The following is a 72,089-nucleotide window of genomic DNA, read 5'->3' as shown; positions in this document are numbered from 1 at the left end:
TTTATTTTTTAAAAATACATGAAGTGATACTGCTAATGCAGGTAACTTTATATATATTTTTTTGCATAATTTCACTTTATGTTTCATGTCCAAAGCACCCACTGAAGTCAAGGGGTGTCTCTCCACTGTGTTTCTGGGTAAAACTCTCATGTGTGCTCAAGACAGAGACAATGTCCAATGGTTTGGTGGTGATCATTTGGAAGGGGGATGGCCACAATTATGTTTTTTTTTTGTAATCTTGCATACCCACCTTCCACCAAATGCAAATAGAAACAGAGACTTGTGCAATACAATGTCTGGTCTGCTTTCACATCAAGCGATGGGAGAGCTCCATTCCAAACCCAGTACTAGATTCATGTCTGGACATTACTGGAATCGGGGAGCAACAGGATTGTGTGCTTATCCCTGTCCTCAAGATCACAAGATATAGCTTTGGTTTCCAAGACCATAGATTCAGAGAAGCAAAGTTCAGAGTTAGGTTTAGTATTTGCTGTGGGAAGGGTTAAGTCAGGGTTTTATCTGCAGTGAGATGGAGAGTCTCCAAACTAATATCTTTGTCACTTCTGACTTATATCAAATCCAGCAAACCATCTTGTTTCCCTGGCAGTCTACATGAGGCACAGGTATCAGATCTGGACAAACGTTTGGACTTTCCACTTAAATATCAAGGGTTTTTTTTTTTTTTTTTTTTTTTTTTTTGCTATCTTTCTTGTTGAAGAGTTCTGTTGGACTTCAGAGTTCAATTTATTTGTATTCTTTTTAATGATTCTAAAAGAAATCCCTAATCCATAACTTTGCTTTCACAGTGGGTTTCATTTTCTGGTGGTTCTCTGCATAATTTGAAACTGTTCTCTCCAGGGTTCTTACAAAGAGCAGCGCTTAAACAAGTTTCTTTCCCACTAGGCAGGATGAGTCTGGGAGAGGATATTCTGAGAGCCCAGCTTTGAACTAAGACTCTCTCAGCCATCATGACCCTTGGCAATGTTCTCTTTGGGCTCCTGAGAACTCTAGTCAAAACAAATAACTTCCCAAGGTCTGATCAGGCATATACTTTGACCAGCCCCCACATGGAGCTTATATGCATTAGGACAGAGATGGGAAACTTTCAGAGGACTCAGGGCTACACACACACATCCACCATGGAACTTCACAGCTTGCATCAAATTCCTTCTTCCTGCTCACTTCCAACATCCATTTTTGTTTAAATAAGACCTTTAAAAAAAATTGAAAAGCCCCCTCACCCTCCTGTGACCAAAATTCTTTTCAAAAACAAAAACACAGAAGCATTCTTGAGGGATGCTCAAGTACCACAAACATGGCAAAATTGCTGCCCATGCCACCTATAGGGCTCAAGGGGATGTTTGAAGCCAAAAGCAAAAACAAAGGAGCTGAAAGGGGGCCAGAGATACTGTAGGAGCTTCGTTTAGGTCCTCAAGGGCCTTCATGCAGCTCATCCCTGCATTGGGGTGCCTACTGGAGGATGTAGCAAACACTCAGAACTTCCATTTTTTAAAAGAAGTGGTCTATTAAAAGAAGTGGTCTATTTTTATTTGATATAAACGAACTGTAAATAATGTGCGGTAACAATTGGTTGTGTGATGTGTTATACACTTCTCTCTCTCTGCCAGTTACTGATTTTTTTTCTTGAAGACAGTTGTCTGTGTTTTTTTTCCACACACCACTTCAGCATCTTGTTGTATACCTCAAATAATTATTTTGAGTCGTTCCCCCAGCTCTTGATTAAGAAATGCTAGTGACACGTACATTCTCCCATCTGATGAAGCAATGGTCCCATCTGCTTCTTTTCCTGTCAGGTGATAGATCTTATGACTGTGATTTAGAGGCTGGATTCTAAAATGCTGCTTGATACAAAGCCTGTGTTTATTACGGGGCCTCAAGGGAATGATATAAAGCAACAACGAATCTGTGAATCTCAGAGTTTTCACAGCTAAGCACTTCTGATGAGTCACTGCTGGCAGGCAAGCGAATGGTGCGTGCAGTGGCGTTGGGGAGGGCATGATTTAATGATGTGAACGAAGGTGGATAATTTCTATTCTGGATAGCACATTCTCTCTTTTTATCTTCCTCTCCCTCTCCCTCTCTCTCGCCTTTGCCAGTGCCTTTTACAAGTGGCTGATTTCAGCAAATCATTCCTTCTGCAGTGTGTAGCTGGCTGTAATCTTGATGTGTTCATATTACGGCAGTGTCGACATGAGCCCAAGGTCACATCAAAGCAGAAGCACAGAGACAAACATTTAATCTGTCAGACGTTATCTGAGCAAGCTCAGGATTTAATGAGTTATGATTCTCTAAATAGCGCCTACAGGTCCCTGCTAGACAGAGGATCTTTCCAGCATATTATTCCACACCATCTCATTATAGAGGGGGAAATTATTTCAAACTTCATATAGCTATGGCAAAAAAAAGATCCACCACTTGCTCAAGGATGGGATTAATGATCTTAGCCTTTCCCAAGTGGATCATGCCAGTCAAGTCAGAGACTGTGGACTCCCTTTGCTCAATGCATGCTGCAGCGTAGAGTGAAAACTTTGTGACTGCTCTCCTACATTCTTAACGCAAAATATCACAGTGAATATGGCGTTAGCTTCTTTTTGTTTTCTTTGTGGGCTATTGGCCATGATCCTCTTGCGATTCATGTGAGTTAGATTTCATAAGCTGTGACACAAATTGACACTAATTAATGAGGTGCTGGGTTTGATTCCTCCTGGAGTGCCCAGGCACAAAACAGGCAAGCAACTATGTAATTGGCCTCTTGCTAATCAGCAGTAAATTAATGCAGCGGTCATTCTTCCATCTATTTTTAGTACAAGCTTTGTATCACAACACATCTGTCAAAAAAGGCAATTTTCTGTGTAAATTCCCCCTCGACTGCAGAGCTGCAGGTCCCAAAGCCTTACTTCTGAAGGTCACAACAAAATCAATATCTACATATTTCTTGGAGATGTGTGGAGCAAAGTTGGTCCATTGTAGCAGAGCCTCATGGCACCTTAATGTCTACCAGACATGTTTTTTTTTTACAATGTTATGTCATCTCTCTGATTTCCAAGCTCCTTCTGTACTTTGAGAAACAATACCTTCCTCCCCGGCCCCACGTAAAACCGCTGCTTGCCAGTTAGCTTGCCAGATAGAAATCCATAATTTTTTTTTTTTTAGAATTTAAAGATGCTACTGCCTTAAACGGTCATTTACTAAATGAGCAAGAATGCTGGCATCAGTTCTGCAGTTTGTCAGAGAAAGCTCTCCTAAGGAAGATGCAATTATAGTGGCACTCCAATAGGCTTGTGTCACAATAGCTAAACAAGCTGGCTTATTTTTTGTAATCTTCTTTGATGGACAACATGGAATTATGAATACAGTATATGTCTGGTTGTGCATGTTCTGCCACTTCAAGTCTGTTCTGAAGGAAGAATAAGGGCCTCACTGGATGAGATCCTGATCCCATCTTTCCCCTCTCTGGAAAGTCCCCTCCACATGGATATACTGTATTTCCCATTTTATTTGTGGCTCTGCCATCAGTCATACAAAGGAGGCCAGTGTTTGCAGTCATGTGAAAAACAAAGTACAACCTCTTTGAATTCTATGGTTTTACATATCAAGACATAATAAAAATCATCTGGTCCTTAGCAGGTCTGAAGAACAGGTAAATATAACCTCTGATGAACAACAAAACACATTATACACATTCCCGTCTCATAGTGCATCATAAATATTCTTATACCATATTTTCCTCACAATACATACTTTATATTTTCCTTCAAAGAAAGAAAGAGGGGGGAAACTACTTTTACATTTCAGTTCTGTTAATATCTAACAGAGCCTCGTGGCGCAGTGGTTAAAACGCTGTACTGCAGCTAAAACTGTGCTCACGACCTGGGGTTCAAATCCCAGGTAGCCGGCTCAAGGTTGACTCAGCCTTCCATCCTTCCGAGGTCGGTAAAATGAGTACCCAGCTTGCTGGGGGGGCAATGTGTAGCCTTTATAATTAAAATTGTAAAACCGCCCGGAGAGTGCTTGTAGCGCTATGGGGCGGTATATAAATCCAATAAATAAATAAAATAAATAAATAAAAGAGAAATAGCTTCCTGATACTATCTGTCTTTTCAATCTGGCAAACATGGACAATCAGAAATTTGGCAGGCCAAGAGCTGATGTTAAAAGAATTCCTAGCCAAGAAGTGTACATAATGGAACAGTAAGATACCCTACTATTTCATGTTCTCTGGACTGGGCCCAGGCATTTTTATGCCTGAAGCAAAAGACAAGATTTTCCATTCCATGGACTGAAGCCAATTCCTTGGACAGTTCACCCTTGCTTGAACACGGATGACAGAACAGTCTTGATCGTTGCACCTGAGGGTCAGACTATATGTTCCAAATACCATGCCATTTGACACTCAAACAATATTAATATTGTAGAGACAGAGTTCTGGCAGTCCTTCATGTCTGAGCAACCACCCATAATGGCAGGATACGCAACAATGGGCTCAAGTTACAGGAAGCCAGATTTCAGTTGAATATCAGGAAAAGCTTCCTAACTGTTAGAGCAGTACGACAATGGAACCAGTTACCTTGAGAGGTGGTGAGTGCTCCAACACTGGAGGCATTCAAGAGAATTTAGACACCTGGCAGATATGCTTTGCTTTGTATTCCTGCACTGAGCAGAGGGTTATATAGGTCCCTTCCAACTTCATGAGTCTATGATTCTACTAACAAATGCTGTGCTTACCTCCAAGTGACCAATACAATAAAGCAAGCTAACTGGCTTAAAGAGCAGCACATCAGTATAGAGGAGCCTTAGCAGGCTGCATGGAACACATGAATTGCCCTTCCAAGGTCTTCCCATTAACCATCTGCTGGATGAAGCGGCAGTCAAGTCTGCCTAGTGGAAGAAACAGCCCTGAGTATTCCATTCTTTAAATGTCCAATTGTTCTACAAGATGGTTTGGGCATCTGGCACCATTTTCATATGCCCTAATTGCTATATGAAATGATTTTTATTTTATTTAAAATATTTACATCTACCCCCCTTCATGGGATTTCAGATCATTTACAATCCCATTAAACACACACACACACACACAAATAAATTGTCATTGGAAGAGAAGAAACTGATAGCAATGACAGGAGATGTGTGTCCAACCATACATGGAACACCACAGGCTCCCAATGCCTGTGTCACAAGGTTATATTAATTTATTCTTGTTTCTTATTTGCCTTTCATTGCTTCCCCCCCCCCCGCCCAGCTTCCTTCAAAGTTATGCCTCTTATGCTAGCTCCTTGCAGCAGCAACTGTTTTAATCCATTCTGTGATGAGCATGGAGGTTATAACATTTTTCTATACAGGCAACCATGATATGAAACTCATTGCTTTGGAGAAGCAGTGTTGTTTTTCAGCTCAGCTGGTCAATAGTCTGCTGAGCTACCCCATGTTCCTTTGTTATTTTGGTGTTCCTTTGTAAAAAAGTGTGTGAATCATCATCAATATATAAATTTTTTGATATATGCCTTACTGGTGAATTTAGAGTTAAAAAACAGAGAGAGATATTTTTGCACGGAACTAAATCCAATTTGCATTGCCAGCTAGAGTGGAACCATAGAATCAGTGTGACTTGGTAAATCAGTGCTACTGTACATTCCATTGATTCAACCGGTCTACCCTAGTTGGGACTAGCAACTGAATTTAGCCCATGAAAATGAAGTATTTAAGTATAGTTGTGCCTCAGCCCTCCTTAAATTGCTTTGAATTGTGGAGAGAAATAGGAAAACAGCTCCGGTCTCATTGCTTGTCACTGTGTTACACTATTACCAGTCACACCACAGTCGCAGCAGAAGAACTCAGCACACAATGGCGTTTTGTACCACAACATTTTGTATGAATTCATCTTTTATCTCTTCATAGACTGAGCAGATCCAGAGACTGTCCACTTTCCTGATTTTCTTTGCAGCTTTTCTACTGGTGAGAGAACAATGTTCTTGTTGGAGCACTATTTAAAAGATGTCAAGGGCAAACCGTTGCACCTTGTGAATTGTTCAGCCTTTGTTCTTCAGCCCGTAGCACAATTGAGCAACAGCAGTGAGAAGCTCAAGAGACCCATTTATGCTCCGCTCAACCCATTCCTTCTTAAAATCTCTTTATTGAACTATACTTCTGAGCTGAGCATATTTCTGGGTTCAGGGCTTTTGCAATAAAAGAAAAGAGGAGAAAACAAACAAGTCAGGATGCCACTCTGAGCAAGCAAAATAAGTAAGGTGAGGTAACTGTATCCTATAGGCTTATTTAAACACAGCTTTGAACGCTGTCTGTATGCATTTGTATGCAACGCTTATTCTTAATAACCAGTGTTGAGGTTGAGAATGTTTCTTGGAAGTGAAAAAAAAAATCACACCTTTCCCTTATCTAGAAAAAATAATGTCTGGCCTCCTAAGAAATGTTATCTATATGGAAGAAGAGTGTCACATATCTCTGTCTATGGTCGGAATCCGGTTTGTGCAGTGGGGTTGGTGGTGACCATTTTCAGACATTAAAGGCTTTCCCACCATCCAGAGGTACCCAAAGAGGATTCCAAGTCAAACAGGATGCCTAGGGAGCCTCAAAACCTGGAGGTGGTGAGAACAGGAAACTTTAAATTAAACGTTAAAGTCTATGGTTGATTACATTATTAGCCTTAGGCATATGGAAGTGAGTGTATGGGATTCTGGCCTATGACTACCTGCAATACCAACATAGACATATATCACACAGTATTCACATTATTTAAGTTACTCACTAGAGATATTCCAAGCCTTATTGGGCTCAGGAAAACTCATTTTATAAGTCCAAGTGACCACTCCTATAGACTCTATATGCAAATTAGTATGAATACCTTTTGTTACTTATTCAAATTAAATACCTTTGCTTATGCTGAACTTTGATCCTGTGAAATGCTGTGACAAAAGAACAGCTCATCATGAACAAATACAGACAATAGGTATACTATACTGGCAGAGTGTTCCAGTCTGCCAGTGCTCAATACAGTCCTGCAAATGTAGAAGGAAGGGACTGAAAGGGATCAGGATAAACCATACTTCCATGACAAAGTGGGCAATGCATCTCTACTCTAGGTAAAGGACAAGGTACTGTTTCATCAAAACTACCTACATGAATTTGACCCAGCTCTGGGAGGCAATGGAAGACAGGAGGGCCTGGTGTGCTCTGGTTCATAGGGCCATGAAAAGTCAGTCATGACTAAATGACTAAACAACAACTGTTTCATTCACTTCTTATCTCTTTTATACGGTGATGTTCCCCTCTGCACTATTGTTCGCTCTTTCAATGCCTTTTGCTTATTTATGGATGAGGGCCCAGGACTACAAACATTATTTGAAACTAAGCACAATCCCATTAAGTTGTCTCTATCCAGAACATATATGGATTGAGTACCACCTGGAGTTATTTAGAATAAATATTTTAGGTTTGGAAAACAATTAAACGTTATTCTTCATCTTCTTGTATAAAAGGGAAAATGCATTGATATGTGTACCAAATAGAAACTGTGTTCGACCTACCAAAGAAACACAAACAATGGTTCAGGGAACATTAAATAATAACATCTTTGTGCCTTTGGTTTGTTCTTGATCTCTGACCTGATATAACAGACCTTGGGGTATGTTTTTGTCAGAACTCACTAGGAGATGACAAATTGTTCAGTTTACATTATCTCCAGCTGCTGCAGCCAATTTACTGACAACATTGCAAAAGTGTCTCCTAACAAAGGAATATTGACCTCCAAGGTGCCTTCTGTTCTCTGTCATAGTTCTGAAAAAAAAATAGAATCACATGTATATGCTGGTGGAAGAATATTATATCCTGCCTCCACTACACACACACACACACACACACACACACACACACACACACACACACACACACACACACACACACACACACACACACACACACACACACACACACACACACACACACACACACACACACACACACACACACACACACTTGTGTGTAGTCAAAGATGAGACACAAAACAGTAGACTAGCCCACAAATAAAGGGACATTGCTCTTCAAATGGCAACTGTGTATTCCTTTGGGATAAAAAAAGGTCCAGAGGCATGCAGTGAATCAATTAATTAATTGCACACTATAGCCGGTTTTCTGTTACCTTGATAGAGTAGAGAATAGTAGGTCAGTGGCTGTGAGGAGATTTTCTGACTGTCCCTGGTGGGGTGTCTGCCTTGGCCCTGAGCCCTCCCAGTGGACCTGTCAATGGGGCAGCCTGAGAGAGCAGAGAGCAAGAGCAAGGCCCAAGGTAAGAAAGAGGAGGTAGAAGCTGATGAGCACAACTTCAGGGGTATGGCAGAACTGGGCGAAGTTGGCAGGGCCCAAACTTAAAAGAGGAGGAAGAAGAAAAGAAAGGCAGCTGGGACTCTTGTCACCCTCTATGGGCTCTAATGGGGAAGAGTGTGAGGAGGTTGTGTAGGAGCTAGGTTCCTTCTTCTGCACCCTTGAGATGGACCAGCTGCTAGTGATCCTCAACCCCTGGACCTCAAATGGGTTCAGTTCCAGCTGGTGGTAAAACATTCCTTAAATGGTTGTTGTGGGTTTTCCAGGCTCTTTGGCCGTGTTCTGAAGGTTTTTCTTCCTAATGTTTCACCAGTCTCTGTAGCCGGCATCTTCAGAGGACAGGAGTCAGAACTCTGCCTGTGCTCTGGTGCAGTTTGTTTGGATAGTTGAGCATTTATAGCTGTGGGATCAGCTTTTGTCCTTTTCAGGAGATGAGTGATTGTGGTGATCAGCATGTTTTTTGTTGTGGGTGTATTGTTGTGATAAGAGGGAGAGATCTTTTTCTTTCCCTTTTCTCTTTTTCTTTACAATCCAGCATTGTCACTCGGGTGGCAAGCTGATGAAACGATATCTTTTTTTTTAATTGCAGATTTTTTCCTGTTCCCTGCAGAGGAGGAGATAGGAAAAATATGGGGGAATGGAGGAAACAAGTGAGGAATGGGCTAAATAGGGTTGTTTTGAAGTGTGGTGTGGTTTCTTGTCCTCAAACTACCTGGTATGTACAGGTGGATGCAAGCAAACTCCATTTTGCCTGATCCAGCCTGGGATAATTTGGCTGTCTAGTCCAGTGATCTCCAACCTTGGGTTTCCAGATGTTCTTGGACTAAGACTCCCAGAACCCTTCACCACCAGCTGTGCTGGGCAGGATTTCTGGGGGTTGTAGTTCAAGGATATCTAGAGACCTGAGGTTGGAATGCACTGGTCTACTTGTGGTCTCAGTTAGAAAAGAGGATTTACAGAAAGGAACAGCAAACTTATAGCATAGATGCCACTGTTTAACAAGCTACATTCAGTATCACTATAATCAGGAAGGTTTAGAAAATAGAAATAAAACATCTAATTGTTGAAGTGTTCAGAAATGTCTTTCCTCTTATTCAATATGCAGCTTACTTAGTATTACCATCTCTATGTGTGCATGAAATGTCATTTCCTCACATTTCCCTCTTTCTAGAAACATATCAATTTTCTCTGTTCAATTAAAAATAACATGCCATCTTGTGAGTAGGCACTTGCCAATATAACAGATGGCCATGTGTATTGGTGTGCCATTAAAATCTAGATATTAGAAAAAAATGGATTTTCATTGAAAAATCTGGCAATATTGGTCACTCAGGAATTCAAGAGACAGGATAGCTGACCACCAGCAGTATCTCTTATAACTAAATTAAATTAAATGCTAATTAAATTAAAATGGATGCTTTCTCTCTCGGTGTATATTTGTGGTAGACCATGCTTTTGCTGTACTGAAAGGAAGAGAAAAGAGTTCATGGCTGGCTCTAAATAGTAAGAATGAAGACAAGGAAGGCCTCAGACATCCAATTGCACTTCAGCAAAGCTTTCTGCTGAACAGCAGTTTGACAAAACCAAATCTAAATTCATGATTCTTTCTTACCAACCTAATATTAATTAGTTGTTAACAAATCTATCTGATGTAGCTCAGAAATAATGACAAGGGCTATCAATGGGCAGAGAAGGTTCACCTTTGCATGCCTCCTGGAGGAAAATCTGGAAAACTCCACCACCCTTCTGCTCTGTCAGCAGTGCTCCAACAGCATCATAAGCATCCTTCATTCTTGAGAGACTATGGTATCATGCTCTGCATGGAGGACTTGGAACAGCATCTAGTGTGGCTGAGAAGGCCAATTCGAGAGTGACAATCCCTTCCACACTGAGGACAAATACAATCTGTACCCCATCTAGCTCCCTGATTTTGCTGCTTTCGTGACAGCCTCTTTGCCTCGGCCTGCTGGGCAAGGGTCTCTTCAAAATGGGAGAGGCCATGATGCAATGCCTGCCTCCAGGCTGAACGCTCAGATATCAGGTTTCCCATCTGTTGAGGTCCATTCCTAAGGCCTTCAGATCCCGCTTGCAGATATCCTTGTATCACAGCTGTGGTCTCCCTCTGGGGCAATTTTCCTGCACTAATTCTCCATACAGGAGATCCTTTGGAATCTGACCATAAGCCGTTCTTGCAACATGCCCGAGCCAACGTAGACGGCGCTGTTTCAGTAATGTATACATGCTAAAAATTCCAGCTCGATCTAGGACTACTCTATTTGGAACTTTGTCCTGCCAGTCGATACCAAAAATGCGTCGGAGGCAACGCATATAGAACATGTTCAGCTTTCTATCCTGCCATGCTTGAAGGGTCCAGGACTCACTGCAGTACAGGAGTGTGCTCAGGACACAGCCTCAACAGCAGAAACAACAAAAAGGAGGGTATTGCCTAGAGGTGGATCAGAGGCTTTGCATTTAGTTACAGAGGTCTGTTCTGAAGGGCTGAGCAAAAGCACACAGAACTTCTTTCGCTTCCCTTCCTCATCCTGCAGCCCCCATGCCCTCAACAACCCTGTCTGGAGAGATGGGAAGCATCCTGAAGGCACAACAAGATTCCTGTGCTCATTTGGGAGCTGTTTCTTCTCTGTCATGCATTGATGTATGACACACCCTAGACTTCAGAAGAGTCCCCTGCCTGACTGGAAATGTGTGGGTGCAGAAGGGACTACAGGATTAGAGAGACAAAGACCTGCCTTCCACTTGTGCATCAACTAGATACAACCCTTTAAAAAAAACAACATTGTATGTTTCCTTTATGATTTCAGCAAGAATTTGGAGGAAATATGGGAGAGAAAATACCAGCCCACCAGTGTGAAAAACATCATTGAGATTCTACAGTGACAGGCAATACCTATAATTACATTGGCTGAAATATATGAGCACTGAATTATGTGATGCTATTTATAACTACAATTGTCCATTAACATTAGCTTGCCAGTGTACTTCTAACTTTAAAAGAAAGTGGGGAAAAGAAGCTATATTTTTCATTGCAATTTGGTTTTCATAAGGGACAGGAATATTAAGAGCAGCAAGCAACCCTTCCTTCACAATCAGACGAATAACATTTTCATAGAATCAAAGAATAATTGAACTGGAAGGGGTTTATAAGGCTTTCAAATCCAACCCACCCTCAGAGCAAGAATCCAAGTCAAAGCAGATCTGACAGATGGTTGTCCAATTTTCTCTTGAATGCCTTCAGTGGTGGAGCGCTCACCATCTCCCAATGTAATTGGTTCCATTGTCTTACTGCTTTAACAGTTAAGACTTTTTCCTGATATTCAGCCTAAAGCCGCCTAGAGTGGTCGAAATGACTAGATAGGCGGGGTATAAATACAATAAATAAATAAATAAAATAAAAAATAAAATAAATCTGGCTTCTGTAGCTTGAGCCCATTATTATGAGTTTTCAACAATGACACAAGAGTAACCAGAAAGTCTTCTACTCATTCAGCCCTGAAAAGAAAAAAAAGAAAAAAGGAAAGGAGCAGAACATGGTGCCCTGTAGAAGAAAGAGAAATGTTTTCATCTACATGTTGGCACTCTCTAAATGTTGGTGCTTGGAGCAAAGCCCCAGTTATGCTGCTCCAGTTGCACCTGTGAATAATGAAAACAAAACCATAACATATTACAGTGGTGCCCCGCATAGCGAGGTTAATCCGTTCCGGAATAACCATCGCTATGGGGAAACATCGCTATACGGAACGGAAAATGCCATAGAAACGCATTAAACTTAGTTTAATGCATTCCTATGGCTCTTAAACTCACCGTTCTGTGAAGTTTCTCCATAACGCCGCCATTTTTGCGCCCTCGATAAGCGAGGGCAGGGCGCGAAAATGGTGCGGGCAGGCATTTTCTGCACCCGGCGGCCATTTTGGAACTACCGATCAGCTGTTCCCAAAATGGCCGCCGGGTGCAGAAATGATCGCAATGCGATGCTTAGCCTATCTAAACAATGCAATGTGATCACATTAGCAACCCCCAAAAATGGGTTGCTATGTGGATTCTTCGTTAAACGGTGCGCTCGTTAAGCAAGGCACCACTGTACATGTTTCTAAATGTATGTAGCTCATCCAGTGAGATTTATAACCAAAAGCCAAGACTGAAACAAACAAACAAACAAACAAAAAATAGAACAGTCAAAGTGTGCAGCTTTTTGTTTATTTACTAATTAATGTTTACAAAATTATGTGGACTGCAGTTCATGAGAGATATGCTATGATCAAATGTTTCTGGGTTTGCTTTTCATGGGAACATTTGTCTGTAATGGCATCCCTGTTTTGAACTATAGTGTAGAGGACTGGATTGCTCTTCACATCCTAGTCTCTTCCAGTGGTCGATTCATGAAGTCTTGAATGGCCTTGTTTAATGGCAACCACTTGCTAATAGAGGCTCTCAGTGCAGTAATCCATCTGGAAAAGAAGAAAAAGTAGGGCCCAAAATAAGTAACATGTGTAGAACTGCAGGAAAAAACAGTGCTTGAAGTGGTGTGTTATCGGTATAATACATGAGCAATCCTACCTGAATGGGTGTGATACCAGAGATAGTGGAGATAAATAAACCTGCAAAGTTTGAAAGCCATCCTTAACTGGAATGTTCATGAGTGTGGGCTTTCAAAATGATTGATAGGCTGAAATCCTGTTACTTAGCATAACACAGTTCTTAACATTCAGTTCCCTCCTAGGGAACAGACTCCTCACTGTAGTTCTCGAGCACACAAGTGTGCCCTCTACACAGCAGGGACTCATCATCTTAGAACTGCAGAGCTGGAAGGGATCTTATGGATCATTGAGTCCAGCCCTTGTCAAGGAGCACATTGGGGAATTGAACTCCCAACCCCTGACTCCAAAGCCAGATACCTAAACCATTGAATTATCAGGCAATTGGTTATAACTGTAACAAGATTTCAGCCATAGCATTTCTTTTTGATTTGTTGTATTCAATGCAGTGCCATAACTGGCACTGAATTAAATTAATGCCATTTCAGGGGAATCCATAGCCCTTTGACTACAGGACTTAAGTAGGACTGGTAATGATTGGACCTTTGGGACAGTACTAATTCATCATAATTCGGAAGAAACCTGACAGTATACAACAAAAATAACTGTACTCTGCTGATTCCCAGTGTGGTGTGGTGGACGGAGTGCTGGACTAGGACCCTGGACTTGAATCCCTACTTGGTCATGGAAATGCACTGAGGGTCTGGAACTGGCAAAATCACTCTTTAAATATTTCTCTCACCTTGAAAGCCCTATTAGGGTCACTATAAGTCAGTTCCGACTTGACAGCACAGAGCACACATACTCACTGATTCTTAATCTATGCTCCAGTTCTAGCCCAGTTTTCTCTTAAAAACACCAGCAACTGAAAGTGCTATGCGGGATGAGGTAAGGAATGTATGACCCTCCAAATGTTCTTGGCTTGAAATTCCCTTCAGTCCTAGCCCAGACTCCTGATCGCAAAGAAACTACAGTACAACCACATGTGGAAGATGACATGTTCCCCATCCCTCATGTAGGAGGCTGAAGTGAGAAGACAAATTGGAACCCATCATAAGCCCTATTTAGGTATTCAGATGCCACCTTCTAACAATAGGCAAGGAAGAAGAACATGCATGAGTGTACTAGTTTTGCCCTTCTCTATATCCATTCATGTCGAGGGCAAGTGCCTGAAGCAAAAAGCTTCTTCTGCTTGTAATGAAAGCTTCTTCTCTGTGTAATGTAGAATCCTGATGGTCATAAGTTCTGTACAGTGTAGAAAGTCTTCATCACCAAAAGGGCTTTCCATCTCAGATATGTGCCCTCAACACAATGAGGGTCAAGAGAATGAAGGTAGAGCCTGTATGTTCATATCTGTTGTCCTCTCTCCTTGTGTGTAGTTAGAAAGTTGGATTTGAATGCCTGCATCTAATGACACTTCTGAAGCCAACCCAAGATATTTGATGATTTAAACATCTTGACAGATCACTAGCCTTGCCCAGAAGTCATAGCATTCTTGGGAAATACATAAAATCTTAATTAAAACAGAGTGAAGTTCTACCTTCTCATGAGCATATGATGTGCCAAAATATTCAAGTGGCCATTCACCTCACCAAAAATCAGTGTTTTTATGTTTACAGTTCGAACTAGATTCAGTACTCCCTGCTGTTGCCCTAGCACTACTATTTTGTATGTTCACTTGATTAGCCTCAATATAACCTCATCTGAAATTCATATAGAGTTAACACAGATTATACTTCTCCCACTTCATGGATGTTTAAAAAATGTTTGGTGTCTTATGTTTAAATTTTTGTCCTCTCTATTTGTGTGAAAATATATTTTAAAGTTTCACATATCACCCTTCTGGCAACTGTGGATAATAGTTCACACACCTGATGAAATAAGTTGAAGTGCATGGAATTTTAGTGATAATAAATTTGTCTTGACAGTGCAACAGTACTTTTGTGTTTGTGTGTCTTTGAAATGGTATTTGAGCTTTTCCCTTTGAAATTACATTTTTCTATTTAAGTTCCCTTCCTTGTGTCTGTGGGAAAGATACAACAGCATCTCTATCTGAAACACAATTGTTCTCAGCATATTTTACTCTCTATGAGAAGGCAGTCCATCACTCAGGCAATAGCTCTCAGGCCACAACACATTGTCCTTCTCTGTGATTTTATTTACAGCTAAGGAAAGGTGTGAAAACAAGCGCATAGAAACAGAAAACAATTTCAGTTGTGACAGACTGTAAACACGATGACGTCATCTTACCGTTTGTTTTCATTTACACTTTCTGCACATAGGTAAAAGGTTTTGAATTCCTCAGAAGGTGGTTTTGCTTCAATCACGGACCTCCTGGAACCAAGAGCCTGTTCACTTACAGTGTATCCCTGCAAGTAAATCCCACCTAGAAAAAGAAGGAGTCACACTTCAGCGGTACAGGACAAACTAAGTATGAAGATGGTCTCATATTTTATTTTATTTATTTATTTATTTATTGGACTTATATACCGCCCCATAGCACTACAAGCACTCTCCGGGCGGTTTACAATTTTAATTATAAAGGCTACACATTGCCCCCCCAGCAAGCTGGGTACTCATTTTACCGACCTCGGAAGGATGGAAGGCTGAGTCAACCTTGAGCCGGCTACCTGGGATTTGAACCCCAGGTCGTGAGCACAGTTTTAGCTGCAGTACAGCGTTTTAACCACTGCGCCACGAGGCTCTTATTTAACTCCTGCTGTCTTGAGCACAAAAGTACTCAGGAAGCATTCTTGGGAAAGACTTCAACTTGATACCTTGAAAAGCTGCCACCTCAACTAAGTGCAACATAAGACAAGTTTGTAAGTACAGTGGTGCCTCGCTAGACGATGATAATCCGTTTCACTGAAATTGCTGTTTAGCGAAATCATTGTCTAGCGAAAAGCATTTCCCCATTGGAATGCATTGAAACCTGTTTACTGCATTCCAATTGGGAAGAATCGTTGTTGTCTAGCAAAGATCAGCCATAGGAAAGCCACTTTGCAAACTGCCGATCAGCTGTTTAAATCACTGTCTTGCGAAGCTTAGGTCCCGAAAACACCTGTTTTGCAAGCATGGAGGAAGCTGTCAAAATCGTCTAGTGAAAATTGGTTTGCGAAGCAGGGACCAAACATTGTCCAGCGAAATTCCCCCATAGGAATCACTGTTTTGCGAATTGCTATAGTGATCGCAAAAAGTCAATGCCTAGCGAAAAAACTGTCATGCGGGGTAAATGTCTAGCAAGGCACCACTGTATGCTAAATTGTGTCCTTTTCCTGAGCCAGTAATATCTGGGTCACATCTTGCCCACCCACAGAAGCCTCCTCTACTGACTTGCAAGCCCTTGAGTTCTTCCCATTGTCCCTAAACCCTTTGTTGGCACTTTTAGGAACATTTTTTCGTAACGCGCACTACACATTATCATAAGGAATGGCCTCCTTTGCACAGAAATAAGAGGCAAGACCCAGGCAGTGGGGATAACTATGACCATAACATTTGTTTATCATACATTTAAATCACCATACTGCACAGTGGGGCTGTCCATATTGCAGTTCCTAGGGCTGGAGTAGGGCTCTTTCACCACCACCTCTCCTGTCTTTAATGGGTGAGTCCCCAGTCACAGCGCTTTGCTGCATACTTACAGCACAGCCCCGACCAGCCCACTTCTGGGAGATCTTTTCAGGCTCATATTCCCTCAAGTACTCAGGACTTTAAGTAAGTTGTGACCTATGTTGGCCTCAAAGGATGCCCTCAGGACAGTCTTGAAACCAATGATCCAAGAAGCTTGTTTGCTGGGTTCACTTTCACCCTAAGGCATTCAAAAGAGCTTAGCACTATTATTGTGTACTTTCTTCATTACTCATCTTTTGTGGCTACCTGTTTATAACAGCTCCCTCTCTACTTTGCCCATATGTGCCCTGTGGAGGCACATATATGCAGGCTGGGCAAGAAAGTCCTGGCCACCTTTGTTCAATACACTGTTTGAATTAGCCTACATCAAGAATTCTTATCTAGTCCCAAAGCAACCAGCAGATATACAGGGCATGCCAGTGGGCCAAGAGCAGCAAAGCAAGGCCAACCTTGGGACAGGGAAGGCTAATAAGCTCCCAAGATGTTGTCACAGGGAAAGGGGTGGAGTTATTGTTGATCTGAAGAGTCAAGGTAAGTCAGATTATTTCTGCTCATGTCACTTCCACACTTCATTGCCAAGAAACAACATCATTTTCCATCTGAAATACTGGCTTTATTTCCAACTAGCCTGAATCCATTGTTGGGCGTTGTCCTGTACCCATCAGTAGGTTCCCAACCAAACCAGCATGCCCATTGGCTCATTTGACGAATTCTTGGTTTGGGGCCCTTTGTCTGTTTTTGAAGTGATACACAGCTGGAAGGGAACTACAGTAGAGCTGGGGGCATGCAGCAGGGGCCAGGCAGATCATCAAGGGCAACATCAGGAAGATAAGTGGGACTGAATGGTACAGTGAAGGCAGATGTCTGATGTGCCCTACAGCTGGTTCTGAAAAGAGCTAAACCAAGTGACTGCACCACCACCTTATTTTCCCCAGAGTCTCTCTGAGGCCCAATATTGTGTGGTAGAAGGATGCTACATTCTGGGTGGGACCCAGAGGCATTGGGGGTATTTCAGATGTATACAATTCTCTTGGCATTTCTCTTGTCTATCATAATTCTTTTTTTTTAATGGGAGGGATACCAACCTCAGCCCCAGGAACTTGGTCAATGATGTTCTTTGCCATACCATATGGTGTGCTAAAATCAGACACACGGGCAAGATTATCTTTTACGACATTTGTCTGAGCTAGTTTTAGAAAAGGTGCAGAGAAAGTATGGTCCACCTAAAGCTCGTGAAGAATACAAAGAGCTTGTGGCTTCATAAAGTGACTCTTATTTTTTTCACTCTGTAATTCCAGCCCTCACCAAAGTTTCCCATTTTACATGACTGGCCCTTTTATGTTAATGACAAGAAAGACCATGTGCTTTTAAAAAAGGAAAAGAAAGGCCACCACCTACCAAGAGCATGTGTAGAGCGTATGCTGGCATAAAAATATAAACAGCCATCTTTCAAAATGCAATAGTGTTGGTTCCACGTGTCCTTATTTTTGTCCAGTTCGTGAAGAAGTCCCAGGCACTCTGGATTTTTTATTGCAAGTGGTGGAAGGCTTGTGTTGTGTAGAGTCACATCTACCCATACATGGTTCTATAGGTTTGAATTAGAACAGAGATCATTTCTTCCCACTGGTAAAGAGGCTAAAAGCTGTGCAGGTTTTTCTAAACATCCAGATAACAGCTGATAGTCTTTCTGTGTTACCACAGACAGCACATACAGTACCTCTCAGAAAGTCTTAAGGAAAATATTCTGTCATTTACATTACAATTCCCTGCATTAGAAGGAGATTGAAAAAACTCTGTCTGTTTAATTATGATTTGGTATTCTCATTTCATGACAAAAGATTGTATTATAGGTTATGCTAATCAGCACATTTTATACGATACATGCCTTGAAAACCACTGCTGGTTAAGAAGTGATATATAAATTGACGTTTCATTGCCAAGAAACACAGCTAGCCAAATACACCTGGTGGCACTGGAGATTAAGAATGCATATTTAAGCAATGAAACAAATCCATTCTTTAATTAAATTGACACCCATTTGACATTTGTCTTAATTTATCATTCTCATAGACAGCCAGATGAACTTCACAAATATTCTATCATGCTTACACTGAGGGCAACTCCTAGAGGAATGGTTATGTTGGTCTGTTCCAGCAAACAACAACAAAGGCTAAAAATCATGGTGTAAGCATCTGTGGACTGCATCTAATGAAGTAGACTTGGGAGGTGGGCATGTTTTCATATCTCAGTCACTCAGAGTTATACACCCCCCCCCCAAAAAAACTGTGCACACACGCCCATTTTCCTTTCTCATCTAGCAGATATGTTGGAGAGAGAGGACCTCTTGCAGAACCGTTCACTTACAGAGAGATTTTGAAACTGGGTTGAGGGCCACAAGAGATCAGAGTGAGGGCCACATACAGCCTTAATGTCATAGGTTGCTCACTCTTGCTCTTGATTTTGAAAGCTTTCTCTATAGTATATCTCTTAATCTTCAACATGCCACAAGGTTGTCAATTGTTTCTTAAAGAAGTGACAATTCAGAATGTGGCTGTAAACAACTTTGCTGAGCACTGTTATGTCATGGTTACTAATCCTGGTGTAATAATCAAATAACTGTTCTGAGGCAAGCAATCAAAAATTAATGGATGGAAGATAAACAGATGGCTATATGGCTACATGCCTAAACATTGCCTGAATCAATGCAGAGATGCAAATCAATAGTCACAATGAATTCTAAGGGAGGGGGGAAGAGGGCCCAATAACATCCAGATGTAATGACAAGGGCACAATATAGAGAAAGGTGTGCCAGAAAAACTGCTGTGCTTGCTATATTGTGGTTGTTTCTCATCACAGCCCAAATATTTCCCTATGGAATGGAAGTTGGAGAACATCTCTGTGGCTAATTATGTAGGACAGGTCTAAAAACTGAAGCAGAACTCGGGAGAATTAAAACAGGTTGCAGTCTCATGAAGAAATAAAAGTATCATCCTTAAAGGATAAATTGCTCTGATGACTAAAAGGTATACCGACTAATTTTTGCTCATTTTTCCAACTTCTGAAATCTTGGGGTCTATAGTGGAAAGCTGATGTGCTTTTTTATCTGCAAAATCCAAAAATTGTTTAGTTGCTCATTTAAAGTCCTTGAGGAGAATCTGTACGCCGTTGAGTAACAGATAATCTGGATGATCTACTTTTCTTTAAATTACATTGTTTCTCTTGGACTCTTGATAAGCCTATGAGGAAATTATGGATAAATTTCAGAAAGCATATTTAGCTGAATTCCTTCCTTGTGATTAAGGAGTACTGCAGCAAAGTGCAAAAGAGGACTGCAGTGATGCATAGCAAATTTAACAGAATAGATGGACCCCCAAATCTCACGTTTTAGGGGGCATATTGATAGCATCTGTACACCACGATAAAACAAGCAAGGCTTTTTTAGCCTCAAGGCCAAATTCACAACATTCACGAAAATCTTCAAAACTACATTGCAAGAGGAGGCAAAGCCAAAGGTGGGACCCAAAGAGGTGGGACTAAGAAGACCAGCATGAAATGTTTACTGCCAGGAGCTAAGCCTTAGGAGAGACCTTTCTAGGCATAGGACGTGCAGATTTCCCCCCCACTACAACTACCACAATTCATCACAAATTCCCCTAGCCAGAATGTTGGCAGGAAGCCAAGGCCTTAGAGAAGTTTCAGCACCCACACCTGAGGCTCAGCGTGTTCTTCTCTGCAGTCACTGCAATAGGAGAAAGGAGGTGGGACTTGCTAAACTCAGTGAGAACTACAAGGGGTTGTGGGACTGGTAGCTTCTCTGGTAGCTCATTAGACGCTGTACATGGTGGCTGTAAAAAAACAAACAAACAAACCCAGTCCCATAATTCCTTGCAGTTATGCACATTTCAACAAGCCAAAATGGAAAAAGCCATATTCCTGTAATGTATGAATCTGGTCCTTGTCTATGTTTCAGTATGTGGCACCACAGAGTTTTTGATGAAAATAACTGCTGTCCTTTACAAAATGAAGATTTTCTATAAAACTCTGGATAGCTTGTCAGACATCACTGAATAGCTCAGTAGTTTAGGTGGCAGACCCAGAGGCTGGGAGTTCAATTCCCCAGTGTGACTCCTTGAGAGGGTCTGGACTCGATGATCCATTGGGTCCCTTTCTGCTGTGCAGTGCAAAGATTACTATAAATGAGAACTGTAATGTTACATTAATTTTTCCATTCTTCTTTTAAAAGGGGAAAACTGGAAGCAATAGTTACTGATTAAACCAGTTCTATGATTATGTTTTTATTTATCTTTACAAAAAAAAAATACAGCAGTATCTTGGACCTAATGTGGCATAAAAAGATAATAATCCATGAAAATAATCTGGTTTTGAATTAGGAGAAATTGCTAAAAGACTGAAATAATATGTACTCGTAGTACCTGAAGAAATAACTGAACAAAAAATCTTTCCCCTTCTATTCTTAATGATAGTTGACATTTGAAAACCTGCAATAGTTTTGACCTTGAATATTTTCATTTTCTGCAGTGTTTTGACTATAACTCTCTGAAACAAAGCATTACCTGATGAACAGGGTGCACAGCTTTCTCCATGGCCTCCAACCACCTGCAAGGAAAGAGAGAGCATACCATAGGAACACTTGGCAGGAAAGAAAAACATAGTGCTTTTATGCACTTCAAGAGGGAAAGGGGGTAATATGCTATAAATTGCAAATGAAATATTTGGCATGGAAGCTGGCCCTAACATTAGGCATAGTGAGATATTTGCCTAATGCTGCAAATTCTGAGACTGAGAGATGAGGAGATAGCAGAGGACAGAACTGTATGTGTCACATGGCCTGTCCGGCTTCCCTTAAGCTATTCTACTGCCCTTGGATGAGGTGACCTACTGCCTGTGTTGGAGTAAAATTCAACAGTCAATTTAGTCAGTTTCTGTACATGGAATTGGAAGAAGAGCCAGCTTATCCTTCACCTCAGGCATACAAGCACAGACAGGTTCAAGGACATGTGGGAGTTAGTTAAATCTCAGAGTAAGTGATAACATTCCCAATATATTTGTAATAGTAACATTAATGGTTTGCAGGTTTTTTGAACTTCAGCTGTTATGATACATATTTTCTGTTATCTGAGGACACATGTGCAGAACCACATATATCCAAGGATATCACTGGTGCTTGCAGGGCGGGACAGTTGTCTTTCAGCACATCAATGCTGTGTGTACGCGTGTGACACAGAAAGTTTTAATGAAGCCTAACTCAGAAGGGTCACTGATGAAAGTATGAATAGGAGAGATTACAGATGATCAAGACATATAGAAAACACAGTTTGCAATACAATAGCATGCCTCTGAAGGCATTCCTGGTGAACAGCAGGAGATGAAGGTAATTGTGTGCATATCCTGCTTATGGGCTTTTTATGAGCTGGGCTGTGTTAGGAAAAAAAAGATGCTGGAATCAAGATGCTTTTGGTCTGATCTGACAGAATTCTCCTTGTATTAATAAACAAAGAGAAACAACTCCAAAGAAAATAAAAAATGAACTAAAAAGGTGCTGATAAAGACATATCCTTATAAAATAATAACAATAAAAATAATAAAAGTATGAGACAACTCCAAAGAAATCCCAATACGATATATTTTCCTCTCCAGGGTTAATTGGTGATTATGTAGGGGCATGATCACATGAGGCAAATTTTCCCTAGTTATGCCTGTTAGATCTTGTAGAAATTTCTGATCACATGATGCACAGCCATTATTGAAGCATTCACCCAGCCAGCAGTGTAACTGCAGTTTATTTTCCACTCACTGGGAGGCTTCTCCTATTTTATTCCAAAGGCATATCAATATATTCCTTAGCGATGCATGACTCTATCAATTCTTTTCTGAATCCAAGTCACCAGGGAAGGTGACTGCCCTTACTGCTGCATGGCTACCCTGCTATGATCTTTTTTTTAAAAAAATTCACAGCCAGTATGTCAATAGGTAGGTAAACTTATATCAACCGCCAGGTATAGCAAAGAATTTGTAGGCGTTGCATCACTCCACCTACTGTCCGACAAGCCACACAGCCCTGGATGAGGATGCTGGATCCACTGTGTGCAATGCAGTTCTTCCAGAGGTGCCAGTGCAATAGAGGAAATTTTTACCAAACAGAAGTGCCTTCCCAATATATCAATGTATCAGTTAAAAATAAAAAAGGAAGTGGCTGCATTGCCTCAAAAAAGAAGAAAGAAAATAAATCAGTACCACAGTGTTGCTGGCCATAATGATTCAAATAGGAGAAAATACTCATTAACATTAGAACACATTGGAACGATTGCCGCTATATTTACCACATGGCCCTGATTCAGTACAACAGGGGTATGGAAGGTATCGTTGGAAGTGGGGAATATTTGCCTCATCTGATCAGGCCCTAACTGATCTGAATATACAAATACAAAATGCAATAGACAAAAGTGGTGGTGAGGCAATGAAAAGGTGCAATGAGTGGATTGGGTACCTTTTCATCTCTTGGTTTGACGTGGCACAGAAATAGAAAGTCCTGTTTCCAGTCTGAGGAATGCACTTGAACACAAAAGTTTTGCCCAGGCTACTGTCCACACCAATTTCGGCACCTTCTAATTTTGTTACTTCAAGTGGTCTGCACTTTCCTTCATCCTGTAATAAGAGGTGGGGAGAGGAAAGCATTGAGGAAAAACTGGAGTAAATGTCCCGGCGAGATGCATAGCTCTTGGCAAAGGAAATAGATGCTTCCTTTCAATTGCCCAAATGAGTTGCGTTTGTTTTCAAAAACAAAGAGAAAGGCTGCAAGTCTATATCTATTGACTGAGAGGGAGCTATGTTGGGTATAATGAAACTTCTGAATCACAATCCATGGGAACACACTGAAAGACAGTGGTTTGTCTGCATATGTTCTACTTACATTGAAAGAGGGCTCTTCCCCCCCTCCATTGCACTGTTGTTTATTCAGAGCAAAGCTTTTTCAATGTATGCTTATAGGTAGAGTCTTAAACAGCAATGGTAATCAAAAGATACTAATGGAGGTTGTCCCAGACTAATTGTTCTAGAACAAAAGGAGCAGGCCTTGTGCATTTCCTTAGACATTAGCACTGAACCCATATGCTTTTTTTCTGATGGTTCACAACATTCCTCAGTATTTTACAGATCTTGAGGATGGACTTCCTTTCCATTTGTGATGCTGGGAGGGAGGAGACCTAGAAAGTACAGAGCTGCATTTCTACCAATTCTCTGGCCAAATTTTTCCCCACCTCTCCCACTGGCATCACCATAGTCTCTGCAGAGCTTACAACAGATGATAGATGAGAGCAAACAATATAATGTTATAATGACTCAGAGATGAGGCATCATCATGCCTTGGATCCAAAGTCTAGTGAGGCAAATTTGGTTTAATATGGTTGTTATGCTTGACAGTCTGCTGCAGGTAAATAGATCAGGCTGCTGTATTTTCATACAAAATCATAAAAATGAATAGTGAGGATTCATGAAAAAAAGGTGAGAACAATAGAGTCTTAGGACTGCCAAGTCAGCAGCCGGCCACTCCCTGAGGATTCAAGACCAATACCTGACAGCACAGGGTAGGTCCTCGTGATGAGACACTGGAAGCCTCTCTGATGTCACAGTGATAGGACAGGCAAGAATTTGAAGGGGAGCAAGCACAATACACCAACAAACACTGTTGTGCTGAGCCACTGAGCCCAGATACTCAGCTAGGAATAGGTAGAGATTAGTGGCACACATCGTTCCGGAGTAAGGTGCTAGGATCAAAGGATTTTATTCATATAGAATTCCTTTCAATATTCTGGTAAAGCTGCTTTTCCCCCTCAAGAAAACTGTGAAGTGGGACACACATTTCATTCTAACTGCAAAAACAGAAATGCAAATCAAGAACAAGAATGGCACTGAAAAGAGATTAATAATAAGCTGGGGAAAATTGATAGCTCAGTACTGCAACATGTGATTTGCATGCAAAACATCCTTGGTTCAACTCCAAATATCTCTATGAAAGGCTAGAAAAGGTCCCAATCCACACTAATCAGTGTGTACTCAGTGCTGAACAAGGCATAGCAACACTCCCGCTATTTGTCATTCTTTTTGAAGGTATCAACACCAGTTTTCCCCAACTGCTCCTGATTTCCTGATTAGAGTTGCCAGCTTTCATGTTTTTGCCCTAAAAGTCCATTTTTCAGGATCTATGTTCTCAGTCTCAGGCTTAAAATGCCAGCCCGGCATCCCTAGATTTTAGGGTTCATTCTGATAGGTTCAACACATGCCATTGTGACATACTTAGAAGTGCCCTTTTCTTTTTAATGATGTCCTGGAGCATGGGAATGTCAGGTGATCATTTCTGTAAACATTAAAAAGTAATGGTGCCAGGATGTTACCCTGTGGGAGACAGTTCCTTTGATTCCCCCAGTGTCTCTGCCTCCATTGAAATTCAACAGCAGTCATAGATAAGAATGAAATTGTATGCTCTCACAAAATTTAGTGACCTAAATTCAGCTGCTAGTTCTGACTAGAATAATCATTGAATCAACAGAATTTATGCAAGTGTTTAAAGATCATTCAGCAACTAAACCAGTTGATCTGCTCTAGACAGGATTAGCCTCTGGGAAGAGCGTGGAGAATTTTGCCTTAATATTCTTCACCCCTAATGTGCTATCAAGTCATATCCAACGTACAGCAACTCTAATAGGGTTTTCAAGGCAACTGACATATTTAAAGAGTGGCTTTACCAACCGTGTTACCCTGGCCTAATACACACCAAGCGACCAGTGATTCATACCCATGTCACCTCAGTGCTTACCAGCCACTCTATCCATTACACCACGATGGATCCCCTTTATGATACGCAAACTAGAGATGGGGATGACTCACTATTTTGGCGAGTCGTCCTGCTTAAGTTGCCCCCACAAAGCATGAAGTTTCCCCCATGAACTGACAAAGCATGAATTCATTTGTCGATTCATGGGGGTTGCTTTAAAAAAACTTCCCCCCTGCTGTGCTGCCACCCCCTGTGCCCCCCACCCCTGCTACCCCCCGATGCCCCACCACCACCACTGATGTCCCCCCAGCATAATCGCCACTATCGAGGTCTCCATCTGGCCTCCGCAGCCAGTGTAAAAAGGGAGACTGACTGCCCTTTGCAAAGATGGTGGCTGCAGTTTCATTTAGGGCAGGGAAGCTGCAGCTGCCATCTTTGCAAAGTGCAGTCTGGATTCCCTTAATGTAGGCTAAGGTAGAATGGATGCCTTTTTTTGGGGGGGGGGTGTGGGACGAATAAAAATGGGGAAATATTCATCCCTTCATATTCATTGTTAGTACCCTACCAATCCACTGAGACCTGCCTCGGGTTGACCCACTTCTTCCAGCGTGACTCAAAAAGAAAGGAGTAGAGCTGCAATCTATGTGTTCCTGTATCTAATTGGTTTTTGGGCCAGGCCATGACGTGCTTTGGCACAGAAAAATGTATCTTGTCATTTCTGTCAGCAAAGAAATTTAATCATTTAAGAGAAACACAAAGGATGCTCAAAAATGAGTCATGGCACCTTGAAGACTAATAGATTTATGGCAGCATTAGCTTTGTGGATGTGAGCCCAGATAGAATGTTAGTGTTTAATTAGCAAACACATCCAGTAACAATGTGCACCATAGATGCACCATAAATGAAATCTGATTGTAGGCTGCTTATAAAGAATGGTACGACGCTCTGCTTGTGATGGATAAAGCTCTCTGTCAGAATAAAAAGCACATGCACATTGAACCTCTCAGAGGAATGGCTCAGACCTAAATCTATTTATAGTTAAGCCTTTTATATAAAGCACTTAGACTTAGCAGTGAATACATAGAGTTGAAAGAAGAAGGGCTTGAATGTTCTTTCACTGAATAGAAAGGTCTAAACACAGTGAGCAGACTATGTCTTTTATACAAATTGGGCTCTGAAGGCTCAGCAAGAAATTCAGATAATTCTTTCTCTTTTCACTTTGCACTGGTAGTCAGGTGGAGAAAAACAGCACTCTCTCTCTCACTCTCTCTTTATATATTTATATGGGCAAAAATATTAATTTTCAGAATTCTATTCAATATTTACACTGGTGTTATGCACAATAGCTTTAATCTTGACAGTTACCACAAGTCATTGTAAGATGATACGTATTCTGTCCCCTTTCCAAATCTAAGCTCGTTGCTGCCTTCCCCCCCACAGGGTGCATAAAACATATATGTGGTTGTAGAAGTTGGAAGCCATGACAGGCATTCCAGGTTCTTCATGGAACATCCTGTCCCACAAAGAAAAGATTGAGGCCCTTTGGTCCCATCGTTTCTGGGATAATGCCTTCAACATCAGTGAAGGAGCCTTCTGTTCTGCAGAAACAGATGCTACTGCGTCATTTCCCCACAAGGAATAGCTAAACTCTTGTTGTTCTGCAGGTCATCACCCACAATTGCCTTCTCTGGCGAAGTTGTAAACAAAATCTTGGTGGTGATTGCTGAGAGCACACAAGATGTGTTTGAAATACGTACTTATGAAAGTCCTTGAGTAAGGGCAATCATGGATCCCCAGCATGGTCTGCTTTAGGGAGGTTCCAGGTATCCTGATTTCATTCTGAATATGAATTCAGGTTCAATTTGATTTCCAGCAGTTCAGACCTGGTTCATCCCAATTCAGATCTAAAATACATTTTGGATGCATGTTTTCATTTGAATTGCCTTGGAGGTGGGTTGGAGGGGCCATAACCTTTTATTTCTTCACACATTGATAAAATTTATATGCTCATGGAACTGGGATACATGTTAGCCTTTTCAAACAGGCTTAATGCTGCTAAATGTCAGACAGATAGGTCCAGGAGACATGCTAGCTACTTCAAAAGTTCATTTTAATATAAAGTTTTCTAATACGTTTTACTATTCAGTGCAAGTATTCAATCTTTTCCTAGACTGAAATCAAAAGACCACATAAGCTAAAAATCTAGGTTCAAAATGGTGGGGCAGGGGTGGAGAGAAGGGGACAAACAAATGTGCCACTGTCAAAACTGAAACAAGACTGAGATCAACAATCAGCAAAAAGTAAGGACACTACTTTTGGAAAAGCAAAAGCAAAAAAGAGCAAAGCGTGCTGCTTATATACCGCCCCATAGCACTTCAAGCACTCTCTGGGCGGTTTACAAGTTAATTATGCAGGCTACACATTGCCCCCCAGCGAGCTGGGTACTCATTTTATCGACCTCAGAAGGATAGAAGGCTGAGTCAACTTTGAGCCGCTACCTGGGATTGAACCCCAGGTCGTGAGCAGTTTTGGCTGCATTACAGCGGTTTAACCACTGTGCCACGAGGCTTAGTTATATCAGCATACACACTCAAATAAACAAGAGATGTAAAGAATTCACTTATTTAAAAAAAATTCCTTTGGTTTATGAATGTGGATATTGTTCTTCTGTGTCCACGATTAAAAAAGTGAGGAAATGACCCGATATCACTGCACAACATTGTGTCCACATTGCCAGCAGGAATAAGGATGCCAAGCTTTACATAAATCCTGTTGAGTAACTACATTTGTATAATGTACTATGGTGGAAATGATGATCACAACTACTTCTGCAGGTGCACTGCACAATTGGTTAAAACAGAAACTGTCTCATGATTGTGCAATTGCACAGTCAGGAGGGAATGCCAACCACATTTGCACAGAAATGCTTCTCTAAGCACATTCACATTATGCCTAGACAAACAGGATTCTGGCCACTGACAAGATTGCCAAGGAATACAGACCAAATTGAGCTGATCCAATCCAGTAAGGAACCAATATGAACCAGGATCCAGTCAAACCAGTTGCATAGTAATAGTCTGTAAACTGCAACTGGAGGATCATATTTGGTGCTTTTTGGCTGTTTGACTAGAGTAGTCAAGAAGAAACAGTTCATAGAATTATTAATTGTTTATATAGTACTGGTTAATGGGTGTGGTTCTCCAGTCTAAACTGAAAACTTGGTGTGAGGGGTAGGGCACTTTAATCATTTGTCCCCTGTTGCCTTTCCAAACTGACACAGGGTCTCTAGGCCTGCTATGTGTGTCGGGGAATACACTCCCTGAGAATGAATGGGACATTTTATCTGAAGACAATATTCAGTGTAGGAGGCCCAAAAATTGGATTGAGGTCCAAAATGGGAAGAGGCAAAAGAGCTACAGCCTATGCTAGGGTTCTGACTCAGGGCAAATGTTTTGTAAACTATTTTGAAAAGTGACACACCACTGCTCTAATAATGATCTACAGCTACAGCAAAATAGTGTAAAAGTATTTTATGGCACAGAAACAAAACAATTAAGAAAAAGGCATGTGCTGCGTAAATCTTACAAGGCAATAGATTATTCCCTGTTTCCCTCTTCCATATTTTAGAAAAGCCACTGGCTAAATGAGTGAAAATCTCTTTAAATAAAATGTCATTTTGAGACACATATAGCATTGCCAGCACTTTGACATATATTTGTGATCAAACTGCTCCATCTGCTGGATACAGATCAAAATTACCATGGGCTTTTCAAACTACAAAGAAAATTGATTCATTTTAACATTTTATAAACTGTTTTGCACATCTTATAGTGAATATTCAGGTAGGTAGGTAGGTGGGTAGACAGAGAGACAGAGAGACAGAGAGACAGAGAGACAGATAGACAGATAGATAGATAGATAAGTATAAAATATACTATATGGGTATATATGAATAATGAAATATCTCACTTAAAATTTCAGTCAGCTCTAATGAAAGTCATAGAAATGTTTCTCCATTTTTAACTGTACTTAATCCAAGAAAGCTGTAATAAAATATTTATCAAGGAAATCCTTTTGTAATGCAACTGTTCAAAGCCAGGTTTTATGGAAAAAAGTTTTTAAGATTGAACAAAATCGTCTACAATGCATGAAGTAAAATGAAAAAAGAGCTTCAAAATATATTCAACTTATTCAGAGAGCTATTGTGAACAAATATTTTTCATATTTTATCAAATACAAAAAATATAACTTTTTTGCTCATAAATAGAAGTAAAAATTGAATTGAACCCAAAACAATATTTGGAATAGGCCTTCTCTTGGGAGTTTTAATCAGCTATACATAAGGTTAACTAGCAAAGATTTCCTAAATACGGGAAATATACAAAAATCAAATTTGTCACATGGACACTTAGATTTCCTCCTAATTAATCCTAGAGGTAAATTAATATCTGAAATAAAACTGTGCTTACATTGTAGCACACAGCTGAAGACATGAACTGGCATTTGTACGTTTTGAAAGAATTCTTATGCCCTTTCTACAATTATTTCTACTTTCAAGTTCTCCAAGCACTGAAGCATATATTTGCAAGAAGCAAACTATTGGCTCTGCAGAACTCTATGAGTTGTTCTCCTGCTTCATTTCTATCCTCTAGGCCAAATTTTCCAGCATTTGGTTTGTGCTTTTGTGTTCCAGTCACCTATGATTGTAAGTACGTCTTGTTTTGGTGTGTCATTTATTTCCTCTTGTATGCTTGCTTAAAAGCTTTCAATTTCATCTCCTTCAGCATCTGTAGTTGGAGCATAGACTTGAATGATGGTTATGTTTCTAGGTTTTCTGCAGGGTCTGATTGATATTATTTGGTCAGATTTTGCATTGTAGCCCTTAGCTGCCTGTGCTAAATCTTAGAGCCACTCTGTTTCCTATGGGTTTGCCATTTCCCAAGTAAACACTCTGTAATTGTTTGACTGAAAATATCCTGTTCCATTCCACTTTAGTTCACTGACCACCAAGTACTGCAATGTTTTTATGTTCAATGCCTTGCCTTACAGTTTTCAGTTTACCTTGATTCATCCTTCGCACTTCTGTGTTCTGATTGTATGTGTTATGAAGTGTCGGATTTTCCTTTCAATTCTGTCCACATCAACCATTATAAATGTTAACATCTGAAACCCAGCCTTCAGTGCGCACACACTTGCCGCCTCCTCTTGCTCTTCCCCTCCTCTCACTCTCTTTAATCGGTTCCCTCCTGTCTGTGGTTTCAATCATCTATGGTTGATCCTGGAATGGATCACCCACAGGTACAGTATAGGGGCACTACTGTGATTAGGGGGAATGAGGGTACCATCTTCTGAGATGTGGTTTGTGCATTCCAAGATGTCTCAGAAGTGGTCCATCTCTGCTTTGAAGGAAATATCTGCTCCCTGTACCAAGTCTCTCCTACTTTTGGGTATAGATCTCCAGATTCTCATGTGTTATATATAAGACCATGACTCACCTTTTTGTGTTTGTAGTAGTAGAGGCAGCCATCATGTTTTAACACAAACCATCGCTTCCTCCACCCTCTCAGGATACCTGACTGGGTCCGTTTGTGCAGATATCCTCGACATGTGGGACGAGGCGTGTTGGGGCAACGACTGATATCAGAGCCGACCAACAAGGTCAAGATATCTGGTCCTGAAATATATTACATTACGTTAGTTTATATACTAAATTAAAAGCAATGCTGTGAAGTGAAAAATACCAATCTTCTGTACAACGCAGTATAAAGAACAAAAAAGTGACAATGAATGAGATCAACACCTACCTGTCAAAAAAGACTTGAAGAACAATCCTGAAAAAAAAAATCATTTTCTTTCTTTCTGGCAGAGCCTTATGTTTCTTTGTTGTTATGGCCAAATGCCACAAATGGACCAGAACCTGGAAAGTTACTCTTAACAAATAACACTTAGGGCGCGGTTACACTCATGTAATAAATCAGGAGGTAGTTGGGGGTATTATAAACTGAATTAGACTCAGGGTTTTTTTGTTCCAGTGTGCATAGCCTTATGGTCAGTGATGGCAGCATCAGCATCAAGGGCTGTATTTGAGCTCAAGCACCAAAAGAAGCTGGTCAACAATGCCTCCCCTTGCTGCCTTCTGTAGCTGAGGGGGCAGGTTGTTTGCATTAGGAAATTAGGGCAGGTGACTGGGATTGGAGAAGCCTGAAAGTCACTGGGTCTTTCTCCTCCTCCTCACTGCTGTGTACATGCACACAAGAGTGGGTTATGCACTCCTGCCTTCCTTCCTGCCTTCCTGCCTGCATGACATGTCCTGAATTTCCACCTTCCCCTTTCCTTCTGCTTCACCTGCCTTCTGGAGCTGCTTTCTTTGTGGCTGTCTACTATATCTCCCCTTCCTGCACCCTGCCAGTCTCCAATTTTCATTCTTGCCTGGAGGGAAAAGGGAGGGGGGTAAAGGAAAGATAAAGCAATTTGTTTTTCCCCTCCATTGCTCTTGGCACTCATTTTGGTAGACTCCCGAGATACAACGAATACTGATACAGGCATTCACACATGTAAACAATTCAAATCGAATCAGATTTAATAATGAGTTAAAATAAACAACACTCTCCTGGCTGTTTAAAATAACTTGCTTCCAGGGCAAAAAATAAAAATATGCATCCGTCATGTACTATAAATGGTTATTCTAAAAATGATTTAAAACCTGCTTCACCTGCTTCAAAAGCAGATTTTCTTTCTTTCTTTCTTTCTTTCTTTCAAATGTAACTGGACTCTTATCATGCAGATCATTGAAACTGCTAGTTTCTCATGTTGCTCAAAATAATATTCTTTTTCAAACATTATTCACGGGTCCTGAAACAATTTTCCCCCAGTTGTTGGACAGATGTGTTAAGCTGAATTGTGTTGATTAGGAATGGGTTGCTATAATCTCAGTAGCTGCCTCGGACAGCAGAACAAAAGTCTGAATTTGCTTCTAACCAGGCCTATATTTTCAGTCAAAGCTTCTTCATTATAATGATATGCTATAAAAGAGTGACTGGGCTTATTCAGCAGTTTGTTTATACAGTATGAGTTTCCACTGTAGGACTGCTGATAATTATAATTAACTAAAATCTTAAAAGAAGTATGACAGACTCCTGGTTGTGTGAACTAAGCCATATTTTGGCTTAAATAAAACACAACCAGGAATCTTAGGTGGCTGTTGTAGTACAAATGTCTCTACAGGGCCAAGAGTGGGTTACCTAATACTGTATAAATATAAACCAGTATGCTGATGACACCCAACTCTGTTTCTCTTTTCCACCAAAATCTAAGGAAGCCATTTGAGTTTTAAACCAGAGACTGGAGTCAGTAATGGTCTCAGTGAGAGTTAGCAAGCTGAGGCTTAATCCATACAAAGCAGAGTGCTCCATATCAGTCTTTTAGAGCAGAACATGGAATGGGGATGCAACCTGTGCTGGAAGGGCTAACCCAGGTTTACAGCTTGTCTATACTCCTGGATTCCTTCGTGCACCTGCTATATTTCTGGTGATAGGCAAATAACATTTTATTCAGGCAGCAGTTGAAAATTAAGCACTTCAATTAATTTTTTCCTAATATTCTTGGCTCTCTTTTTAATGGTAAATGACTGTTAGCATTTGCAATCAAATATCTAAAAGCATTTTAATTTTAATTTATTTTAATGAGTTTAATCTGATGTTAAGATTTGTAATTCTATTGTATTTTATTTTTTATTGTCTGTTCACAGTTTTCTAAGCTGCCCCAACTGAGCCTCAATTTTGGGGGAAAATACAATCAATCAATCAGTCAGTCAGTCAGTCAGTCAATCAATCAGTAAAATCTAGTTTTGAAAAGGAGGTATTGGCCCCTTTCCCTTTAGTGACAGGAAATATAGAGTAGCATCTGTCCTCCACAAAAAACATTTAAACTAGTATTTAATTAATGCAGTGATAGCATTAATGTAACACATTAAACATTTTCAAACATTTTCAAATTATACCAGTGAGTTAGCTTCCCAATTTCTAATATTCAACTTGGACTAATTAATTTTCAAATCTAGCATTCCCAACAAACAACAAATACATTTCCAACCAGATCAGATAAACCAACAATCATAGTACCGACAGTTGGAAAATAACAAGAATGAACTGACAGCCAAAGAACCAAGAAGCATCATTAAATTTCCAGAAAAACAAGACAGTCTTTACTAGGGACCTAAAATTCAGCACATTTGGAGGCAAATCAAAAGGTCAGTGAAAGCCTTTTTTCCCCATTTGCATATGTATGAAATTATGACAATTTAAAAAATCCAGTTTATGACTGAAACACATTTGGTGTTTATGTATTAGCTATGTTGTATTTACATGTTCAAACATGCAGAAAGCTACTTCCTTTTAATGCTTTGTTTTTAATATCTAACACATATTGCAATGTTTGTGGAAATCATTTATTTGTTCCTTTGCTGTTGGCAAAATTATTTTTTCCTGACCAGTGAGGAAATGAGGTGGAAAAGATAGGTAACAATACAAAGAAAGCTCTGCCTCTGATAGCCACTCATTTTACCTCAGAGTCCTGCCACCCCAAACTAAGTTAATAAAAAGGCCAGTTCACATGACAGTAAATGTTCTTTAAGATACCAAAGGTTAGAATGGGAACTTTGAACTGTATTTGAAAAGAACCCAGTAGCCAACAGAGATAAATATTTTAGGCCTGGCCATTAAATTTCTCATCTTACTCAATCATTGCCCATGCTACTTGGGGCTTCTGAAAGCTAAAGTCCCAAGTACCTGGGAAGCTGAAGATTAAGAACCACCACTGAAGCCCAACAGTCAGAACATGTGCAGTTTCAAGCATTTTGTACTGCTGTAGAAACACTAGACATTAGAAAACTAATAGTTAACACTAGACACAGGCACTGTCTTTGGACAGATGTGGAAAACTAGGTGGAAGCAATGGTATTTGTTTGAATCCAGAATAACTACAGGGTGGAGCAACCTCTTGGTGCAGTGGCAACACTGCAGAACATTTTGTATCTCATGTTGAATTTATTATATTAAAAAAAGAGTGAGGGATTTGAATTGAGGAAAGGAGAAATCAAAAGTGATGTCTTTACATTAGCCTCTGTAACTTAAAAATAAGTTCAGAGTTTTATTGACACTCAGAAAATACCCACATAAGTAGCATCTTAAAGTTCTTTTTGAAAGGATATCTGAAAGACAACAGTATTTGAAAATATGCTCTAAGCTATGCCTGTTAGGGTTGAGAGGAATATAGGACCTCAAGAATTTCTCTCAGATATGGGAAAAGAGCAGAAATCTCACAGAATAATTTTTAAAACTTCCTTTGAAAACAGAGACTGACAACAGATGACTTTTTTTTCTGACGTAAGAGTGTGAATTCCACCTGTATAACGAAATAACTTGGTGCATGCTAAAATATATTTGTCAGTGTCTTGTGAAAGTATTTTTTTTCTGTTTATAAGCCCTACCTTGACCACTGCCAAAACTATGTCACACAGAAGTTCAGAGCTCAGTAGGTTCATTAATGTGAATTTGAGGCTAACATTGATTCAAAATATATCCCAACAGATAATATTTCTAAATTAATATAAATGCTCCTTTGTTTCTTCTGTGGGAAATGGACTTCTTCATAAATGAACAAGTCAAATCCACCTACTAGATATTGGTTTCTTATATAGAGACAGGGCTAATGTCTTCATTGAGCCAGCTATCAGTTTTTCTCCTGAAAAAAAAGACCAGATGTTAAAAGTGAATTGATGTCTTGAAGGCCACTTTTGGGACTCATTTGTCTTTAAGGCATGGGCCCCCAAAGCAATATTGCTAAATGTGCTCTTTCCACCTGGCATTTTGGCCCAGATTTAAGTGATACTGTGAGAAGATAACAACATTAGTTGCTGCCACACAGATAAAATGAGAGTCTTTTTTTAAATCCAGACTTTCATCTTTGATTGCTGTCATCTTGCTGCCCTATCAGTCTTTGTGTGTCCAAAATAATGTCTCCTTATTGTCAAAATCAGCTTTTCCAACACATCAGGCTGAGAACATTTGTAGATAACGTCCACTGTCTAATGATAAAAAGCTCAGACATGCAGCATCCTTAACCTGTCTAACCACATAAATTCCAATCAGATTTCTTTGAGTTCTTTTGAGTTTGCTCTTTGTTTCCTGAAATTAATGAAAGATCTCATTAAGAAAAACTGAGGAATTCCTATTTTTGTTTTGTACATGCTGTTGAAACAATGGCATGTCAAGAACTTCTTCATATGCCGCCCAGAGTGGTCGACCAGACCAGATGGGCAGGATATAAATAAATAAATAAATAAATAAATAAATAAATAAATAAATAAATAAATAAATAAATAAATAAATAAATAAATAAATAAATAAATAAATAAATAAATAAATAAATATGCATCCAGAGTCACATCTTTTCACTGAACGAAAAGGATCTGGGGAAATTATCTTCCCACAGTATAAAAATTAAGATGGAATAGCCATGTCCCTCTGCTTGGATTATGGCCAGCTCTGCTGCACCAGAATTGAAGAATTTGTGGTCATCCAAATATTGATAAACCTGCCATCTGTGAGAGCAGAAACAGTCTTCAAAGAAGCAGTCTTCATGCTGGGCCAGTAGCAATGGCCGTGATGGTAATGGGAAGCCCAACAATATCTAGAGGGCTAGAGGTTCCCCAGCCCCTGCTGTATACTGCCTTCTAGAAGGCCTTTAAATAGCATAGGAGGAGAAATGTCAGTCATCCTATCTGTTACAAATACCAGAAGGGTAGCTATGCTAGTGTGTTGCAACAAAGATGACCAAAGTCTTTCTGTTATCTTAAAGTATATGTACCATAAACCTCCATGGACTGGAATTCACATCTTCAGAGTCTTTAAAGTGCCATAGGTTTCTGGCTGCTCTTTTTGCTATGCAGTTTCTTGAAGAAAAGAGAAAGATGCTAAGCTGTGGGAAAGAGTTCCTAAAATCTACCTGGGTGGGACGAGGTAAAATATATATTGAACCAGGATTGAATGGGCTCACAATGAAGGAATTACAAGCTTGCAGCACTGGGGAGGACAGAAACTTTTTGAAGAGCAGTGAACAGACACAGATAGAAGAGATTTAACCAGAGCTGGAAGCCAAGGGCTCCTGAAAGATAGATGTACTCCACAAAAGATATATATAATACTTAGGGGTTTTTATACTATAGCCAGAGGGGATAAAAAACATTTGCATTAAACTTAAAGAGGCTGACTGCATTAGGCATGTGGGTTGTATCACAGCCACCATGGCTTCTTTTGATGCAGCTCACATTTGGTTGGATTTTTACCTCAGTCCCAACATCTACCTTTGATTCCTATTTATGATTGGCAGGAAAGCCGGAGTATCTAAAAGTTGCATTTCTTGTGCCCTCTCTTGAGTCTTCAGTGCATTTGCAATCTTTGCTTGTTCGGGATCCAATCACTTCATATGTTAGAAACCTTGCCATATCAGCAGCACAGGCCAAAGAAAACAATAAACAATCTATGTATTTTAAGCCTTGTTAATTTCAGCTGCTAGTTTAGCTATCATTATCAAACCCATCCATCAGGTAATATCTGGTTCATCGTTAGTCCATAACTTGTTTTATTGGTGTGCATGACACTAAATCAATCATTTGTGCTTCGGATCTTGTGTCCTTTGAATTATATAACAAAGTTTTGTTTTATTTTTGTTGCTGTCCTTGTTTATATTATTAAGTTGATCTTTCTCAATAGTTAAATATGAAAAATTCCCTTCCCTTCCCCTTCCCCTTCCTCTCTTCCCCCCCCTTCTTTCCTTCCCCAATTGAACACAATTTAGAAGACATAAACTCTTGAGGATATGGGTTGGACTACCTTTTCTTGCCAGATTTGCAGCCTCTGAATGTGGCATGCTGGTGACATCTGTGCCATTGACAGCCATCACAATGTCTCCAATCTGAAGGCCTGCTTCTTCAGCTGCGCTGTCTACAAGAGAACACAAAGAAGGCTCTTATTCAGTGACATTTTGATAATATCACTGCAAAGGAGAGAACATCATTCACACATGCACAAATATAACCCAGTGTTCAGAGAAGCAAGTTTCCTGTCCAGACAATTTGGGCAAGATTTTCCTTTGCTTTGTAATATTTCACAAAGCTCATTCAGAGTTGAGGAAATAGTTATTTTCTTTTTTCGGGCATTTCCTTGAGAGTTACTGGCTGTCAGATTTTCTCCTTATCTGATTTAGGTTGCACATATTTGCTTCTGATTTGCAACATACATGTTGCATTAATTGATGTATTCATTATTTTACATGAGGCACTTTGGACAGCGAAAAGTGGGAAAGGCAGTTATAAACATGGAACACAAACAAAACAAGGAGTAAAGAGATAAAGTGGAACAAAGAGGTGATTAAAAGCAAAGCCAAAGAGACTGCTATGCTCCGTAACAAAGAGGAGGAAAACCAGGATTCCCCTCTTTGCTGCCCTGGTTTTTCATGTGGCCAACACAATGAATGAAAAATCTCCCACATAATAGGATCAGCTCACAAGTCTACATCAAAGGCCTGAATCTTGCTTGCCTCTCCTCACATTGCTGTGCTATCATCATTATGTGAAAAAGAATAGAGGCTATGGATTTTTTTTTAAAGAAAAGAAAGAAAAGCTGTTGCTGCTGAGATATAAAAATACATCTGATCCTTCTTTAGATTATTGATTGACAGCTGAAACTGGTGTGTACTTTTATAGGAAACCTTTTGTAATGTCAGGCCAGAAATAGAAAAGAATTTATATAAGCATGTTCAGTTTTGGAGCATTAATGCACGGTCATTTGAATCCTACTGGTATGTACCCCAGAATCATGCTGCGTCTTCTTTTTACTCAAAAGTATCTTTTTAGGCAGTGGGGATGGGTAGAATGGAAGGATATCTGAGTAACATGGCAGTGTAGGTTTCTGCAATTTTCAATGAAAATTTTATATTATGACAAGTCTAGTATTCAGGAAATGGAGTAATACATAAAAAAGAGAGGTGACATGAGATTTTGGAAAGTCTTCATATGGGCAACAATACAATTCTTATGTGCTTGAAAACTGCATCTGTGAGACTTATGGAAAATTCTGAAAGGAATTTTTGTGATAATCTCCTGCAGTTTGGTGAGAAGAAGCCATCTTAGTGGAGCAGGTTCTAAGGATTATTCACTTGAAAATGAAAGTAAATGGCCAAAGAAATTGCATGGTAATTATTGTGTCGATATTGGCATTTAGCTATGGTATGTGGCAGTCTTTGGCATGAAAAAAGTGACCTCATCCACTTGTATTTATACTTAGAACGACCCATCCTTCCCCTTTATGAGCTGCCCCTTATCTTTCTGGCACAGGGCTAGGGCATGTAACCTATTTGGTTCAATTCGCTGAGATGCATAATGCCTCTTTGTTTCGCCTTTGTGACTGGAGGAGACAACCCTGTGATGTATTAGGTGGCTTGTGGCACTGAAAGGGAGGGTAGAGAAATCCTCTCCTTTGTTTTCACCTTCTTTTATTTTTAAGATTTCCCCGACTGATGCAGTGAAATTCTAAAATCATGCCAGGTTGATGCATTGCCAGTTTGATATGCCACTTACATTTTGAAGAAACAAAAAAGGGAAAGCCATCCCAGGCACTTGAATGAGGTCTGAGAGAAAAGGCAGGGAAGAGGGTTATGTTGGCTTCTTTGGCTGTGCTCCACAAGGCCGTGCAGCCCCAACAGAGTCCCAGCTGAGAAGAAAGACTGGGAAAGGGGAGTTACTTCCCTTCTGTCTCCTCAGTCTTCACCCCAGTGTTCTCCCCTTGTGGTGCAGCTGCCTTCAGCTGCTGTTGCGGCCGTCCCTGGCTAATCTTACTTGTGACCTTGCTTTGTATGTATGTATCTCTAGCACATGAGAAAAGGACCTGCCGCACAATCTCCAGTGTGAACAGAAGGATTGCTCAACTGAGAGTTAAAATAGATCACATTTAAGATAAGAACCTTTTAAACACAGAAGGGACTGTGCCTAATCTCCCGGTGTGGACAGACCCTGTGTTATGGTTCTGAGCTTCTCTGCATTTTAGCTTTTTAAGATTGGTCTCAATTCCTGCTACTGCTATAGCAAAACACCCCACAACTCTGAAAGCAGACTCCAATGGATGTGCTTGGCTTTAGAAGACTCGGTGTGGTGTAGTGGACAGATTGTCAGGCTAGCACTCAGGAAAGCTGGGTTCAAATCCCCATTCAGGCATAGAAAGTCACTTGGGAGGTGATGGCAATAGTAAACTACTCCTTGAACAAATCACATATCTTAAAACCCCTAGTAGGGCTGCCATAATTCATAATGATAATATATAAGAGTAACAAATGGTTGAAAACTGAGAAACGTCAGCTCTGATCAGCCTCAGCCATCATAGCTATGGATTGGAGATAATGGAAATTATAGTTCAGCAACATCTAACACTTCACCTTTGAGATCCACAATGATTTGTACACATTATTCCTTCTTTGCATACTCAGATTGCTAAGGAAGCTCAAGCAGTGGCTTGCAATCTTGATTGTGAGCAAGGAGCTCATTTTATCAATATGTTAATCAATGGGGAGCAATCGACAGAGGGAGACAGGTGGACCCAAACATTTTGTCCCCTTTGTCTTTTCTAGGTAGCCGGTTATTGACATGCAGATCACTACTCTTAGGCTTTAATTTTTACATCTTCTCCAAAGTCAGAGTATCTGTTGTTCTAGAGAACCATTACAGTGTCTCCTTCATAATAATTAGAAGCATACTGCTATTGATTAATTTATTAGGAGAATTTATACCTAAGCGTAGGATCTTTTCCACTTGAACTCTTCTTTCCTCCTGTCTTATGCTGCAACCATGAATGTCCAATTATAAGCTTCTAAAGTAGCCACACCCGTTCAAGAGCAACAAGCTCAGCACTATCCCACTGCACTCTGCTAGCATAACTGTCAAACTTTCTTATTTTATGTTCATAATGTTAGCCCTGTCTTTCTGGGAGCAGGTGAAATGTGGGCACTGATCTTTTTTTTCACAGGAGACAGAGGAATGGGAGCAGGGGCACTGACAACATTCTAATTTCCAAGTAGCTTTGTTTTTAATATATTGCTAACCTTTTTTGCCATACTCATCACCTCGCTCTCCCTAGGAAACCTTTGTGAAAAGCTAAAAGGTGGGATGGGAGTGGAATTGCCTTTGGCAGTGTCTGACCCTTTTTGTTTGATTACATGTGAGTCATTCAAAGAAGCTTTTTGGCCAGTTAAGCAAGCGGCAGAGGAATGCGAATCTAGTTCTGTTATCATCTTTGGCACAATGGGGTATATGTCAGTGGCAGGAATAACACCAGAACCTTCAATAAGACAGAGAAAATATACTTCATGTTCTACTAATGCCAATGAAAAGAACACAGGAGATTTGTTGAGCTGCCCATTCTTGCTTTGCCCCAAGGCAGTTTGTCATCATTAATTCAGTGATGCCACAGGCTTCTTTTGAACACTTTGCCATGAAAGTCACTTTGGATTTGTTTCATTTTAAACAAATCTTTGGGATTATCACTTACTGGTGTCCACTTCCGTCACAAGGATTGGCTTTGAGAACTGGATTCGGAATCCCCAGGGGTAGTCTCCGGTTCCTTTCGCAATCCGTACAGTTCGTTCACGGACTGGAAAAAGAAAAGGAAAATGCCTGAAAAAAATCATCTAGAGATGCTGTTTCCAGAAGTCAATTGTGGGTCTTTCTTATTAAACAGAAATAATTCTGTTAATATTAAAGAGACATCTAAAAGCTACTTGCAGAGTTCTCTAATTCTGATGCTTTTAGAAGAGAGGTATAGAATACATTCCAGAAATTTTAGGAAGGGAATTAGGCACTGTGAAACACTATTATATACTTGTTTTTACTTACAAATGTAAACAACAATTACACACAATGAATTTTTGAAAATGTGTTCAAACTTTTCATCATCATGGTACACATACCACTTCTCTTAACATAATTTCTTTACATAATTATCTGAGAATAACATCTTCTGAATACAGTAGGGCTAATTTCTGAGTAAATATATATACAAGGGTAGAGTTAATTACTTATAAAGAATGACTTGAAAAAGCATTTCTAATAATGGCCACACCAAGATAACCATTGCCCCAGTGAATATTTTTCACTGGAGTCTTTGTAAGCCTGCTCTTCAATTCAAATTGTGTTATTGGTTCCTCTGGTTTGGATCCATATCACACTCAGAGCAGTCCCTACAGAAACCGGTGAAATGAGGTAGTCATGAATAGCCAATGTGCCATTACATTCCATTGTAGCAGAACTGAGACAACTGTGTTAATCTATTTCAGTTGAAAGAAAAGCAAAAATATTTTGTAAATTTTTAAGATCAACACATTTATTTCAGTGTGAGCTTTCTGGCACAGTTTTTTTTTTCCGTTGTTTTTTTTTTTTGTCAAAGTTCCATGGGCAGAATCCTGTTGGAATTATGGAGTGTAAAGAGGTAAATAACACACACAATCTTGCCAGCCTTCTGTGACACACGTGGACATTCCCAGCTCACGCACATGGTCCTGAACTTGGTTGCACACTCAGCTACATGACGCATGCCTGGGAAAATGTGATAATGGTTCCTGTGATTGCACTTGTGTGTATTGCATTTTGCAATAGAATTATGGCTGGCAGGTCTACCTAAAAAAATACTAATCAGTCAAGGTACAGTGGTGCCTCGCTTAGCGATTGCTTCATTTAACAACGTAATCGCTTAGCGATGGCTTTTTCGGAGCGATCTTGCACTCCATTTAACAATGTTTCCTATGGGTGATTTTCGTATAGCGATGTTTGGGACCCTGCTTCACATAAGAATGACAGTTTGGGTCCCCCTGTTTCGCTTAACGATGGTTTTGACAGCCTCGTGTTAGCTGTTTTTTAAATGTTTAAGAATTTTTAAAAATGTTTAGAATGCTTGAAATCATAAGTGCACTTAATAAACCCTTTGACTTTGTTCTGACTCTTTTTAAATTTGTTGCAATTCCCCCCCATTGAAATGCATTGAATAGGTTTCAATGCATTTCAATTGGGGAACCGCGTTTTGCTTAGCGATTTTTCTGATGGCGATTTTCACTTAAGGACGGCAGTCCGTTCCCATTGGAATGGATTATCCGGTTTTCAATGCATTTCTATGGGAAAATGCATTTCGCTTAGTGATGTTTTCCCATAGCGATGTGTGTTTTTTGGCACCAATTAAAATCGTTAAGCGAGGTACCACTGTATAGCTGACTATGTACGTCACACTGGATGTTTCCCTATTGAAGATTGAGTGTGGTGTGAAATGATTATTCCAGCTGAAGTTGATAGCCTCCCTGTAATTTGATGCTATTTCTATTGCCCACAGTTGTTAACCATGTAACTACTTTATGCCCACACCCACTTCTTTTTCTTAAAGACTATAGCTCCCCAAATTTCTCAGCCAGTGTAGCCATTTTCCATGTTTTGAATACACTTATATAAAAGTACTTACCAGCTACTGGCCTAGGCCTTTTGCTAAGACATCTGGGGCTATTGTTTGGGCTGGCATCATCCCCTCTAAAGACCCAAGAAGTCGAGTGGAAGATCTCTGTGTAGAAATTTCTCTCTTCATTGTCACCGTGTAGGCCTAGATCAAAAGAGCGGCCATCTTCTGAATTGACTGCACAGAGCAAAGAAAAACAATAATACAAATTTGTGTCTATCAGATATTAGAAAGAAACAATGGCAAATGTGTAAGAGTGAAGAGGAACAGGAAAAGACTGAGGATAGAAATGGAAACAAAGTTTAAGGGGGGGAAAGGGAAAAAATGACTATTTAAATATGCTAATGATATTTGTGACTTTGTGTACTTTTGTGAAACAAAAAACAAATAGAGAACCAATATTAGAAAATGATGCATTTCCTTTTCTCTTAAACAGGAACTTATGTTCAGGGATGTGTATGCCAATCGCCATGATAATAAGAATGGGAGCTCTGATGCCTGCTGCTTAGATACCAAAGATTTTCATTTATATCCGTGGAGGAATGCACTTCTAAGTGTATTGTATTTTATTTTATATTTGGCTTTATTCTTAAGCTCTCTTTTCTTGTCACACAGTCATGAATTTTCACTTATTACTTTGAATTTTACTGGATACTACTGCCCACCAACAGCAAGATAAAAATGTTTTTGAATTAATAAGGAAATGGATACCTTGTGCAGTTTTAACCCCACACTGATTAAAATAATTTGCTAACAGTCAAATTGGTAATCTCCCTAATGGTAGGGCCAGTCCTATCATTAGGCAGAGTGAGTCAGCTCCCTTGGGCAGCACATCTGGGTTCCCCTGAAAAGGCAATGAATTGTATACTATTCCATTTGCTGTTACTTTATTTATTTACAACTGGGTTGAGATACTTGTGAGATTCTCTGCCTCATGTGCCAAAATAGGGTAGGTGGGGCTCGTCAGCCATGGAAGGCAGCCCATCTAGGAGAAGGAAAACTCCAATTTCAAACCTCGACTGCCTTGTGGCTATATCCACTCATGGAAAAGGCTTCAGGAGTTAACCTAGAGGCAAAATCCGGAGCTGGAGTCCTGAAGGCAGCATGTGTTGTTCTGCCAACTCCTGCGACATTGCTGGAACCAGTTGTATTGGCTCTTGCCTTTCCATTGGACCATTTCAGCAATGTGGAGAGGGGGGATCTGCTGCTTGGGTAACAGCCTATCCTCCATATTACCTTACCCGGGCTTCATGCTCTGGAGAGGACACTCCTCGATTCAGAGCATGTTACCATAGTCTCTCGAGACTGAAGGATGCCTATGAATATGATGTGCCAAAATAATTTGACTGGCTCTTAATGCTATACAACCTTGATTTGGGTGAGTCAAGGCACTAAGGTCAGCGTGGCTTAGGTGAGCAGCATTTACACGTGAAGCCTGTGAATGGTATCAGTTACAGGATCACATTATGACACTGAGTTCCATGTTTATACCTCCACCTCATCAGTCATGAGATTCAGTAGGTAACTCTCGCTGCTATCAGCCTAACCGGTGCCACATAACTGTTTCATAAAATGGGGATTGAGGCAAGAATGCTGTTTGCCCTCCTGAGCTCCCTGGGAGAAGAACTTGACAAAAACATCATAAATAATGCAAGTATGTTTTGCAGATGCAAAAGTCCAAGAGTGTGAAAAGCTCATGTGTGAGGCACTCACCATAATTTTTCTACACCATCTGGAGGCTGACAGCTGAAAACGTGTTCATCTCTTCTCAGTTAAATCTATGGTTCAGTAGGTCACTTAATCCCAAATCTATCCTAGTGGCATTTTCATACATTACACTAAAAGCCCATTTTCTCCTCATCTACAAATATGAAAATCCAATGCAAGGTCCAAACTTGAGGAGTAATTGGGAAAGATTGCTCTCTTTCATTCCTATTCCTAAGGGGGAACCTTTTCTTCTTTCCTAGTATCATAACGCTCTCCATCTCTTTGGGGCCCCATCTTCATACCTGCCGGGAGGAAGAGTTTAAGACAAGGAGAAAGTGCTGCTCTGACTCCTTATTCCTTGCTCGCATGACTACGTGAACATGACTGACTGGAAGTAGGAAGCCAAGAAGAAACACTTTTATAATCCCAAACTATTCTAACTCACCAGTAGGATGTGTATGACCCTGGGACCACTTATGTCTCCCAAGGATGACTTTGTGTCCCCAAGGCTTGCTGGACCCACATCCCTTCAATTCCCCACCCCCCCAGCATCAAAAGATGAATTGCCATCCCTGGAAGCCTACAAGAATATGATGCACCCTTTAAATACACCACAGGTTGTGTGCATTACTCATACTCATACCCCAAAATACATATTTTTTTCAAAACTGAAAATTGACTTCTGTTTAGTTCTGATTTTTTTTCTTTTTCGTTGGGGTTTTTTGTTTGTTTGTTTGTTTGTTTTGTGGTTGATGTAGCCCCCAGAAGATTCTGTGGGCAGAAAAATTTCCCATGGACCCACTGAAATTGTCTACTCTTTTTGTAAACTCAAGCCTTTGTGATGTGTGGCCCAGCAACTAAAACACAGATTGCCAGTCATGCTTGGCACTTCCCCACTCTCCCTGTGATGACCCAGACAACTGGTAAAATCAGATGAAGCATCAAGCCCTTGATGTGTCACTGTGCGTGAATGGTGGAATGCATTCAACCCGGCAGATTAGAAGTTGTACAACCAATATTCTATATCTGCATAAAATCATAAACATTAATTGGCAGATACAGTTTCACATTCGTTCCACCGCAGTGACTGTCCAGTGATTTTGTAAGCAATATGTCTGTTCAGTATTTGATCTGAAGCAAACATTCAGGTGCATTTCATATTGCTAAGGAAAGTGGATGAGTTTTTGGAGATTTAGTATGATGAGCCAACAGTGGGTGATGGTTGTTAATGTCAGGAATAGAAACTGGCAAGCAGCAGAGGTGTGTGGGAAGGGGTGGGGAGAAAGAATCTAAAATAAGAATCACTCAAATGATGCTTCAGAGGTTTGAACATTTATATTAATCATGACTGTTCCGCACAGGTAAAAAACCCAATGTATCAGAATGTCAAATATTCATAATCCCTCCATATTTACCAGTGTCCCATTGTAACCTACTACCGTTCATACCAGGAGACCATTTTTGGGTCACACATCACCTTAAAAATGCATTCCTCCCCCCTCCTCCAATTTTGAACACAGGACTATCTTCTGTCATATTGTTCGATACATTTCTACAACATCTGATGGCGTCTCCTTATTTAGGACAGCATTACAGATAGACAGACTGTGTGTGTGTGCGTGTGTGCGCGCGCGCGTGCGTGCTTGCACGCTCGCACATATATGTGTGTGTGCTATAAAAGGTAAACATTTCTCTGTGACTCTTAAAATCCCCATTTCCCCCTTGTTAACTCCATTCTAACAGGTATCCTCACTTTAGCTTACTTGGATCATGAAACAGAAAATGACAAATACAGACTTTCACACAAAAGCTCACACAAACTTACCTCGGTGTTCTCCTTTTGACCTCTGAAGGTCCATGTGTAAGACATCTATCTTTGTCAAGAGTCCAAAGCCTTTAAAGCTTAGTGATTTATTGTTTATGGTTCCACTGTGTAAAGACAGAGAGGGAGTTTCCCACGAGCAGATTTGATCATATGGATGAGTGATTCACAGTTAATTCAGTCACTCAGACAGTGCTCATCAACATAATGTTACATAAGGCACCACAACATTCATGATATGCCGCTTCAAAGTTAGCAGCAAGTCATTACGCATGTCACAGCTCTGTGTGCAAGAAGGCACTTCATGTGTTAACTAATAAATGCAAAGAGTCATGCAATGTGTCAAGGCTAGTCCTTAACAGAGGGAGGGAGGGAGCGAAAAACACTACAAAGTGTTGCCAAGTCCAGGTTGCAAATGGATCTGCTCAAGCAGAGCAAGACTTGGAACCTATTGATCGAACTGTGGAGTCATTCTACAGGTCAACTACCTGGAAGCTCTTATTTTGAAATGCAGAATCCTCATTCCCATCTGTTTTGTGCCAGTCCTCATCTAATGGTTTATAGTTATGGCCCAAATATCATTGTCTTGCCCTTGTTTGCAGACAATTTCCAGGTCTCACGTTTCATTTTGTAAGAAGAAGAAAGCATCCTAGTTTGGCCACAGCCCAAAGGCCATCTGGTTCAATTAATCCAATCATTTATGGTCAACCACATTCAAGCCTTGGCCAGCCTGAGGATGTACACTACATAGTTATACAATTTGAGTCCACTTTAAATGCTATGACTCCATCGTTTGGAGTTACATCATTGCAGTTAAAGTGGAATCAAACTGCTATAACTGTGCAATTAAGATGCACATTTAAGAAGAGAACAGAGTGGGGAAACTCATGAAGAGTGCTATCCAGCAATAGCTGAAGATCGTGCAAATTAGTGCACTGAACTATACACTCCATTATTTGAGAGAGGCAATCAAACATAGCGTAAGCCAGTGATGTAATCAGTTAGAGTAGGGAAAGGTAATGTTTGACCTCAGGCTACATATGGCCCTCAGGCTATTTTAGCATCTCCCCACATAATTGGAGGAAAAGAATTCAAAGTGAACACTAACATTTGCTATAAATAGCTGGCAGTGGCTTGCTGTCAGATTTTGATGGTGGTGGTGATTCCAGAGCTGCTAAAGTAATCCATCCCTACATTACAGCATTACAGTATCAGAATGGTACTAGGGAGAATCAGATTCTAGTCCTACCTCAGGCATGAAACTTACCAAGCTATCTTGATTCCCACTCAGTTATTTTGATGAAAATCCCTGAAGCACCTTTTATTGCTTTGTGAATAAAAGCAAGTTAACTCAACCTTTAGCAAAACTCAAAATTGGCTCCTTCAGACTGCCAATCCTCCCTGCCTAATGGCAGGGCCATCCCTTCTTGTCCGATTTTGGATCTAATTGTCCTAGAAGCAAAGCTACTCCAGGTGCTAGAGGTCTGCAGAGATATTCTAGGCTGAGCCAAAACTGTACCTTGCCCGCCCAGGCTGGAATAATGAGGTGGGACACAGTAACATAGGGTAAACTGGGCCACAACTTTAATAACTTATTTTAACTTGAATTTCTCCTTTCACAAAGGGCCTCCTGTAGTGCAAAATGGTCTGTAACCAGAGGCTACTTTGACCTTCTGGTCCAGATCTCGCCCTAGTGGATTCCTATTCTGAAAGCGAGCTATCCTACTACATAGCGCACCCTCGGGCCTCCGATAATCAGAGTACCCTGCTTCCTCTCCCCTCAGCTAATCTCTGCTAATGCCATCTTGAGAGAAGGAGTGTGTTGTACCTCCTGGGTGGCCCCTTTTGGAACTCACTTGAACTTGTTCCTTTTGCACTAGCTGCCACTGTGACCTAATTAATATGCTAACCTCTTATTAACTGCTCGTTAACTGCCCACACTAGTAAGAGTGGGATAGGCAAGAAACCACTTGCACCCATGGCCAATTTGGGTGCAAGTCAAAAATTGCCACCTGGCCCTGAAGTGACCAGCTATTCTCATCCTTACTGTATAGGGTGAGTCAACGCAGCCAACAAAGGAGTGCGATGCAGGGCTGGGCAGCCTTTTGAAGGCTTCCCTCTTCCCAGCCTGCAAAGGAGAGCCTGTCTCAAAGTCTTGCCAAAACCTTTAGCCTCCAGTATTGAAAGGAAAGGCAACAGCCGCACTCTTGCATAACTCCTGTTCTTTTTAATGGGTCTTGTATAGGACTCCCTGGTTGTTTTTGCCCATTCTGTGCATCAAAGATGTAGCTTTCAGTTTTGCCCTCACAAGACTTTTGTGACATGCACAGATTTCTGAGACCACAACAGAGCAGAGAACTTTCATTCTCTTCCCACAGCTCCTTATACGAAGCCAAAGTTTTCTGCCAAATTTCTCCTGTGTGATGTCCTTTGTCTTCAGCTGGCAGGTGTAGCTAAGTGATGAAGATAGTCATTTGTAACACACTCCTATCAAAAGTAAGGCAAACAACTTTGGAGGGGCTGAGAGATGTTTTGCTCCCAGGACACAATAAATGCTGCACCATGCCTGGAGATGACAGGACATTGAACGTTGGGTTTTTTGGGGGGGTGGGGTGGGGGGGGTCTTGTGGGTGTCCTGTGACAACCTTCTTTGCTGTTTTTGAATGCCTTCAGGAGCACAAATCACACCTTCTTTTGTAAGAAAAAGAAAATTCTGGAAAAAATTCCTGACACGGTGTTTAGTGGGTGGCATGTGGAGAACTGGGGAGCTTGAAAAGGACATGTTGCCTGTGGCCACACTTTCCCTATTCCTTCTTTATGAGGTGCAGCCAGAATGTTATGCTCTGTTCTTTACTATATGTCACACAAGATCTTTATACTTATACTGGGCATGATGTCCTGGAAAATGTTGACATGCTCATTGGGACAATTTCCATAATCCCATAAGGACATCCTCCAAATTCAGTCTAGAACTTGTTCGGGACAATAGTGCTGATCTGTTATCAACAAGCTAGTTCTAGAATTCTTCATCTCTACCAGGAACAGGTTATTATTATTATTATTTTTGGAAAGTCATTAGGTCTCCTGTATCTGTTCAAGACGAAGTAACACCAAAATGTTTTTGTAGTCCAGCAATAACAGCTTATAGCAATATATACTGGGGCTAAAGAAGTTCATTTCCCCTCCAGCTGTTGAAAAGATTTGCAGCTAAGCTCAGAGGGAACAGAAGGGTCCACGGGGGTAGAAGGTGATGTATTTGTCCCTACTAATTAAAGAATACCAGCAGTTTAACGCAGTGAGCCATTTCACTTACGTAAACTACAGAGAAAATCCAGTCTATTTTCGGCTGGAACAACACCGACTATCTGTATTCACGTGTGGACCACAGTTCAAGTAATGGCATTGCAGGGGAGCTTAACTTGAAATTCTGAGCTAAAGTGCTCCCTTGCTTGGACCACAAGCCATCCCTGTCTGTATCTGTGCCCTGGCTCCAGAAAGTGGGCACAGGCAAATGCTAAATCAAGAGTCAACAACAATGACCCAGAAATCAACAAAATCAGGAAGCAGGAATATGTCTATCACATAGTAAAAAAGTACAGCCTGTTGTGATCACTGGAAGCAAAATCAAATGGAGAATTACAGAAATAAGAAGAACTTGTTGCTTGAGGAACCTTAGGAACATCACTTGGTTTGGAGATGCCTTTTGCAAAGTTAGCGTTACCATGATGCTCTCCAGTGTCTAGCAGTAGTTGACTTTCAGCCTCAGTACTGTCTTCCAGTACTTTTGTTGTTGTTGATGATGATACATTGTTTATGACTGCCAGTTAAGTGCATTACCTTTACTTGTCATGTACAGTGGTGCCTCGCTAGACAGTTACCCCGCATGACAGTTTTTTCGCTAGGCATTGACTTTTTGCGATCACTATAGCGATCCTATGGGGGAATTTCACTGGAGAATGTTTGGTCCCTGCTTCGCAAACCAATTTTCACTAGACAACAATTTTGACAGCTCCCTCTGTGCTCAAAAAATGGATGTTTTCGAGACCTAAGCTTCGCAAGACAGCTATTTAAACAGCTGATCGGCTGTTCGCAAAGAGGCTTTCCTATGGCCGATCTTCACTAGACAACTACGATTCTTCCCCATTGGAACACATTAAACAGGTTTCAATGCATTCCAATGGGGAAATGCTTTTTGCTAGACAATGATTCCACTAAACAGCGATTTCAGTGGAATGGATTATCATCGTCTAGTGAGGCCCCACTGTACTCCTTAAGGGAATCTGTTAGGAGGCACAGACATCAAAAACAAATTAAATGGAAAGTGCTGTGATATGTTGAATACCATGAGCAATGATACAAGTGGTAGATACGGAAAACTGATTTATTTAATTATTTTTTAAGATGCTGCAAATAATTGGAATATTTTTGTTGCATGAATGCAACTATGAAAGTTGCATTTTTGAGGAAAAGGATTTAAAAAAATATAAATAACCTATCTCAGCCTTTTAATCTTATATTTGCATCAGTTTTAACATACAGTACTTGGGATCAATTTGCAACTATCAGTTTGCATGATGTACAGCTATGTATGTATTTTGTGGGGGGGGGTCTGGTTTTTCTTTGGTCAGAAAGCATATTATTTTAAACAGGGGGTATAGGGGTTGTTCATTTTGCATCTCGCTTTTTAAAAATCATTTTGACATTGGTGAATGCTTGTGCCAGTGTAAATTGTGACTGTGTCTGTGGGGGTTGTAAGGGTTGTCTAAAATTGGCTGCTTGGATGACAGGTTTCTATACAGGTTAGAAAAGAACTTTTCTTTTTTTTAAATCTTCTTCTGTTTTTCTTTTTAGTGCTGTATCGTTTTACCAATATGCAACTTCAAAACTAACTAACTGACTAACTAAAATCAATAAACCCGGCTCATGCAGCTTGTCTAGTATTGGCTGCTGGGATTGCTGCTTCCAGCAAGTGTAGGGTGGAGAATGAACTGGGGAAGCAAGCGAGCACGCCTCTGGAGCTGAGGGCTGCACCTTCCCACCCTCCCTGCTGAGGGAGAGGAATACCCACACTATAAATATGACCATTTTAAAGTCTGTTTGAGGAACTCCTTTTGCTGAGAGGATCTCTCTGTACTGAGAAACATGTAGCTGGTGTGTGTATGTGAGAGAAAGAATGAGTGAGTGCACACTCTCACTCACTCAACGAAAGAAAAATAAGGGGAAAGAGGGGGGGACTTGAGGAACTTGTCAACTCCTCAACTGACTTTTTGTGAACCAGCTTGTTTAAGGGGGGAGGGAGGAAAAGGAAGAGAAATATGAAAATGGGGTGAGCAAATACACCTTGCCTGGAGACTGAAAGGGTAAGCAAAGAAAGGGAATGCTTTTGGGGTACACTTTTGGAGGAGTCAGTCCCCTGCCCCCAAAAGATTTAAAATCCTCTCAAAAGGACGCATACACAGACCCAGAAACAGCACAACTACTGTGTGCAAATACCTCCTTCCAAAAATGCTCCTTTTTCATACTGTAGCCACATCCTCAGTGGTGAATATATAACCCATAATTAATAGTGTATTCTAGCCATTAAAGATAGACACAAATCTGAAAAATTGCAATTCATTTTGATCTGTGATTTGTTAAGGTCAACGAATCACAAATAATGAACTGGCAATTTTTTCCTGATGAATTTATGAAGCAAATTGTCAATTCATGTTAGCCTTTGAAACCCTATAATACAGCGCCCCCCCCCCCCCGAACTAGGAGATGTAAAAGCTTCTCCTGACTCTCCTCTACAAGTTCTGCAAGTTTGGTGAGGTTTGGTCTTTGGATAGCTGAATTATACACCGAAAAAGAGGGCCCCCTCAGAAAGGTTCCACTCAGGCACATAGAAACACCAAATTAAGAGAGAAATTTCTACTGACTGTCCTACAGGAGAGTCCTTCCAAGGTTGGTAAAGACTGGGCTTCAGACATCCAAGTTATACACCCACAAAGTGAGTTCCCCCCAGGAAAGTGCTCTTTAGCAGCTGGCTTGAGGAAACTCAATCTTCATCACACTGGGAGGGATTGTAGACAAAAGTCAGGGGAAGATCCTCTGTGGGGTTTTTTTTGGGGGGGGAGGGGAATTTTCCTGGGGGGGGCTCTTTGTAAGTGTGTAACTTGGACATCAGAAACCCAATATTCAACAAAATTGGAGGAATTGTAGAGGAAAGTCCAAGAATGCTTATCTGCCATTTTAGTGTCTCCATGTGCCTGGAGCATTTTATAGCCCAATGAATAGATGCATCAAACATCAGTAAAATTCATTGGTTCATATTTGTGAGGGGTATTGATTCGGATTAATATGAATAGATAATCAGTGATTTTTTGATGAATTTTGCAATTTAATTTTATTCATGCCCATCTCTACTAGGAACATAATTTATTTATTCATTTAAACTGTATACATACGTTCACATAGTAATCCAATAGATCAGGAGACAAAGACATTGATTTGAGTGAGCAGAAGCAATTGCTGTGCCCTAGACATTAAATTTCCCATCTTAGGACCCTACTAGCATTCAGTGTAAATTCATTAAGCATCACAAGTTGAAAGGTAACTCTTGAGACTCCACACCAGGTTATCTGGCACATTTTTAAACAAGTGAAAGTAAGCAGAAATAATATTGAGAAATGAAAAATTTTAGTCAAGGGGTGATGAAGGTTAATCCAATCAGTGGAGGGCATGGAGAAAAGCATAGAGAATTGCAAAGTTATATATAGGTGTAGAGAGATAGAGGGATACTGAAGAAATAGCAATGTTTGATAAAGACTTAGAAAATTACAACAATAGGACAGCGATTTATGACATGATTCTAAAGTATTTCAGGGCCAATCTTTATGTTATAGATAGGTCAGTGCTAAGTACTTACTGATTGCTGCTGTTTTGACTTATATACTGCTCCATAGTGCTAGAGCGCTCTGGGTGGTTTGTAACATTATTCAAGAAATACTTTGTCCCCCAGCAAGCTGGGTACTCATTTTACTGCCTTTGGAAAGATGGAAGGCTGAGTCAATCTTAAGCCAGCTATCTGAATCCATTGGTATCAAACTCAGGTTGTGAGCACAGGCTTGACTGCAGTACTGCAGTTTAACTATTGTGCCATGGGACTAGCTTGTGTTCAACTTGTCACAACAGGAACTTTTTTCACTTTCCAGATGTTGCAAATTAGACTGCTTTGTTTTGTGATTTGTCTTCAGGACATAACCATATTCTTGATCTACCATTCTGATTGCTTAGACATGAAAGTCTGCTTGAATCATATTTCCAAAAAATTATATAATTTCAGCTATTAATTACACTAATAGTTTAACCCAATTTGTGCACTGATTAGAATCTTACTCTATGGAAACTCTATTTGGCTCTAATTGATTTGTTTAAAACTAAATGAAACCTCAACACAGACAGAGAAAGAGAGAGAGACTCAGACTTGATCTGGTTAAGTCATGTATGAGCATCATGTCCATGCATTGTTCTTCATTTCCATTCTTCTCTCAGTTTCACACAATGTTGGCATTTTTGTTATGCTTTGGCTTAAACCACAATTTCCATTATGTGCAAAGTGGTTAGAACATAGAAATGCAATGCAAAGATGAAAGCCCTCCCCAGAGGGCCAAGTTTGCTCAAAAATTGCTGGTAAAGCATTGGAACTGAATGTAGCACTTACTGGATCCTTCAGTGAGAGTGCTGTTTATGGAACTCCCACCAGCTGAACTACACCTCTTGCTGTTTTTGAACTGTTTCCTCCGGATGGCCCAACGATCTATGGCTTCTTCCTGTGGGTGGTCACCAAGTTTCACATCTTTCGATTCTTGCTCATTGGACAGTATTACACGTACATCTTCTAATGTGGTTGCTGTATTATCTAGAAGGAAAAATATATATGTATAGATGGATATAGATAAGAAGACTGACCATAAAAAACAGTTTGCAAACCACCGCACTTTTTACAATATTCTACATTAGGCAAGTTAAGTTCTGTTGAAATAAGAGGATTAACTCTCCATTCAGCTTGTGCAGCTTTTTCATACATCATAGAAAAAAAATCAGCTGCATTATTTTCTGATAAGAAATTTGAAAGATTTTTAATCAAAATGCCATGGCATTAGTGCGGAGTGGCATAGTAACATTTTATTTGTTCAAAACATTTTAATCAATTAAAATGGTGGTCCAAAACATCAGCTCCAAGATTCTTAAAACTGCAATCCTATATCCATTTGCCAAGGAATAAGCCTTGCTGAAAACAGCAAAACATATTTTTGAGTAGACATGTATATGATTGCAATGCATTTTTTAAATAAATACAAGCACTTAACAAAAACCGTTGTCACTAAAGGCTATCTTAGAAAATACATGTCCTAAGATTATGTCCACTGTGACCATATTTGCATTGACTAAAATGGGTGGAGAACTTGAGGCCCTAAAGTATGTTTTTGGAATAGAACTCCCCTCTGCCTAGCTACACAGTCTAAAGTGAAACATTACAATGGGTGCAGCTAAACGACATACTTAAGGCCAGATGTTCCCCAACCCTGATTTATGACAAAGTGATCCCTCCCATGAAACTTGTTTCTTTACCACATGCAATCTTATGCAAATATTTTATTCATATATTTTTACCCTGCCTCTCTCTTTTACAGGAGGCTTACAACACAAAGTCTAAGAGAGATAAAACTTTAAAAAATGCAATAAATCATAGTATTAAAGCCCTCCAGAACAGGTTACCACATTAAAACAAGTACTGGAGCCACTTAAAGAACAGGACAGAAAAGAAAACCACTCCTCAGTAGACAATCAATGGTCAAGAACCTGTCTCAACAAAATGCTTTTCCTTGTGGGACAATGGTAGCAGGGATAAGAAAAGCCTAGCTTTATTTCAAAGAGAGTTCCATAACTTGGGAACAGCCAGCAAAAAGTCTCTTGTGTTCTCAGGAAATGTGCTGGTGAGGACAAAATGCAATGGGACAGAAAATAAAACATCTCCCAGGATCTCAAGATCCAGGCAGGTTCAGGTATCGTATTTTTCGCTCCAGAAGACGCACCTTTCCATAAGACGCACCAATTTTTAGGAGAAGAAAACAGGAAAATATAATCTGTTTTCTTCGCTCCATAAGACGCACAGACTTTCCACCCCCCTGTTTTGTGGGGGAAAAGTGTGTCTTATGGTGCGAAAAATACGGTAATTCAGATAGCCTAGACTCATATAGATTGTAATCAGAACTGGTGAACGATGAAGATAAATGAATAAATAGCCAGTTAATAATTGAAAAGCCATACAACTGAGCAATGGAGATTTCTTTTGTAAACTGGGTAATAACCAACTAGATACAGATTATTGGTAATTTAGGTTGCAGACAATCCTATGTACACAACATAGGAACAGTCCCTTTTGAGACTGGGAGTTGTTCCTTTGAAGTAACCATAGATAATATTCTATCACTGCCTATAAAATAGGTAGAGCTTGGTAAAGTTGCTTTTCTGGACTACAGCTCCCAAACTCCCCGAGATGGTAGTACCAAAATAATAACTTCTCCAAGTTCTTAAAAAATTCCACAAAATTACACCACACTTAACATTGACAGTCACTTGCAAGCACGTTACTCTAGCCATTTATTCAAATGCAATTGTAAACTTTGCCTTTTTTTATTTTCTTAGAGTGGTGATACTGAACGTTGACTGAATATCATGGAGCATTCAAAGCACTATTTCTATAACACATTTCTCTTGCAGAAGCCCCACTGTAATATATAGAGTTTCTGTAAGCATCTGTGCTTTATAAAAGGAAACAGTTTCAGGATGGAATTTTAAGCCATGACCGAGATGTTCCAGAGTCAGGGTGAAGATCCTGCTTCTTTCTATGGAAAAGGGATGACTCAATGGCTAAAACCTTGTTGCTTAGCATAACACAGTTCATAATGGTTGTTGTGGGTTTTTTGGGCTTCTTCAGAGGACAGCACTCTGTGCTCTGGCTGGCCACTGATTTTGCTGGCCACTGATTTCGGTGGTCTAGTGCTGTCCTCTGAAGATGCCAGCCACAGAGACTGGTGAAACATTAGGAAGAACAACCTTCAGAACATGGCCAAAAAGCCCAAAAAACCCACAGCAACCATTAGATCCCGGCCATGAAAGCCTTCGCGAATACACAGTTCATAATATTCAGTTTGTTCCTAGCCAGAAAATAAAGAGTTCCCATCACAATTCTTGAGCATTCCCCAAGCCAGTATGCATATGTACCTCCGAGAACCACTGGAGGCTGTTTCTGGCCAGCTTGGAGAAGACTGAGTGTTACATTAAGAAACAGGATTTCAGCTAATGGGTGTAATACAGAATCCCCCATGTACTGCACTCATAAAATATTTTCAGAAAACATCAGGAACTCTGGGTTGAATAGAGCATTACTCCAGTAGTTAACACCCCATCACCACCACCTTTGCTGACGCATCACATTATGCAACAATTCCATTTTTGCAACTAATAGGTTGAATCCAACATAATCAGGGAAGGCTTGAAATGAATAGGACAAGTTAATGTGTGCCTCAAGCCTCATTGTCCAGTTCCAACAGAGTCAATTTGCTGATGGAAGAACTTCCATCAGCTTGGGAGGAGTGAATACTTCTCCTGCTCAGCCCTCCAGACCGCCTGAAAGTCTGCTTGGGATAATTTTCTAACCCTCTGGAACAAAACCCACAAGTGTGCAAGGTCTGGGAGAGATGTCCCAACACCTGGTTCTGCTGATGGACTTGTTTCCATCCTGGGTGTGTCAGACTGCCAGATGCTGGCCATTGATTTTGGTGGTCTAGTCTAAGCATGATGAAATCTGGATCCACCCTAAAATGTAGTAACTGCCCAAGTTTGAAATAAAAGAAAATGAGGCACACAGGTTTCAATGCATGCTGGAGAAGGAAAAGGGCAAAGAGAAGGACAAGGAAAATAGTAAAGAGGCAAAAAATATCTATCCCTGATTGAAAATCAAGCTGCTTGTAAATAATTTAGAAATTATTCATTTTGGTGCCTCTTTAACAGGAAGAAGAAGAAAAAGCTTTGAAATGCAGTTTCCAGAAACTAAAAACTTCCTTTCATTCTCAGAGGAAATCTTTGATTGCCTTTTGCTTTGTATTCATCTCAATTAAGGATATTAAGTTATCTTTGTTGTATCCTCTTGGGTTATACAGTTTGAAAGCCAATACCGCCTCTTTTGAGTATGGCTTCACTTTTTGTTATCCTTTTTAAAGTCTTTCAAATCAGAAATACAGTGGTTTATGTGTTCTGAATCACAATGCAATCTGCTTTCCCAGGTGCAAAGAATAAGGAGGTCTTCACAGTTTTGGCGCTAATTATGCAACTGTTTCAGTTTCCATGCTGCCATCATCAATAGTTTGAAATTAACTAGATGGTCATTGGGAGGACATTAATCTATCTTCCAATGGTGATAAATCAGCATTTTTTCCCCCTACTATGATACACAGGAATAAATCAGCATCAGGAAAGTAAGAGCTATTTGTACAAATTGGCTCAAGTAGAATTCCTGATGAATAATCTTTGTCTGGAATTAGTGAAAGTTAAAGCCAAGAGATCAGCCTTATTATTCATTCTAAAAGGCTCACTAGAATGTAGAGGGAATAGTTTTATTTACCTGTAAATATTATTTGTTTACCTATTTCGGCTGGTCAGATTAGGATTTGTATTCCATTCTCAAGAGAATTCTCAAGAAATCTTTTTTTGCACCCTAGCCACATGACTTGGGATACAAGAAATATAAGGATAGATTTCTTAACTGACACAATCTCACTGCTGGAATTTGCACCATTTGACTTACACCAATGTACATAAATTAAAACATTCTGGCTATAATGATACATAAGGCTTTCAAGGTAAAGCTTCCCCTTAGTTTATTTAATTTTAAGTTTATTCAGTCTTTTTAAACATTGAAGCCTTACAGATATCAGCAATTAGGCCTCAATTTTTATGATTGAAAAAAGATGCAAGAGTTTTTTAAGCTGTGTCTACATAGCTTTTGTACTGGAGTTCAGATTTAGGAATCCATTTAAAATTTAGCGAAGTTCCTTAGTCCTCATACAGATGTTACATTGCAACTTTTGCTTTGATGCATATCAAGAACATCTAAAATGGCTCACCTGTCTGATGTTTTGGGGATGTTGTGTCTGGATTTGGGCCCATATTTATTTCACTCAGTACTTCAGGATTTTCATAGCTGGGCTTGGCTAACTCCTGTGTTTGTTCTGCTGCTAAATGTGTTCCATAACTATCAGATGAACATATATCTTGGTCACTGGAAAGCATATCTGATACTTTTGTGAATGAAGTACCAGCAGAAAGATGCTCATCATCTAGAAGGCATGAAACTCCATCAGCTTGGAAAGAATGCTCTTGATATGTTGAATCTTCATGGATAACATCAGGCATTTCCTGAACTTCAGGCAAACTCTGGAATTCGTTATCTAGATCTGGTTCCTCAACATCCAAAAGAGGTGACATAAACATTTCCCTTATGCTGCAGGGTAGAATGGGCTCCTTTTTTATTGCCAAGCTAAAAGAATCTGCCATGGACTTATTGTCACCTCGAATGATAAGTCGGCGTTCTAATTCACCAGTTATTACAGTCATCACTGATCCTCTCCTTTTCTTTTTTGTTTCTTCGGATTCTGCAAGACTTAGGTGAAGATTTCCAGTAGGCTGTAATTCTATATGTTCATCTTGGATGCCTTCTGTCTCATCCTGAGGAGAAATATTATTCTGGTCATTATAATTACTTGTTGGACTTCTAAAAAGTGAGGAAGCCTGGCTAAATGATCCTTTGTTTTTAAATTCCTCGTCCACTTGAACTTCATGGTGATCACTCCTTACAGCCTCACAATCAAGCTCACTTTTTGCTTGGTCAGGATACTCCTCATGAACATCCGACCTTCTCAGAAACCTAGTGGGTCTGTGTTCCTCTGTTTGTCCTCCCCTGGAATTAACAACGGAATGAAAATTCTCTGCTGCCATCTCCTCTGTTTCTCTACAGTCTTCCATGTACTGGAAACAATGATCTATGAAAAAGGCATTGCTTAATTTTCCTTCAAGCTCAGCATGGTACAGAGTCATGTCATGGTCATATGAGGTGAAGGCATAACAGCATGAAGATTTCAGATCTCTGAGATTACCAAGCAATGATGTCAAACTGGAAGAGAGTTCTGTGCAGCTGATAGGTGTAAGTGTGCTATTATTGTAAATATTTGTCACTTTGCTTGGCTTGGGCAGCACTTTTAAGGATAAAGATGGCATTGAATAAAAACCTGAGTCCCGTCTAGGGTGAAATGATGACAGTATATCAATAGAGGTGGCTGGAAAAGAGTATCTCCTTACATTGTTCGATTCCATATGTGAAACTGGTGTAATATTCTTTGTTTCCACTAGACTGTTGTTGCTTCCCTGCTGCACATCACTCATTTCATCATTAGGTTTACTTCTGAAATGGATTTCTCTGGAACTGTAATCTTCCTGAGGAGATGTCCCAGTATAGCTGAATTCTGAAAAAATGATGTCCTCGTAGAAATCTTTTTCATTGGAACACTCCATCTTTTTATTGTCTTTCTCTTGAAAGAAATCACCTCCATCACCACAATTTAAGGCAACTTGGAATGTTTCCATATCACCAGTTGGCCTTAAGGAAACAACCTCAGTGTTGCAGTCTAAGAAGGCTTCCTCAGAGTCAGCAAACTCAGCTGGAGGAGGGATAACTGTGCCCCACTCTGAACAAGTGTACTGCGTGAATCTGTCTTCTTCCTCTGGAAGGCTAAAGTCTGACTCAGAGTCTGAGTGGCAACATTCCTCTGTTCCAGAATAATCTGCATCGCTGGCAAATGTATTTCCATACTTTGAAGGTCTCACCGGATCACCTTTTTTTGGCTTATTGCAAGGCTCGATGCTAACCATTAATTTCTGCTTCCCACTGACATATTTTACCTCAGTTTCCTTTTCTATGATGCTTACTTTCATTGAAGCATTTTGGTTATTGGCTATTTGGAGTGTGTATTTAGGTGTCCTATATTTTCCAGAATGCCCAGCAGAGGGACCAGACTCCTTCGGCTGTTTACAGCAGTGGTCTCTGTGACATTTTCTTTCCTTAGGGCTTTTCCACCTTCTGGCCACACAATCCATCCCAGTATCAAACAATGAATCTTTCTTCATTTCCAGTTTTATAGTAAAGGAACCACATTTCACTTCCACAATAAATGCTTTATCTGACTGAAGAGAATCGGCATCGTCAAAACTGCATTCCTGTGTGATATTTACTGCTGAAGTGGTTCCTGATTCATCCATGTTTGCCACTGCTAAGACATCCTCTTGCTGAGCCAAAAACCCCAACAAACTGCAATTCTTTTCTTGTTCTCCTTCTTTCACACTGTCACACATAATATCCTGTTCCTTGTTTTCAAGATCATCTCCATCATATTTTCTTCCATTCTTTTCTGTGCAAGAACGATTGTTTCTGTTTTTATCAGGCTGTATGACATTCATGGCTTCATGGATGTGAGGATCAGTTGCTTCTTCTTCACCTGTTCTATTTTCAACACGAGTGTTTTGTTGGCATTGGCAAATGGCTGGGATATGTTCATCTGAAAAGTAAAAACAAAGCAACAAATCATCTTACTATTGTTAAAATAAGAGCACTTTGAAATTAAGGCTGACCATATATTACCTCTCTCACACACAAACTCATTCTACAGACAGATATGCATATAGTTATGCATATAGATAGATATATAGTTGTAATATAAATATATAGGTGAAAATACGGAATAGGTATGTACCGTATTTTTCACTCCATAAGACGCACCTTTCCATAAGATGCACCAATTTTTTAGGAGAAGAAAACAGGAAAATATAATCTGTTTTCTTCGCTCCATAAAACACACAGACTTTCCACCCCCCCGTTTTGTGGGGAAAAAGTGCGTCTTATGGTGCGAATACATGTGTGTCTGTGTATATGCATGTATGCATGTGTATGTGTGTATGTGTGTGTGTGTATGCATGTATATGTTTCTGTGTGTATTCATATAAATGCATTCATACACACACACACGTGTATGTTTGCATGTGTGTGCATGTGTCTATCCATATAGATACATATATATAAAAATGAAGATATTTTGAAAGATGTCCAATTTTTCAATGTTCTCTTTGTATAATGGAAGATGGGTTTTGCACAGGCTGGGCGCATTCTGCATTATTTACAAAAAAGAGGAAAAATCTGGTATGATCAGAGATGAAGGGAGATGGTGGCAGGGAAAGGGAGGTTGTACCTATGATGGGAAGTGATGTTCCTCCAATCAGCACCTTGGTAATAACTAGCAATTTGCCATCAAGTCTTACATGATTTCCTCTATGCAAGTATAAAATAAGGAAGCAACTATCCTAATGCTACAATAGTACCAGTTTTAAGAATGTTATAGTCATGGTGTCCCTCAGTAAAGAGTAATGATTATATTTTGTGAGACTGTTAGATCTCCCAAACTTAAGAGGTAACAGGATGAAAAAGTTTGACAGACCACACAAAGGCTCTCTGAGCTAGAGAAAGAAAAAAAAACTATTTCTAGTTTGTTCAGTTTTACATGAGTCTTAAATTTGTTCTCTTCCTTTTCTAATTAATTAATTAATTACATATATGAAATATTATTCCTATGAACTTTCCTTGCACATTGCTCTTAACATACACTTTAGTGCACATTTTTGCCTAATCTATTGAAAACAATATATGCCTAATATAGCTGTCCATACCGAATACACACATTTTTGTACACAGGTTTTTTTTAATTATTTCTGAGAACTGCAGCTGAGATTTATATTGTAAATGCAAATACCAAAGGATGCTGACATTCCAATTCAACTATCTGTTGATTCAAGAAGTATGACCACTTTCTTGTCCATCTCTCTTCTGGCCGACCCAGGCTTGTAATGCTGATTGTCTGAAACTACTTCGTAGCTTCCTTTGGACTATGTTGTATTTTTCACCTCTGAGGACTGAAGGCAATGAGAGAACACCCTGAAGTCAAGGATAATTTGGGCATTCATTTGAGTGGAGTCCTATTAGCGTCATTTCACAACCATAAAAGAGCTGAAAACACTCCTTCTTAAAGACTGCTTCCCTAAACAGAAATAAGAAACTGTCCTGGGCTGAAACATCATCTCATAAAACTACCATTGCCATTTATAAATATTTAATAAAGAAGCCCAAGTGTAGGCAACACGGCCATAATTCAAGCTGGAAACAGCTTTATGGCACTCCATCAAGCTGGTTTCTACCATGTATCCTTGGGATAGACTCCATTCCTCAAAGCAAGCTACCTTTGGGCAACATCTTGTGATGGGAGGTGGAGGAATCTTTGAGATGTTCATACTAAGTGACTGCAATCACCTTTGTTCTAAGGAATGATCTCTGCCAACTTACTTTCTCTAGTATCAGAGCTTTTCCGACCCCTGCAGCTTCTCCTCCTCTTTCTGCTCATGTTGGAGGCTCGAAGGTTTTCGGGGTTTCCCAGCTCTGCAATCAGATGAAGGAGACAATCATTAGAAAGCATTCGTTTCCAGATTTCATATATTCCTCACCATAAGGCCGGGGACTGCAGGTGAGCTGCACACATATGCATCTACAGGTACACACATACCTGATGGCACAGGAACTAACTTTGCTAGCTGGGGTAGTCTAGGAATTGTAGGAAATATTTTAAAGCTGTATCAAGAAGTCCTCCAGCCCCAGACTCAATAGATTAGTATAGTCAGACATGATGTGTTTCAATAATAGATTTGTTCCATTTTTCCAACCACACAACTGGTACGAATGAGCACTTTACATCTTATATTCTGATGTTGAATGTGTTTGTCTTATTATATGACTTGTTCTTTATTTTACAACTCCTTATTTAAGCTTCTTACTTGGGACCATCATACCATATGTGCAAGCTAATTTTTTCAACCCTTGTCAGCCACTGCCCAGAAAGAGACTGTTTCTATTTGGTGCAAATAACAAGCAGTCTTACTTATTTACTTACTTATAAATTATATGCCCATCAAAGGTTCTTCATAGAAGACTAAAAGAGATTAAAAACACACACACAAAAATCAATATTTACTAGAAGGTCTGAGTAGGAGTTTCTGCAATTATGGCTGAAAGTGAGAAGGTCAGTGAGGTGAAAATAATCACATTAACTCTATGGCACTACTCTGCTCTCCACTTGTGAACACATGGCTCTCTGAATGCACAGAAATATTAGTTTGGAGCCAGTGCTGAAAGCCAGTGTTTAGTGGCCAGAATGTCAGAACTGGGAAGATCCTTGTAGAGAAGAGCCATTGCAAGTGCTTGGGAAATGTTACTTGTTGGATTACAACTCAGAATCCCACATAAGTGATCATGCTGTCTGGGAATTCTCAAGCTGTAGGTCAAATGCCTAACATTGCCAAGCTTAGTAGCTGAAGGCATGTTCCAAAGGGGAAATGCCCTAGGTTTATTTTCCACCATCTCCATGCGGTGAGTCACTGCTAGTCAATCTAAATCAGTGCTACCCAACTTTGGGTCATCAGATGTTCTTGGACTGCCACTCCTAGAAATCCTGGCCAGCACAGCTAGTGCTTGATTTCAAGCTGTGAGAGGAACCGCAGTTCCTGATAGGCAGGTGGACCTACCATGAGGAAGAGTGAGGCAGCTGGCAACAAATTTGGGGGATCACAAATGGAAAGTAAATGGATACTCATTTTGTTTTGTTACATGTTTATTGCCAGAAATGGTGAATGATGCTCGTGGGATTTTCAGCCCTCATTTGACAAATAACATGGTTGGCTTTGTATACCTTGTACCCTGAAGTTCAGGAAGGTGGACTCATTGCTCTGTTGTAGGCAGAAACATATCTTCAGCAAGCTTATCTTCTGTATTTTTTTTCCAGCTGCCTTTTATAGATATAAGTCAGAACCAACATAATGACTCTAGTAGGGTTTTCAAGGTCAGTGAGATATTTAAGGTGTGGTTTTACCAGTGAATTTCCATGGTTGAGGAGGGATTTGAACCCAGGCCTCCTGAGTCTTAGTTTGTCACTTTATTTATTTATTTGATTTATACCCTGCCCATCTAGACCAATGGTCTACTCTTTAACCACTACACTACACTGGGTATCTTTTTTAAAGATAGCAGTAATCAGATCAGGCGTTCGTAGCCTTGAGGAGGTATGGAAATCCTCTATTGTCAAGAGATCAAACTCTATGCTCATCATATAAATAATTCTACTGTATATTTTGACCTTCCTGATTGTTGAAGTATTGAATACAGTGCTTAAATTACTGATTAAAATCATGGCAAAGCTTAAGAGTTTGCAAAGTGCAACTCTAGCAGCTGTGGAAGAGTCAAGATATTCCCCCTCTTTTTTTTTCCAAAGGCGTTGATAGGAAGTTTTTAGCTCTGTCACTTGCACTGACATATTTAGAAGCTCTCTATTTTTAAAAAGGGAAGAATCTAACTGTCAAATGATGAAAAGATGTTTTCTATGATCCCTCTCCCTCTAATAAGTTGGTCTTTATAGCAATTAAGTCTTCACAATGTAGGGCAATATAGTCTTTCCTGAATGTTCAGCCACCTTAAAAGGATGAACTTAAAATGGTCATTTTTAAAGTTCCACACAAGTAACAGTGTAATTCATCATTCTTACGGATCGAAGAGTCACACTAATACTTTAAACAGTTTTCCCCCATAAAGGGTATCTTCAGCTTCTCCCAGTAGGAAATAACATTTTTATGGCCTGTGCAATATCCCAAAGAAAGTTAGCTAAACAAATCTTACTGGGACAAGAAATTCTTTAATCAAAATCAGGGGAGCAGAATTTATCACTGTGTTGTCAGGTCAGAGAGTCTGAAGGCTGAAAATCTCTGGAAAAGCCCTACAGAACTTTATAGGCTTCTAGAGAAAAATCAGAATTTTTTGTGTCACACATGTTTTCTTAGATCCAAATTATCTCACACTGACTGCATGGATGACACCCAAATGCTTAATTGAAGCCAAAACAAAACACATATTGTGATTTTATCCTCTGGAGTTCTTAAGACACTCTAAATTAATGGAAATATTTGTGTACATGGGATATCTTGCAGGGTGCAAGTGTTGAGCTGCTGGAGAGCAGGTCAAATATTAAAAATTATAAAATATACAGTACTGTGCAACCTAAGGATTTGGGGCAGGGTACCAGAGACTCTGTAAGACTTTTCAGATCTTCCTCCTCAAGAGAGGAAACATCTTCAGAGAGATCTTTCAGAGATCTCATCCTTCAGAGAGAAAGATATAACCTGTTATAACACCTCCTAGTCTAGGTAGAAGCATCTGTCTCCTTTACCTTCCTGATATCATAATTCTGATGGAACTCAGTAGAGATAAAATGGGGGGAGAGTTTGGATTGGAATCAAGGCAATGTTTCAAAGAGGCCTTGTGCAATCACTGACCATCATCACCACAGCAGGAGAAATTTATGCCATCATAAATTTGGGTTATTTCCCAAGAAAGGAGAAAGTATTTCAGCCTCACATTTCATATCTTATAACATTTGAGGATATTGGGTGGTATGTGCACTCTGTTGATCAATTGCTACTCATCTTGTCCAAGTGAAAACATGTCCTTAGAACTTGTATCAGGAAAAATAATGCTCGTGATTAGCTATGATTTATATGCATGTGTATCCAGACTTGGCAAAGATCAGCCAGGAAGTGAGAAACGTTGCTGGTTAAAAATGCTGTTGCCATTTTGTATATCCAGCCAGGATATTATTTTTCATGGAAAAGGTGGGCTTGGGGACATCTTGCAAACCAGGATGAACCAAGGTTGATGTTTTCTCCACAAAATGTCTTTTGACACAAACAGGGAATTATATTCAGCTAGCATAAGATCACCATGGACGTTGTACACAAGTATGAGGCCATCAGAGATCTTTAAATGGACAGTATTTCTCCACTTCCTAGTGTATCAAACCATGGTCAGCTGCCATAACTTCGAGATTTTACATGGCTTTCCCAAGTACTGCCATTTACCTTGCCATGAGCCCAGATACCTTACTTTTATTAAACAGCAATTTATTTTGGACTGAATCATCATTTGAAGACCACCCAGTCTTTCACGTGCCTTATGGATTTTTTGTAAGAACACTCAGCAGCCCCATGGAATTCTGATGAGGTGACTTTGATGCCTTCTTATGCATGTGAATATATGAATGCATTTTCTATAAATATTTGGGATGGTCCCAAAAGCTAATTATGAATTGCCATTCGGTTCTTCAGGACATTCTTTACACAATTCCACTAATTTTATTCAGTTGTATATGAAAAAACAGGTAGAGGTTTAGAGCTAGGAATATACCAGCTGGCAATGTCAGCAATAGGTTTTGGTCCAATTTGTGGAAGTACCATAGCCTGCTCAGTAAGTCCATGGGAAAACCCATGTTTCTAGGTCAAGTGTAACCAGTCATCCTGAAAATGTTTTAACATGGCTTCTCACACGTCTCACAGAGATCTTGTTATTCCAAGCATCTGTCTACTTACCCCCGGTACAAACTAGATGAGTTTTGTGTGTGTGTGTGTAATCAGGTGAAGTAGGTTAAAGTTTTTTAAAAATAGCATCTCTACTCTCCCCCCAGATTTTCAGCACAAAAGCATGGAACTTACTTACGTCTGCTTATAAGGAAGCTACATGCTTGGCAATGATCCTGCTGGCAGTGTTATCACTACATGCCACGTCACAGGTTTTCCTTAACACACTTTGATTCTAATGGGAATGACACTGATCTGGAAATGTTTAGGCATATGAATGGCACCATTGACTTCAATAAGGATTAAGTGAATGAATGAAGACTGTAAGCTCAGGTCCTTATTTAGTTCCTAAATCTGGAAAACACCAAATACCCTAACCCTTCCATTGACTTAAAGATGGTATTCAGCCATTTACAAGATTAGATCCATGCAGAACTAAAATAGTGACCGAGGTAGGTTATTATGAACCAGCACTGCTGGTGCCACCACCTCTCTGGATGGATTCAGAACACACATCTAATGTATTTGTAACTACTTAAATAAAAGAGATTATAGATTACCAGTACTAGCATTCCCTAACCCAGTTAAACTGTGTGTCCACTTATAATGTACATACTATTATTATGAATAGTGATACTTTCTTGAAAAGAACAGGTTGCTTTTTTATTTTATTCACACAGTGTTTGCCGCTAGACATCTTTAGCTTAGTACTCTTGTTTAGTACCTTACAATTAGATTCCTATGCATATTAGCTCAGTTAGTTCCTTTACTTAGAAATAAATATTCACTTCTAGATTGCTAGTAAGGCTATGAGATTCACCAGCTTTCTAATGGACAGCATTACATGAAAAATGTAAAGTAGAAGCTGCATAAGAGAAAGGTCAAGAAGAAAATCAAAACAACTAACAAACAAGCAATTAAATTTACTTTGTTATTTTCTCTATGGTGAAGAATTATTTGCTTGTAACAGTACATTTTCAAAATAATTGCTTTTATAGGTTTTTATCATTCTTGTTTTGAGTAAAACCTATACCTCGTAACACAAGCTACTGGTTCCTCATAGGGCAATGCATTTTTCTCCTCTTTCAAAGCCAACACTCAGCCAATACAAAAATTCTCCAAACTCTTTGCTGTTCAGAAATGTAGAAAGTCTGTATCTCTTCAAACTCATCTAAAACTTAAAAACTTCACAAAATCAAATTTCACCACTTTATATTATTTTAAAAATACCCTCCACTTTTCAGAGCTTCAGAGTTCAGTCTCAATAAATGAATTATGCCACTGATCAGCTACAAAAACCTACACTGTAGTGAGAGAACACTACAGTTGCCACATTCTTTTTCTACTTTACAAATGTACATTTTTGTATTTATCTAACTCTAGAACACACTCCTGGGTACAGTGTTACAAATGTCTTAAAAGCTCTCATTCAGCTAGCATCTTTTTATAAAGTTATTTTATGTTACATAAATATTTTTAAACCTACCTTTATCCTAAAACAGGACTCAAGGTGGCTTATTATTTCAGTCAGTGAAATGGAAATCTGGGTATGACAAATAATGGTTTATTTGAAAGCAGCCCCCGCACCTGTCTGCTTTTTCAGCTGAGGCAAATCACAGCTCTGGAGTTCTCCAGAACACTCAGTTTGACCATGAAGGTAAACAATTTCCAGCAGCAAAATGGCACAGTGAGAAAACAATACTTCTCCTCTCTTTGAGGTCACAAATTTATATGGTTCCTTTTATGGCTAGAGAGATAGACATCACACATTCCCAGCACAGCATCCCCATGTAACGTCTAGACTTAAAGGGTGTTCATTGATAAGATTCAAAGCCAGTACCTTTAACCAACTGCATCCTAAAATACTATTCAACTTGATATTCTCTTTATTTGTCATTCTAAGAACAGTATGGATTAGATCCAGCCACTGATTTCTATAAACTCCTCTGCTTTGTTTTCTTTTTTGCAAGTAGCCACTTCTCTCTCCGTCTCTGTCTCGCTCACACAAAATATTTAGAAGCCAAACATAATTATTCCTTCAACGTATATGATTTCCTTAAACAAGGCATATGCTTTACCACTATGGCCTGATCACTGCATTTGTGAGACCAGAATAAGTACACATCTCGAATAAGTAAAGAAATCTGAAAATGATACATAGTGCAGAACCCATCGCCTCCATGCACTGCTCATTTATTTATTTTTTTCCATGCCGTCTGCCCTGGACAATATAACTAAATGGTAAAAAGAAAAAAAAAGCAACTCACCTTTCCAAGTTCTATATAAAGTATCCCAATTTTATGGAGAAGGCTGAAGCAAAAATTGGCAGCTAAACAAAGAGAAGAGACTAGACATGTCTTGTTAAGTATTACTGGCCTGCTCTACTTCTTTTAATTTCTATTTTTGTCCCTTAAGCTCAGAATCTGATTAGTATATTTAATTCCAGGGGAGTATCAGAAAGGCCTCTTTAATCAGCCTACCGGTACTCACCTTCTTTTTCCTCCACGGGTTTTAACAGATGTTTAAAAACAAAATAAGAATCTCCCTTCCATGTACATTTCTTTTTAAAGCAACGTAGGGCAACAGTAAGCATATAGGTAAACAACATCTCAATCATAAAAGGCAGGTGATGTATATTTCTGATTTTAACTGCTTGTGTCCAAACCTTGTTCATTAGTGAACTGCAATAATAATAAAAAAGGAAAAAATATGAACAAGCAAAGAAGAAATGGAAAACAAAGAGGCTTACTAGCAAAAATAGAGAAATGGCTAGATTTTAGATTAACTTCCAAGCAGGTCTGCAAGAGTGTACTGAAAAGGCCTGATTTTCTAATGCCATGGCAAAAAAGAAAGCCAATATTCTGTGGGCCTATATACATGAAGCATTTGTTCATCCTCCCTTGCACCCGAGGTCCTATGCCCTACTGTCTACATAATGCAAGGCTGAAACTGATGTCAGCGGTCAAAGGGGGACAACCACACCTTGCTTTCTGGGTTGGTTTTTTTCCTAGCTCTGAGATGCTCCATTGTAGGATTTGCTCTAGTGGACCTCAGCACTACACTGATGCATACTGGTCCCCGTACTTTGTGGATTTTTTCGCTTAACGATGTTTTATTATGGAAATTTTTCTGCTGGTCAGTCTCAACTTTGCTATACCTTAGTGCTATCCCTTTTTATTCTTGGGATCTCAATTGTTCCTTTCTTCCTTTCTTTTTTAAAATTATCACTTCTGTACTGCAGCATAAAAGTGAAAACTAAAATAAAAATGCCAAAATAAAATAAAATTAGAAAACATTGGGGTTAAAACCTGAAGGCTTGAGAAACGCGAAATAGAGAATAGTCAAGCAGATGAGGGGAAAAACAAAGCAGATGCCAGCTGTTACTGTGTTCTGAATTTTTTAATAATAAAAATTAAAAATAGAAAGCTTTGAGGCAAAATTGGAAAGATTTGAGAATGGTGAGAAGATAAAACAAGGAGAGAAGGGAAAAGAAGAGCAAAGTAGGTGAGAAGATGATGGAGAAGAGGGGCCAAAGGAGAAAAAAGAGGTTGCCTACCTGCAACTCTGGTTCTTCAAGTAGTCCTCTGTGAATTCACACTAATGTGGGGGTTAATCTGCGCTTCAGCAGAGCAGCTTTCGGAAACTTCCACAGCTTTAAGCACTTTGTGCTGGGACCTCCCCTACACCTGGCTATATAACACCCCCCCAGCCCAGTGCTTCAGTTCTTAAGGAACCGACCACTGCTACCCAATATACCATGGCACACGTGACGGACAGCGGGGAGGAGGGCAGGAAGTGTAACTTCACAGAGGACTACTCGAAGAACCAGAGTTACAGGTAGGTAACCTCTTTTCTCCTTCGTGTCCTCTGTGAATACACACTAATGGGGGACTAGCAAGCTGACCTACCAGGAAGAGGGATGTCACGAAAGTGCAGAAGCAAGGACAGCTTACCGGAGAAATAGCGTGCAGGTAGAATGGGCCAGTCCCTGGCAAACAAGAGAAGGAGAAACAGAAGGAGTACGACCAGAGACATTGGCCTAGTAGGCCAATGTTGTCTTGATGCAAGGGGACAGAACGCCTACCCATGAAAGGAGTAGGTCAAGGTGGTAGAAGGAGTATAAGCATGATGGAGCATGTCCATTACCATCGGGGGGGGGACTCCAAGCCAACAGGTAGGGGAGCCCGAGGTCCGGATGAAACATCCGACCCCTGTCCCGAGACAGTAGGTGAGGGACCAGGTGCAGTGGGACGTATGCTGCAGGTCCCAGGGGCAGGATCGAGAACCACGGCTAGCGAGGCGACCAAGCACGACGGTCGCACCCTCATGGTGGAATTGAACAAGCCTTTGAAGAAGGGGGAAAGGGTGAAACCTGTAAAGGAGGCCTCGTGACCAATTGGTCAGGAAGGCAACCCCTAGGGAGGTGCGGCCGACACTGGTTCGGGAGCCGAACATGGCACACTGTTTGTTCGAGATGCGAAAGCATCCATGTCCAGAGCTTGAAGCCAGAGCTTGGCTAGCTATTTTTAACTTTTGGCTAAAACTAACCTTTCAGCCAATTGGACTGACTTCACTGGTATTACAGGATAATCATCAGTCACCTTGGAAGAGAGCAATATACCATAAAATCAACAGATATGGCTATTCGGTAGAAAGTATCCAACAAATGGGATATGTTAAGGCCAAGAGTAATCTTAGGCAGCGTATTATTGAGACAGAAAGGCAGCAGGACCTTGGTACTATCAGAAATAGGTTTATACTTGACAACACACTGCTTCCACCCAAACCGGCAAAATATCTCTACTTACCCTTAACACCTAAAAAACGCAAAGCTCTTACTCTGGCCCGCTTCAATGCACTTCCGTCAGCAGTCCAGGATGGGAAGTATAACAACACCCCTTACACTCAGTGTTTATGCCCCTGTAACTCTGGTGAGATTGAATCTATCTCTCATGTGTTACTTCACTGTGCTTTTTACTCTGACATTCGAGAAGTCCATGTTGACCCTTACATAAGGGCATTTCCTGGACGATCAGAGGCACACTACACACAGCTTTTGCTGACAGGGCGATGCCCTGGCAGATATATTGGGCTTA

The 72,089-nt window shown here is 40.1% G+C and overlaps 1 protein-coding gene across 3 annotated transcripts; it reads right to left on the bottom strand.

Annotated features, from left to right (window-relative positions):
- Nucleotides 1-12,559: 12,559 nt before the first annotated feature.
- Nucleotides 12,560-71,068, bottom strand: LOC110079378 (uncharacterized). 3 transcript variants are annotated; one of them, XM_072992487.2, is made up of 15 exons: nucleotides 69,261-71,068; nucleotides 68,480-68,536; nucleotides 63,489-63,527; nucleotides 62,888-62,980; nucleotides 58,572-61,055; nucleotides 54,104-54,301; nucleotides 42,882-43,049; nucleotides 40,929-41,030; nucleotides 37,224-37,334; nucleotides 30,828-31,006; nucleotides 23,050-23,207; nucleotides 21,116-21,158; nucleotides 17,940-18,126; nucleotides 15,162-15,297; nucleotides 12,560-12,824 (listed from the first exon to the last, which is right to left on the bottom strand). In XM_072992487.2, the coding sequence occupies exons 4-15, from the start codon at nucleotides 62,943-62,945 to the stop codon at nucleotides 12,725-12,727; spliced, it is 3,924 nt and encodes a 1,307-aa protein (XP_072848588.2). In that variant the 5' UTR covers nucleotides 62,946-62,980; nucleotides 63,489-63,527; nucleotides 68,480-68,536; nucleotides 69,261-71,068; the 3' UTR covers nucleotides 12,560-12,724. The 3 variants fall into 3 exon arrangements, with proteins under 3 accessions (XP_072848588.2, XP_072848586.2, XP_020650045.3); XM_072992485.2 differs by lacking the exon at nucleotides 63,489-63,527; XM_020794386.3 differs by lacking the exons at nucleotides 63,489-63,527; nucleotides 68,480-68,536.
- Between the last annotated feature and the right edge of the window lie 1,021 nt (nucleotides 71,069-72,089).

The sequence above is a fragment of the Pogona vitticeps genome, chromosome 2 (assembly GCF_051106095.1).
Source record: "Pogona vitticeps strain Pit_001003342236 chromosome 2, PviZW2.1, whole genome shotgun sequence".
In the NCBI taxonomy this organism is placed as follows: Eukaryota; Metazoa; Chordata; class Lepidosauria; order Squamata; family Agamidae; genus Pogona; species Pogona vitticeps.
The sequence above is the reverse complement of the archived record's forward strand: the minus strand, read 5'-3'. Positions and strand labels throughout refer to the sequence as shown.

What these genes read in the sequence shown, in the direction of transcription:
- LOC110079378 (XM_072992487.2), bottom strand. Translation starts at nt 62,945, where the DNA reads ATGAGCAGAAAGAGGAGGAGAAGCTGCAGGGGTCGGAAAAGCTCTGAT. An exon ending in AAGCTCTGATACTAGAGAAA is followed by an intron (nt 61,056 to 62,887) that starts GTAAGTTGGCAG and finishes TTTACTTTTCAG; the next exon opens with ATGAACATATCCCAGCCATT. An exon ending in CTGTGCACCCTGTTCATCAG is followed by an intron (nt 18,127 to 21,115) that starts GTAATGCTTTGT and finishes TCAAACCTATAG; the next exon opens with AACCATGTATGGGTAGATGT.